Below are 72,089 nucleotides of genomic sequence, written 5' to 3'. Positions count from 1 at the left end.
AAAACAAGTGAAATGAGAAATCACGTTAGTACAATACTTATTTCAGAAATATGTCAAAGGCCAACATGAGAGATTAATCACTATGTGACAAGAAAAACAGTTGAAGTTAGTTATGCCTAGAGAGGTAGGAGCTAAGAAAAAAGGAAAAATAATCCTCTCTGTCATTCCTCTAGATATCTTTGCCAGAGGATAGAAAAATGTAGGAGAATACTAATAGAAAAGGGAACGCCATGTTTTTTCATGGTTGGATTTAAATTCCATAGTGTGGGATCTATTAGACAAGGGTTATGGGAAATAAAGACAGTTCTTGAGAATATTACTGTTGGGAGATAAAGATTGATAGAACCAGGAAAAATTTAGTAGGATGCTCCTAAGATTTAGAACCTAGAGGAAGTTGTTGGACACTGCTGGGGATTTTAGGAGGTGCAATCAGATTAAGTTTTGTGAATTTATTTTTATAGTTAGAGGATATCTCAATGGGAACTAGTGAATGTTGCGTTTAAGGTTTGGTGGAACATGGAGGCCTTTGATGTTTTCCGCAAAGGAATCAGATAAGAGTAGGATAAACTTATCAAGTAAATGTATCTAAAAGAGGAAGTATTTTTCGGGGATAATTTTCTATATGCACTAATTCTGTGTCTATGGGAAAAGACTGTGTACATATATGTGAATGTTAAATGCACTAATTGTGCATTTTTTAAGAGATCATGTAAAAGAAATGTGTATGTAAAGGAGTGCAGGGTAATGTGTAAAAGAAAGTATGTTTTGGAATACTTGTTGGAAAAGATAACCCAATGTATTATAAGAAAATTTAGTTGTGAAAAAGGGAAATGAATGTTTAGTTGACAAAGGAAATTGTACTGTAAATATCATGGAATTTTGTGAATGGATATCATGTGCAATACTAGCCTATAAAAGGTCAATGGTAAGTATAGTTTCAGAGAATGCCAAGGTAGGCAAGGCAATGTATATTACCAAGAATTCATGAATAAATGGTTGTAGGTTAGGGTTTATTTAAAAAAATAAAGTTGAAGTTCTAGTAAACCCAATAGTTCCAACTTTTCTTTTCTAACGAGTATGACAAGAATATTGTTCAAAGAATATGTATGCTTATATATTGTACTGTAATAATTGGAGTTAGGTTAGTTACCTAGGAAATCAATGGCTAGGTTGGATGCCCACCGACTTGAGAGGTAACAGTCCAAAAACTCTAGTAAATGGGTCTCAAAAGGTAATGGAAGGCTAGTACAGGCCCGCCTGGTCTTCCAGACTAGTAAGTTTTAGTAAGATATAAGTTGGAAAAAAAACATACAAGAAGAATAACTATTATCTCATACATATCTTGTAAAATACAAGTATCCATATTGAATGAAAGCAATTAATAATAATATAGGACAAAAAAAGAATAAATATTTTTTGTGAACATTATCGTTACTTTCAAATAAGTTTTTCTGTAGAAAGTATCACACAAGGAAGATATATGCATCTAAATGAGAAGAGAATTTTTTCATATTCCGTTATTACATCATAATCAAAATTACAATAAAAGAAAACATATCCTCTATGACGACATAAATAGCAATCCATGCAAAACGGCAGTGGAAACCTTGAAGGGAATATTTATTTTCTTTAAAAAAAGAAAAGAAGGTTTATATAATATACAAATATAACAGTAAGGTTTTAATAACTAGAGAGTATGCATTAAAGAAGACCAATGTAACTAGATGCAAGCTTGTGTAATACAATGTTGGCCAAAAGGAGAAGTCAATATTTTTCTATACCAAAGAAAAAATAATGTATAGAGTGGTTCCTAGACTAAAATAAAAAAGTTATACAAACGTCACGCAACATCTTGTTACAAGCTTTTGTAGAGAATAATATTTACATAGAACTTATCACTTAAACTTTATGGAACTAATAACCTGGAGAATAATTAGCCGAGAAGTATTTTCCAAGCGATGAACTTAATAAAAAAATTTACAGAGTTTTGCATAAAAAAAGGAATGATCGGCTAAAAAAATTGAAGAAACCACCAGGATAACCGATGATTGCGAGTTACTTTGTGAGAAGGAAAAGGGGAAAAATCTAGCCTGGAAAAAAAGAGAACAAATGTCGAAGACCGCCATTTTCTTGTCACATTGAAAAAATCAGAGTTAATGGGTGGAGTAAGTAGTGGAGAGCTCCATAAGGGATGGGTTGCAGAGCTTGCTCCATAAGGGAGAAGGGAAAACAAGGATGGTGTGATAGCGTTGGGTGACGTGGTCACAACAAAAATGAACCCGAAATTATACAACCATTTATCAAACCCTACCGTGTAAGGATCGTTGATTTCCAACATGTCGTGGGCACATCAATCAAGGTTGTGAACTTCAAAATATAAACCAAATCAAAATTGCACTGCATTACAACTGGCAGGAGGGCTACAGCCTTTGAATAATCTACATTATGGGAGGTCTTAAGTTGTAAAGTGATGATGGAATTGATGTATTATATTAACCTTGTTCAAACAATGGTAAAAATAAGACTACATATATATTTTTACTTGAATCGAAAGTCATCATGTGTGAAATCAATAATGGGAATAGCCTCGTGAAGGTGACCTCACCTTATCATGAAGTCAACCATGAATCAATCATGCCCAAAGGAAAATGAAAATTATACAATATACATGTTAAAGCAAGGCTTCTTATGAAATGTTCATAAGTATTTTGTGCCAACAAATTTAGTGTGAGATTAAATACAAGGTAGGTTGTATATAAGTATTATAGACATGGAAGTTTAAAATAACAAATAGGGAAAGATGTATAAAATGCATAAAATGTATAAATGCATAGTGATCAAGTACAATAATATAAATTGGAAGAGTGGAGGAAGGTTGAATTTAAATTTCCTAAGTTAACGATGTGCAAAAATATATATAATATGTTGATAATCATTATGAGAACAATAAAATGCAATGTATACATTCACATTTATTTACTGGCTCATAGTTTGTTTAATGATGATATCATCTCTGTAAGGCCTTAAAGTTATAGATAAACATTGATAATTTGTATATATATATATATATTCTATGATTATAGAATTTTTTTTTCGAAGAGATGTTGTAGGAGGCATCAGAGTTATAGGTTCAACTCTGAGGCCTAAAGGCCAACCCAAAACTGAGAGTTTAACGAAAATATTGTTACAGTATACAATTGGTAAGCTGAAACCAATCCAAATATTGAGACTCAAATAATTGCATGTACTTCTATTAAAATAAAATTTCAAACCCCTTTCACATCAAACACAAGTTGTTTCAAATAGGAATTTGAGTGTTGGTTATTCAACTCCTACATAGAACCTATTCAAAAATAGGTATCTCTAGCTAAGATTTTTGGATGAGAGCAGGGTGACAAGAAGCATGGTAGGCCAAGATAAAGAAAATCAACATGAGAGAGAAAATGGTGATGAAATATAAATATGTACACTCTTTAATAATTATATGGCTATGCATTTCCACATACATGCATATAGAACAATAATGAAGGTTTTTCATTAGGATGGCTACCACCCTTGTCCTGAACCAATTCATCAATTGTACATGTTGTTAGTAATTTTATATTGATGAAACTATGTTGTGACCTTGAATGTAATTCTGACAACACTAATAGTACAATATATTAATATTTTGTCCTAAAGGAAATGCATAAGTAAAAGAATCCAAAAACGGGGTTGCAGCCAATTTGGAAACTTACATAATTGTAAGATTTAATTAACCAGAGAACCAGACACCAATTATGTGAAATACATACGGTTCCATTACACCTATTGTTAGAGTAGGTTAGCTTATTAGTCGAAAGTCTTCAAAAATTCATGAGTTTTGCTATCATACAAAGGGTCAAACTCATAAACATTTTCATTGTCATAAGTTTGACCTTTTACTGCCTGGAAAATCATTATGAGCCTGGTCATCACCTTGATCATTAAATTTCAATCATGGGAAGGGGTGTCTAAGCATTGAGAGATGTTATGACGACTGTTGAGTAAGAGTATTGAGAGTTTATTAGTATGTCTACTTGATCACGTGCCCACAACCAATGAGATGATGTCAAAGTAGAATAGTCATTAATATCCCAATCTTTCCCTCTTTAAACATCATATTCCCCCTCCTTCCCATCCCCTTATTCCCTTGTCATCTGAAAATTCCCCCATTCCTAAACATTCATGTTATCCCTATTTTCTATTTTAGGCCTAGACCCCCATTTTAACCCAAGTGTGAGTTCCTAGGCCTAAAATTCGCTTGCCTAAACAACATTTCGTATGATGATTAATCCCTATCCATATCCATTATATTCAAGTATTTCATTATACCCACATCATTTCCCTAGATTTTCTTATGCCTCCAAACTCCAAATTGATTTATTTTGAGGTGTTTTTCATGTGGAGCGTTGATTAAACATCAAGTTCAATTGTGTTAGTAGAAGTTTGAATCATTTTGAAAATCATTACAAAAGGAAGCCATTTGCATTATTGCTGATCATAGGCGAAAGAATTGGTTCTTCATGCAGGGAATTTAAGAATTGGCCATGTTTTGAAGGCGGGTTGGGGAGAAATTCAGACATTTTGGTGTGCTCTTGTGGCGCAGAGGACACTAAGGTTGTGCAGTGTTGCACAAGGTTATCAACAATGCCCAGTTTATTCTCAGAGTTGTGAGAGGTAGGAGTTAGTGATCTTGCCTGTGTATTCTCTTTTATATTATGATTGAATCCTGTTAAGCTTTGTCACATTCTCTGTTAAAGGAAAAATCGCTATGCACACTTTGTTTTTCCATCAAGTGTATAATCACATTTTCAATTTTTCAATTGTGTTTTATACATGGGAAATGTAGTAATTTTATGATGTTGAAAGGTCGAAGTAAACTATAAAGTGGATTTGAGTTTTTCCCACTCACCTTCACCTTCAGAAACTTTCCCTCTCACCATTTCCTGATATAGCTATTTAAGTGAAATTACGTTGTCACCATTGCCTAGTCTTGTACCCTCTGACCTATACATGTAGCCTCTTTTAGAATTGAGTTTGACTTGTCACGTATTAGGATTAAATGGCTCCTGTTGTCAGCAAGAAATGTGGGGATGTAGTGCACACTGAGCCCAACACCCTGAACCTAATAAATTCCTCACCAGATGTTAGTGTAGCTTTTGAAAACGTGGGTTGTATCCTTGTTTTCCAAAAGGTCCAAAAGGTAGGTCACAATATGAGGCTTACCGATATGTTTTTTTCTGAATTTTCATGATGGCAAAGTTAAGCTAGGAAACTTGGAGATTTTCCTGGCTGAAAAGTTCATTGCTGATGCCACTAATCTCCCTACAACAGGGGGAAAATGGTTTAAAAGAGATGAGCTGGACATCCTAGCTTCCAAACAGCTTGTTAAGCTATAATTCATGGAGGCGTGTTCTATAGTTTTCCCCACTATATACCTTTAGGAGTAGTATATTGAACTTTTGAAAGTCATCTGGAGGTACTTCACCTATGAAGGCAGATTTAGTAGGGTGTATCAATATCATTTGAGGCTGTTATGGCATTTTACAGAGAGAAAACACATGAATTCACCCTATTTCTTACTCAAAGGTTAAGAGAGAATGGAAGCCAAAGTTTAGATTCAAAAGGAAAACCATGTTTCCAATTTATTTCATTTCTATCATATCAAACTTTTAGTCAAGTTTGTTGTTGAAAAGAAGAAAATGCATTGGTTAGATTTCCTTTCCAGTATTGATTTGTTGCTTCAAGTTGGGTCCTCGTCAGTGAAAATGGATGAGGAAGGACATAAAGCGTAGGAAACACCTAAGAAGGAATTCACTCACCCATCAAGGAGACAAAATGAATGAAAAATGAGGATGAAAAGCCAAGCAAAGAATTCATAAGAAAGCTTGGTAAGAAGGCTAAGAAACAAGGCATAAAGGGTAAGAAGACAACCGAAGAAGGAAAAGTGCAGGTGACATCAACACAATCTACCAAGGTTAAGGTAAAGGTTGAAGATACAATCTAGGAGGAGTTTGTAATGAGACATAGGACAAGGTCAAGGGTAAAAAAGAATGAGGAAGAGGCAACCCCTCAAGTAGTGATATAAATTTTTGAAGATAAATAGGGATACAAGCAATAAGATAGCAGAGAGGAAGAAGTAAAAGGAGATGAAATAATGCAGCCATAGTAGAAGGAAGATATAGCAAAATCTGAGCAAGGCTTTATACAATATGAATAAGAGGACCCCAAGATGGTCAGAATGAAAGAATCCCTTTCAAAATACTAAATGAAGATAACATTTCTTGAAAATAAAAATAGAGATTTGAAGAAAACAGGTCAACCAACAATTGGAAAGATTGAAACACCACCTAAATCTCTTGCCAAAGACAAAGGGAAAGATGTCTTATTTTCTAAACATGCCAAGGAAATTGCAATGGAGTCTAGTGGACCCTTAACAAGAGCATCCAAATCAAAACTCATCTATGTACAACAGTTGAAAAAGGTGGCTCAAGAACTTGGAAAACCACCTTTTGATCCATGGAAAAGGTATCATAGATGCTTAGAAGAGCTGGAGCAGAGTCAAGAACAGGTCAAGAGGTTCATACAAGAAAATCAGAGTTACAAGAGATTTGTGCAGCATATTATTGAGAATTATGACAAAGAAGTTTGTGAGGCATCCAAGGCCCTTGACAGCGGTAATAATTTTGTAAAATGGTCCATTCCAGCGAGGAGATAATGTAAAAATTTGCATGTTAGGAACTTGGTGTTGGATGCAAAGTTAAGAAGCATGAAACAAAGTATAAATAAGGCATGGGGATTAGTAAATAAGTATAAAGAAGAAACTAGAGCATCTTCTCCTGAAAGGGTTCCTAAACTGAGGTCTAAGCACATAACTGAAGCTAAACCTACTCCATCATCAACCATTGAACAAAATGATCCCAAACCTCAAGATTCTAAGACACCAACCTCCAACAGAAAGACTTCTAGCAAAGGGAAGAGGAGGTAATCAGGCCTTACTTCAAGTTTCGAATTTTGTTTTGAATTTGAAATTGTAGATGCTATTTTTTTAGGGAAATAATATGAATTTGATGTTTGGAGCGGAATTTAGTAGCATGGTGGTGTTTTGTTAGGACTGGAGGGATTTCAAGAGGCAGTTTTGAAAAGTGCGCTACGCAGTCGCTGTGCAGCTACTGTGCAAACCATTCCTGTACATTTGCACGTCTGTTGGGAGGAAGCCACTTGTCGGAATTTGAAGATAGGAACATGGAGTAGGTGTAGCATCCAAATCGTCTCTTCAACAACCAACCACTTGTTAGTTTTGAAAGCAAAAAGTCGTTTTGCAGTCACTGCACAGGCACTGCCCAGTCAACACTAACTTTTCCTATTTTTTCTGCTTTATTGGGTTCACGAAGATGGATTTCGAAGATATGCTTGTTTTATTAAGATGTTTAGTTTTTCTTAGATAAATCTATGAAGCTTTTATGGATTTTGTTTGTTTTTCATTGTAAGAGGAAAAAGACTCATAACAATGAAAAAGCTTTCCTCTTTTTATTTTTGATTCGATCCTCTATTGGATCAATGGTGCAGTAAATTTAGACTCTTATTATGTTTTGTCTATGTCTATTTAAACTCAAAAATACATATGAAAGGGTTGTTGATGGTTCAACATTGTTGCATCAATTTTTCAGAATTTATGTGAGTAATTGTGATCAATTCATGGATAGAATGCTTATGACTTGAGAGTTATTGATTATTGTCTGCAAGGATTCTTATGGTATGATATTTGGAGTTATGTTTATCTATTTCTCAGTTATTCTATTGTCTCTTCTTGTTTTATGAGTATAATGATCTCGGTTGATTTGGAATTCAGTTAAGCTGCTCTAGACAACTGTTTTCATATTTCAGTTGCAAATGGAATGTTCTATACTCATGAATGTTATTTCTTTTGTCTAGTTTTCCTTCTTATGTATGAACAACATTGTTATATGCATAGGAAGGATTTGTTTCTTTTGTTTTTCTCCTCTATACTACAACCTATTACTGTTGTCCAAAGTCATTCTTAACAAGCCCTCGTGGAGGATGTCAATTTTACTTGCATAAGTAAAGTGAATAAAAGGTCAATTGATCACATGTTATCACCCTTTCTACCATTTGTACTTCAACCAAACTTTTCAAATTCCCTTTCAGATCTAGTCTTTGTATGCCATATAGTCAAAACCTTTAGTTTCATAAGTTGAGGGAGCCCCCTCTAGTTGGAGAAGACCAGTCTCTCAACCCAAAGAGGTTTGTTGTTACCTCTGAGCTTTCTCCTTTTAGCCTGGAGAATGGAGTGCTAACACTTATGAAGGAAAATAAACACTGGTGTCAATGTTCGTATATACCAAATCATTTCACCCATATAATATGGGTGAGGAAACATAGTTAGTTGTAGGAGTACATAGTAAACCATGCCAAGAGCCAATCACATAAGGGGAATATGGACAATAATTAGTGCGCATGTGGGAGTAAATATAACTGGGATGTTAGTGGTAAACCAAAAAGGAATAGATAAATGTTATTAGACTTGTACCTACATAACACTAGAATCATGGAGCAAAAGCACTAGAAGAAGAAGATTTTTTTTTTTTTTTTTTACCTAAGGGAGGTTGTTCCCTAGAGTTTAAGTCCAAATCCTATGCATAGAATTAATGGTTATCAATGATACAGAAAGAAGAAGAAATGGAAGTACAAGAAAAAATAATTTAAAAATTCTGAAGGAAATATTTTGTGACCTCCTTGACTGAGGAATGTTAGCAATTAATGTACTTGTAATATAAAATTATAGTTCTAGATATCATAATATCCTAAAGAATGATGGCACAAGCATGGCCAGTAACATTTTCAAGGAAAATAATGTATGTGGAAATAGATAATTGTGTGATACAAAAGAAATTCCATCTTAAAATATGTTATCAAGACCTGTAGAGTGTTGCAGAGATGGGACAAAATGTCATGATAATTTATTGAAATGACAAAATCAAGGAAAAAATTATGAGTTTTTTTAATTAAAGGTGAGAGTGGTAATAGTATGTTGGTTGCAATTGGGGATAAAAAAGCACAAAAGCACATAGAAATAAAGTAAAAAGTATTTACATGATGATAGGTTTATGACAATCATGGATAAAGGTGAAATTGATCAAGGCTAAAATTGAGAGAGGAAAAAATAATGTGTCAACCAAGTAGGCTCATTCAATACATGGAAATGATGGATAATAAAATGGTAAAAGGGAGTTTCCTTAACCTCGAGTTAAATTTCACATGTACTTACGTATTGTAAACATGATAATGTTGAATACATACATACATACACACACACACACACATACATACATATATGAAAATGATATTATGTTAACATGGTTGTTAGGGGTCATAGGAATAATAATATGCTTTTTTACAGATGACATGAAAAGAGGAACATGTTGATAAAAAGGAATTCTTACATTGTGACTATTAAAAATAAAAGGAGGTGATATGGCCTATATCACATGAATAGAGACAGTATGGGCTCTAGACTCTATGTGGTAATGTTCATTGTTGTACATGTGTATACGTGTATTATTGTATTGTGTTATGTGTGTGTGACATTATGAACAGTAATTTAAAGAAAAAATACAATGGACCCTGGAAAGAGAAAGAAATCCTTGATTGGCTTATCTATGATAGATGAAATGGTCACATGATATGTATGAGGTTATAGTTGGCATTGTTGGCTCATTGGGAAATTTTACTAACTAATTTTCTTATAGTATTTTCCAAAAAGAGAGTAATTGAGCTCACCTATAATCGAATAACTAGGAGAGATGGTTAATCAAAGTAGAATTCAACTAAATATTGGTTTGAGTTGATGTTGTGGGATAAATAGGTAAAAATGGATTGGATTTCTTAGAGAAACCCAGTGGAATTGAAATATTTTATGACTTGGAATAACCTAGAGGAGAAGTAAAAATATTATGGTAAAGTGGTGAATTTGTAACCATGAAGATAAATCTCTAAGAACATAGTTTTTTTTCTAGCTAATTCATTGTGTATATGAGTGTGAAATGAAGAAACCCTATTGCTGCAAATAAATAAAATTACATATAACCATCAACAATGACCTGCAATGTAGGAAAATAAGCATCAAAACTAAAGGAATGTTGCAATGTGGACTCTTGGTTTTATAATTGTAACCTACCCAATCCCTTCTGTCACCTTGAGGGATGGGGTATAGAATTGTTTTTCTTCTTCTTTCATCTCATTCCTTTCCATTCTCCTAGGCACTTAGCCTATCTAACCCTTTATAGGCTGAATTCTTTTCACTAATGACTTTGCACCATTGATCTCATTTCTACGTGAAAAAACCATGCGCCATACACAATACCAAATCTCATAAACCTGACATTTTATGTGCCCTTCATTATTCCTTTGAGCCCATAGTCCCATTCTTTGCGAAATGACCAAGGGTCGGGCTTAACCCGTAGCCTCTTCCTTCCTAGTGCAATCCTTCATGCCTCCTTGATAACATTTCGTGGTCAATCTCCTGGACTATGTGTCTCGTGAGGTCCTCTCCCTTGTTCTTTGATTGGTGCAGTCTCCCGGTAAGATCATCCTCCTTGTCCTGACGTTACCATCCTAGTGGAATCTCAGGATATGTGTTTGGTTAGCCTTCGACTTCTTTACTCTGAGCTTACCTAGAGAGTGGGTCCCTATTCCAAATACTCATTAGCCTAATCTCTTGTCTGTTGCATGCTTCTGCCACTACCATTCCATGGAATTCCGACAAATTCCTTGCGACACTGCTTTATTCTGCCTCACAGTAGAGTTAGGATGATCTGGTTGCGGACCTGTTGCTACCCAATAGCATCACTATTGGGATTGTGTGAGTGCCTACATGACTAGCCAACATCATCCTAGTAAGTCCCTCCAAACGCACTCTCAAGGGAACCACTTACCAACTTTTGGTAATTTTCTACTGAGCTTGCATCGAATGTGGGGTTGTATGACCTCTCTTCCCATTGGCCAGTACATCTGCTTGTATTTTCCACCGCAACCAATTTTGTGAGTGTATCTCAGTGTGGTGTAACTAACATCATCCTCCTGGCCTTACCAAGCACCTTCAACTCTTCCATAATAACAATCCACTCAGTGAAACTTAGTGCGTCGACGTGGTATATGGCGTTACCACAACAGAACAAACCCTTCCATGTACACCTCTGAAATCATCATGCTAGGCCTTACCTGCCGCCTTCTATATTTCCACACCAATAAATCTTCGGGTGAACTTTAGCGGGTCAACGTGATATGTGGGCTAGTCTCCAGCCAATGGTGCCACCACAACAGAGCGGGCCCGACCACATATACCTCTGATGTCATCTCATGAGGCTTTGCCTAACACTTTCACCTGCGCACTACTAATCCCACCAGGATCTTCCTCCCGGGATGAGCTATCCTATGGGCCCCACTAGATGACGTTTCCATTGGCTGCTACTTTGTTCACTACCATTATGTCCTGATGCTCTGCAATAAACCTCCGTTGTAAACAAAATCACTCTGTTCTAAATTCTAGTTTTGCCACCTATCTTAAGCGGATTATGGTTTTGGAAGGGGTGCCCTTGATGTAGCTATCTGTCATTGATCTGCGAGATCAATTGGGAGGAAATCCACTTCGGGGACCTCAAGTCCCATCTATGTGACTACCTCTAGCGCCACCGAAATGTCGCCATGTGGCTTGGCGCTTTCTATTGCACCTTCATCTCATCCCTCTGGGCTATGTGTCCTAGATTATGTGGGTTGTGGGCCAACCCACCCACCAATAGAAGAATCGTCAAGCACACATCATTTTCCACGTCATCTATATGCTTCAATCTCGACGATCTATTGTTTACACCTTTAGAGATGTTCTAAGAATAAGCCTTCAAGTTCCCACCTCTCGGCCATGTCAGTTACCTCACAACAAATAGCGCACTACCACTTGTCCATCTAGGAGTCCTCAACCTTGGATCTCAACTCTCCAACTAAATTCCAATTCACATTTGCTCATGAGGTTTTGAGATTTTGACCTCCCAAGATTTCTGACATCTGTTTCCATTACGGGAGCCATCTGCCGACGTTATTTCGTCCATCAAGTGAAAAAATTCCCAACAAATGATTAGATTAACTTCTAAGAATCAACTCGTCCGAGACTCATACAACCATGTCATTCTCCTTTCATCCAATCATGGTGTTTTTGGGTTGGTGTGTTATCCAACTCATTCAACTGACATCATTATTCCTATTCATATTATCAAACAACCAACTCTTGCAGGTTTTCTTCTGATCACATCTAGGGTTTAGATCAACGAATTGGTAAGGTTGCATGATCCTCCCTCTTAAGTATGGGACTCAGTCCCTTCACATTGCAACCAGTCTAATTTCGATCTCAGCCATGGCTCGACTAGAGGACCTTAGACTTACTTTATGTAAAAAATCAAAACAAGATATTTGCAATCACTCCATAGACAAAATCTATCATTGCACAATCCTTCTTTCACTAATCTACCTAGTTGCGACTCTATCTTAGTGGTCGGGTAGAACTTTGGATCTTCTTTGTCGAAAATTTGATGCTCTGCTAGCAACAATCTAATGCACTTCATGGCGTTACCCCTCCCGAGCTTGGGTGTTAGATGCACTAAGCAGGTTCTAGCCCATGTGCCTTCCCTACCCTCTTTTGTAGGTGATCCTGCACCCATTTCCTACCACAAGCTTGGCGTCAGATTCTGAGAAGGTTCCACTTCACCTACCACATGTTGAAACTTCCAGAATTCATGTCGGCCCTATATGTGGCTCCTTAGCTCTGCTAAAAGGTTTTCAGGGCATTTGGTTACTAATAGGGATATGTGGCCCCTAATACTATAGTCCTTGTGGTAGGAATGGAGGTTGCTACAACTGCGAGGTTGGAGGCCAAATGTTTAAGGGTGATAAGCTCTATCGGCCCCAGGGAAACTACCCCTAACAATCATACACTACTTTCCTACCACAACAATAGCTTGCCAGAAATTTCATCAAATGTATACAATGACAGAATTTCACTGGTAGAGGGTCTTACATGTAAATTGTACATTAATAAAAAGGGTCTAAGAACCCACCTCTTTTAATGGTTTCATTCAAATTGTTTTTGACCTAAAATATATCATTAAGTTATTTCAATTTCACTACTGTATTACGCCTGGGCACAATTAAGCATTTTAATCATAGTAAGAGTCTTCCTTCACTGTGTAGCTTAGTCATTATTTTTATGGGGTTCTTCTCACATCCTAACATTAGATAATTTTTGGTTTCCAATACTTAGGCTATTAAATATATTTTCATTCTATTTCAACTACTAACACACATGTACATATACATATATCTTCAGTGTACAAGTCAGGGAAATGTACCTTAATGGTTGCACCACAGGTATATGCACAATGGCACAATTTCAGTCCTTATTTTCCATATCCATTACAAACAAAAATGTAACATAATCCATTAAAAAGAATTATTCACAAATACTTATCTTTCAGTCTGCAAGGAAATTGAGTATGGGACTATGACTCTCCACCCAACCATAGACAAGTGCAACCACTGTTACTTGCAGCTGCCACTCCCGAGCCAGATTCTAGAATATGAAGGGAAAATGGTTTCTTCTAAGACCACACACAAGCTTCTAGAGAAGTCATGGACTCCAAAGGACCTCTTGCCTCAATCCCAAAAATTGTTTACTTATTTCTTTCCTAGAGAGGGAGTCTAGAGGTGCACAACCTCACCCAAAATTGCATATATAGTGATTCACCCCCTCGTAGGGAGTCTAGAATCCATTGTACCAATTAGTGTAGTAACCAGGGACTATGATCAAGTCTATCTCTGTTTCAGCTTCAGGATGGTCTCCTCCCAAGATTTTATAGGGCTCCATAGTGAGTGTCTCAAACCACAACCTCTAGGGGTCCCAAACTATTACAGGGCTCCAAAGAGTTCATCCCACCCACAACGTCTAGGGACTGAAGCTATTACAGGCTCTAAATACCTCTTGTCTCAACCCATAGCCTCTAGGGACCCAAGCTGTCATAAGGTTCTAGGAATATTATCTTAACCCATAGCTTCTAGGGATAGAGAATTGATCCCCTTCTCTTCTCTTCTCTTCTCTTCAAGTTGTCTATTGAAAGCTTCTATTAAAGGATTGGTTCCCAGTCATCTTCTCCATCTCATTCTAAGAAGGGGTATTTTTTCTCCTCCTCCCTTAATATGAATGAAACTCCCTTCCTTGTATCATGCTGTTTTGAATTCATTCTCTCTTTCCCAATCAACATTTATGTCCATCTTCTTTACTATTGCATCCTCCTTGTTTGCAATTTTGCAGCTCCTTCGTAAATTCCTACCCTCCTTTCTTGTAGTGTTTTCTCAAGCAAGCACACGTCTGATTGATTTTCCTCAACCCGTTTAATTTTAGGAGTTAGTTCATTAAATCCTTGCACTAGCCAGCCACTTATGGTTGCCTTGCCAATCCAGGTTTCTCCTTGGCACAAGAAACCATAACATCCTAAGAAACAATTATCCACCCCCAACTCTGGAATTTGTGTCCCTTGCTAAGGGCATTTAACATCTGATAATTCAATTACATTATGAGATTACATGGCCAAATCAAGCCATTCATGCATGGGCGGTTACATACCCCTCCCCCTTGGGAGAACACCGTCCTTGGTGTTATTTGTCCCTATACACAGAGAAACCCGCTAATTAAGGAAATGACTACACACTGTCTTTGGAGCTCTATATATCCATCTCTTTACAACATTTACATATATTCACATGTCATGCATTCACAGCTGCATGCCCAACAACTAAGAAATTTTAGAAGCGAATTTAAACTAGATCAACCACTTTCTGTCGCTTTGAGAAATTTCCTAGTGATTTTTCCGCACCAAATTCAGCTTGGATTCTTTCCTTTGTTTTGGAGGGTAGTATGGCTCCAATATCTAGTACTATATTTATTTTCACTCCTATTCCATCAGCGAGGAATTTATTGTATCATGGATTCTTGATACAACCCAAATGCACTTTTGATTCCTATCAACCATGCTCATGACAAACAATCCCAACTCATTTTTCAACCTTCCCTTCTCTTCTTCTTATTCCCTCAGGAAATTCGGTAACCTCTCTTCGTGTAGTCACTCAACTTCCAAGTTTAGAAATTCCTTTCTTTGCTTCTCAGTCCCTCAAGTGATACATCCCTTGGAAAGGCTTCCTTGTATCAAAAGGAGTTCAAATTCAAGGCACGTCCTTCCCTTCAAAATCATTGTATGATCATAGAATGATTTATGGTAATAAATTTACATCATTGGTGTTAGTGTATTGCAATGGCACCATTCTTGAAATATTTAATCATTTTTCCACTACACATTTGATGTCTTTCAACTTCACTAATTATTTTGCAGCCAAGTCCCTCCACCCATCTGGTTGATTTCATGCTTTCTTGCATCATAGTACATATGACTCCATAAGTTTCATCATTAAGGAAATGCAATAATTTTTAATAATACCTCATTACTGGCTCATTTATAAGGTGAAATTGGAATTCTCCTTTAATTCCTATTGCAATAACCTAGGTTATCTCATGGCCTAACCATCATAAAGTAAATTATTGAATTTAAATTCACAAACAAATCTCAAAAATCATGAAGTATTGATACTTATCTTGGTTTACTTCTTGATGTTTGTTTTGCATACATTGAATTAGTAATCGATTGGGTAAGAACCTAGATCATTATCTTCACTTTAATCATGTACACACACCATATCAATTTCCCATCAGCAAGCTTCCAATGCCTTCTCTTCACTTTGATCACGTGCACACACCAGATAGGTTTTCCAGTGGCAAGAATCTAGTGCCCTCTCTTCACTTGATCACGTACACACACCAGATCGGTTACCTATCGGCAAGCATTTGGTGCCTTCTCTTCACTTTGATCATGTACACACACTAGATCGGTTTCTCATCAGCAAGAATTCAGTTCCTTCTCTTCACTTTGATCACGTACACATACCATATCAATTTCCTATCGGAAAGCATCCAATTCCTTCTCTTCACTTTTACTTAAAATTTATTAAGTGAGTCATCAGCCTTGAAATGAGTACATAAGCCCAATCTCAATCTGACAATTATGGGAACTACCACCTAGGTAGTCTTATGTTGACAATAATATATTGTGTAGGCTCAACTAGTCCCATACCTGTCTGAGTGGCACTACACAATATACACCCCAGACAATACCATACCTATCTATTTCAAACAAATTTACACATACATAATACACATGCCTATACAATCCCATACCTACCTATCATGACACACAAACACAACACACAAGCCCATAAAGTCCCATACCTGCCCCTCCTGAACACATTGCACATCACACACTTATACAAATGGTATGACACAACACACATAATACAACTTTACCCCATTCCCACGCACAAGACATGTACATGTACAACAAAAGCACATCTACACATAGCATATCACATTACACAATATCACAATAATCTAGAAACCACCTTGTCTGTCATGGTGTATTACCATGTTTCTATTAATCTAGAGACCACCTTGTCTCTATGCATGTGAAATGGGCCATACTAACTCATTTGTTCTTCCCACATTCTTAAACTTAACATGGGCATGATGTAAGAGATATTTTCACATGATTATAATTAGTAGAATTCCCTTTTCTACATAATAAATTCCTCATCATAGTCAGAACTCATTTGATGTCATCCATGTTTGCATCAAATAAGTGTACATAGTCCTTCCACAAGAAGAGTCCCTGGGAAAACCCTATTAGACAAAATGGAATCCCCATGTTTATAAACATATACATCAATCAACATGAGCATGTACACCACATATCACCATCCATTAGGATAATCATGGATGCACCATAAAAGTATCCATCAACATAATCACATATGTAATATGTATAAGTATCCATAAGAATAATCACATATGCAATATATAAGTATCCATCAACATAGTCATGTATGCAGTATATAAGTACCCATCAACATAATCTCATATGAAATATATGTGTCCATCAACATAATCTGATATGTAGTATATAAGTACTTGTGTAGGTGGAGTCAAGGGTTAAGAGAACTCCCTTCTTGCCATTTTCCTGGCTGCAAATATCTCTGTCCATTATTCTCATGGACATAAGCCACCCATTAGGCTATCATATCACTTAATTTTGGCCACAATAGCCATTAGCTCACGCAAATAGGTCGAGGGTTTAGATGGTTCCCTATTTGAAGCTAAGTATGCACCATACAACCTTTTCATACTGCTATTGTTTTCATTCTTACTTGTTGTTTTATTCATGCTTGTTCCCTCTAACATTCCATTCCACCTGGAACTTCACTCAGCATGTTCTCCTTCTTGCTTATCAAGAACTACCCTCTTTCAATATTCCATGGCCTTCCTACCACTATAATATCCTTATTCCAAGATCCACAAGAATGCGATTCAAAATTTAAAGATTGAAAACCAATGCAAGAGGAAAGCAAAGGCAATTATTGCACAAGGACATGAAATTCACCACAATAGTAGTTCACAAAATACTAAGTAAAACAAATTCATAAACAAGACCAAGACCAACATGATAATCAAGACCAAAACCAACATGATAGCCAAAAACATAAACCAACATTGGCATGCACAAGTCTAAAAAAATGATATCAAGTTGAGAATCAAATTAAGTGATAGCACATAAGTGTAAAATAAATAATCCCCAAATTCACTCCATCTCCATGAGTCCAATATTCATGTCACTTTTAGTTAAATGCACACATATAAATCAGAGTGGCTCAGGGCTTCTTTATCAGGATAATTGCAACCTTGAAGCCTTATGTTCCCCAAAAGTCCATAGGGAATCTCCCAACACATACATGTATATATATATATATATATATATATATATATATATATATATATATATATATATATATATATATGAGTCAAGGTGTTTGAGGGAGTTCCCCCTCCTCCTTTTCAGCATTTTGCATTATTGTTGGGTGTCCCTGTGGCTTGTAGGGGTCCTTTATTCTCTTTCTCTTCCCATGGGGATAGTCCCTTTTCGATGCTCTTCTCCACAACAGATCTTATCCACAACACCAACAAGAGAGTGTTTCCTTCTCCTTTTCAATGTCATGAGGCCTCCTACTACTACCATATTTTCTTTTAGAGGATTCAACTTGGTATTTCATTTTCCACAACTACTTTGCCACTCATCATTCTGCTTAGCCAGTTCTTATTGTTTCTTGGTGATTTTTCTGAGTTTTTCCTTACATATTTTTAGCTCATCTTATAGTTCCTTCATCTTGACCTCCAAATTTTTGAGTGGTTCTTTTCTTTTAGAGGGATTTCCCTATTTCTTGTTATCGATGGGCTTGGTTCATATCCTTTTTCACCATGAAATGATACATGTTTCTTTTGCTGCCACTGAGTCTTTTTATGTGCTGCCACATACACTTATTTGGTAGTTCATACAATCAATTAACAACACATATGATAGTCTTCATCCTTGCCACATTCGGTCAAGTGTGTAATTCTGTAGCTGTGGCACATCCTTAAGATCATCATCAATCACATGTCATAAACCAAGACACCAGTTATCACATTCATAAGCTTGTTTTCAAAGCTTAGCAACACGCGTATTAACATTTTTTATAATCATCATTATGCCAAAGAAAAAGGTAGAGTTCAATCAATATTATATAAAATCATCCTCCTCACTGAGGCTACATTACTATTTTTAATCAACTTATTAGACATAAGAAGAATCCAACATTCTTATTAGGGTCAACAATAGCCATGGCATTTGCAACTTCAAAGGATTGGTTAGAAAAATATCAAGTTGTATTGACATTTATCATACTTGTCATGGATGCATTATAGAAATTGCATGCACTCAAGTTAGCACATTTCATATCACTATCCCAGTCAACATGCACCATTCTTATGAAAATGTTCAATAACTAACCATGATCTTTGTTGCTATAATAAATACCTGCAACCAAGTATTTATCAATCACTTGAATTCCTGAACACTGTGCAACAACATACCTTTGATCTCTTGAGGCACCTATATCATATACCGGCCATTGGATGTTCCCATCCACTCAGTGTATATGTATATATGTGTATACTTAATGGTGGTAACCATGCCATGAAGCTCAAAAAATCAAAAATCATGCAAGATTTAACATGTACACATGTCTCAATTAGCTACCATACATAAATATAGATAATGCCAGCAACACAGGGAGTTTTCCCAAGGTTCCTTGCAACGTATTAAGGGTCACATACATATTCGACCAAGCATAGAAGGCTAACCAAATAAACAAAAACGATGATGCACTAAATAGTCACATACTCAACCATGTCATACAAAAAGAGTACAATGTGAATGCATAAATCATTCATGACATAATCATTTACAACCCGCTTTTAACACCTAAAGATTTTTTTTATTAATATGTTTTTTCTTTCTTAAGAATTGATATAAGGCCCTTCCCCTTGGGGAGTCCCTACTGGTACTTGATCATGATAGACTTTAATGATGACTCCGACTTCCTGCTTTCAATAAGCTCATCGAAGCCCAATGTTGAACTTGGATGCTCTAATACCACTTTGTAACCTACCCAACCCCTTCTGTCACCTCAAGGGATGGGGTATATAAACATTTTTCCTCTTCTTTCCTCTGATTACTTTCCATTTTCCTATGCAGTTAGCCTATCTAACACTTTGTGGGCGGAATTATTTTCACTAATGACTCTGCGTCATCTGTCTCATTTCTATGCGAAACGATCATAGGAGAGACACAATATCGTAGCTCCTAAGCCCGACACTTTTATGTGCCATGCATTATTTCTCTGAGCCTTTAGTCACATTCTTCACAAAATTACCAAGGGTCGAGCTTAACCCATATCCCCTTCCATCCTGACATAATCCTTCATGCCTTCTCTATAACCTGCCAGGGTCAATCTCCCAGGCTACGTGTCTCGTGGGGCCCACCTGCTTGTAATTTAGTCAGTGTTGTCTACCAACATGATCATCCTCTTTGTTTTAGAATTACCATCTTGATGATATCCCAAGCTAAGCGTTTGGTTAATCTTCGACCTCTCTCCTCTAGGCTTACCTACACAGCAGGCCACCGTTCCAACTCCTCATTTCCCCAACCACCTAACTGCTGCATGCTTCCACCATCGTCGGTCCATGAAATCTTGATAACTTCCTTGTGATACTACTTTATTCCACCCAGTGGTGGTGTCGCGTTGATCTAGATGTAGGTATATTGCGGCTGAATAGAATCGTTATCGGGCTTCCGTGGATGCCTACGTAGCTCACCAACATCATCTCGCTAAGTCCTTCCTCGTGCACTCCCAAGGGAAACGCTTACCATCTGTCGAGACTTTTTTATTGGGATTTCATGGAAAGTGGGGCCATATGACCTCTCTTCTCATTGGCTAGTCCTCCCACTCATGTTCTTCATTGCAGCCAATCATGTGAGTCTATCGTCCGATGGCGTAACTGACGTCATCCCACCAGCCTTACCCATTTTCTTCAACGCTTCCGCAATAACAATACTCTAGGTGAGCCTTAGTGGGTCAATGTGGTATATGGTTAGTCCCCGACAAATGGTGTTAGCACAATAGAACATGCCCTGCCACGTACACCTTTGACATCATCCCACTAGGCATTAAGTGACGCCTTCGAATCTTCTGAACCAATAAACCTTTAGGTGAACTTTAGCGTGCCGATGTGGTATGTGGTCCAGTCTCTAGCCGATGGTGCCATAAAAATAGAGTGGGCCCGACCACATATACCTTCGAGGCCATCCCACCCAGGGATGGAATTTGACGGGAATTTTGCCCGTCATAAGGCTTTTTGCACGTATTTGATGGCTGGAATTTGTCATTTCCCATTTTGAGTGACGTGCCTAGAAGAGTAAAAGACGGATTTTTGACGTTTGGAACTTTTTCCAAAACGTTCTTACGCAGCAATTTTTTTCATATAACAGGGTATTTTTTGGGAAGCTTTTTTAATTGAAAATATGTTAAATTCTAATTAGCGTTGGTATAGTTACAACTTACAACTTACGCCCTTTATTTTTCATATAACAGGATATTTTTTGGGCAAGTTTTTTTAATTGAAAATATGCTAAATTCTAATCAGCGTCAGTGACTCGGTAAGCAATAAACATATTAAATTACGGATCCGCATTATCTGGAATCAGAGTAGAGTAGGAACGACAACTTTCTAGATAGTATATAGAATCACAATCCACCTTGCTTTCTACTACTTTTACAGAATGTACACCGCCTTGCTTTTATAGAAAATTTGCAAATCAAAGCCAATGTGAAAGCCTTGTTAATATTGTTGGTGGTTGGCTTCATCCTTAAATTGAACATGACCATAAGAGCTTTGCACTGTCTACTTCCCTGACACTCTCTCTCAAGGCATATTCCCATTCAGACTTACCTTGCACGCCCAGTTCAAGATTGACTCCAAGAAAAGTTCAAGATTGACTCCAAGGAAACTGCCAGGAAACTGCAAATTTGCGATTCAGGTTAGTGATTGATTTTTTTTTCTTCAAACACTGTGGATCTGATTGCTGCTACATTTTAATTTTTGATTTAATAAGTAATTTAATTTTTCATTTCACAAGAGATTTGTATGTGTAACTCCTCACAGCTCTTTAAAACAAGGGTTTATCATTATGCAGAATATGGTTTCTTGGCCTAGAAATTGACATTCCACTGAAAGTTTCTTTTGGTTTTCAAAAAGCTTCTGGGTTTTTAAAATTATTTTGGTTTTTTTTCCTTACGATAAATATATGAAAATTTTCAACATAATTATTTATTGAATGGTAATTTTTTAATCAAAACTTTATTAGTGAAGGGTTAATTTATTATGAGAACATCACTCTTGAAGGGCAAAATTTTTAATATAACGTTTCTTGAAGGGAAGCATAAAGACCCAAAATGTCAAAAAAAAATTGTATGACGGGTAAAGAGAAATCCAAATTCCAACCCTGATCCCACCATGCTTTTCCCCCATTCTTTTGCTTGTGCACTACTAACAACCCGTTGGGCTCTTCCTCCGGGGATGAGATATCTTGTGGGCCCTTCCCAATGCATTTCCATTGGGTTTTTCTATGTTCACTACCATCATGTCCTGAAACCCTGCAATCAACCTCCGTTATAAACCAAATCACTCGGTTCCATTACCACTCCTAGGTGAAATGTAGTTTTGGAAGAAGTGTCCTGAGAGTAGCTCTATGTCGTTAATATGTGCGATAAATTGGTTGGAAAGCCACTTTCGGTACCTCAATTCCTTTCTCTAAAACTCCCTTTAGCGCCATTAGAATGGCGCCATGTGGCGTAATGCTTTCTATTAAAACTTCTTCTCATCCCTTCGGGTTATGCGTCGAGGCTTATGTGGGTTATGGGCTAACCCACCCACCAAGAATAGAATTGTCGTGCACACATCATTTTCAGCATCATCTCTGCACTTCAATCCCAACTATCTATCTCTTGTGCCTTTAGATATGTTTTGGGAACAAGCCTTCGGGCTCCCACATCTGGGCCACGTCGGTCACCTCGTGACCAATAACGCATTGCCACCTCTCCATCTTAGAGTCTTGAATATTGGATCTCGTCTCTCTAACTAAATTCCAATTCACATTTGGTTATGAGGTTCTCAGATTCTGACCTCCTGATACTTGTCACATCAGTTTTCATCACGGGATCTATCTGTTGATGATCCTTGGTCAATCAAGTGATATAATTCTCAGCGATTGATTAAATTACCTTTCGAGAATCTACTCATCTGAGACTCCTCCAGCAATGTCGTTCTCCATTTGTCTAATCACAAGGCTTTCAGACTGGCATGTCAACAAACTCATGCACTTGTCGTCTTCCCAACTGTTCATATTATTAAATAGCTAACCCTTTCGAGTTTTTTTCCTACCATATATAGGGTTCAAATCAACGAAGGTGTAAGGTTTCCTGATCCTCTCTCTTAAGTACATGACTTAGTCCCTTCACATTATGACCAATCTGATTTCAATCTCAACCATGGCTCGGCTAAAGGACCTCGATCCTAGTTTACGTAACAAATATGAAGAGGATCTTTGTGATATCTACTTAGTTTCGACTCTATCTCAGAGGTAAGATAGACCTTTGTATCTTATTTTTCCAAACTTTGACACTCTGCTAGTGGTGATCTAATGTACTTCATGGAATTACCCCTCCTAAGATTAGGTGTTATATGAATTAAGCGAGTTCTAGCCCATGGGCCTTCCCTGCGCTCAGGTAGGGTATTTCTCGCATGGCAGCATAGGTAATGATGCATCCATTTCCTACCACAGTCTTTGTGTAGGCTTCTGATAAGGTTCCACTTCATGTACCACACATAGAAATTTCCAGAATCCATGTCGGCCCTCTAAGTGCCTCCTTAGCATTGCTTAAAGGTTTTTGGGGAATTTGGTTACTCACAGGGACCTATGGCCCCTAATGCCAAAGTACGTGTGGTGAGAATGGATGTTGCTACAATTGCAAGACTGGAGGTGAAATGGTTAAGGGTGTCGAGCTTGACCAACCCTGGGGAAAATACCCCTAACAACCATTCACTGTCGTCCTACCAACAGTACAGCTCGCACGCAATTTCATCAAATGTATACAATGACCTACTATGGCCAACATAGGGTCTTATATGTAAATTGTAAATTAATAAAATGGGTCTCAAAACCCACCTCTTTTAATGGTTTCGTTTGAACTTATTTTGACCTGAAATATATCATTAAGTTCATTCAATTTCTCTATTGTATTACTCCTAGGCACAGTTAAGCATTTTATTCAGATTAAGAGTCTGCCTTTGCTTTATAACTTAGAAATGATTATTATGGGTTATTATCACTTCCTAACATAATATACTTAAGCTATTAATTAAACATATTTTCTTTCTAGTTCAAGCACTAGCACACATCTACATATACACATATATTTAACATACAAGTCAAGGAAATTTCCCTTCACGATTGCACCAAAGCTATATGCAGAATGACACAATTGCATTCCTTGTTTTCCATATCCATTACAAACAACAATGCAACATAATCCATTAAATGAAAGAAATATTCACAAATAATTATCTTTAATTTTGTAGGACAACTGAGTCTGGGACTATGACTCTCCACCCATCCATAGAGAGATGCAACCACTATTACATGAAAATTCCACTCCCGACCCATATTCTAGATTCTAAGTGTGAAATTATTGCTTATGGGACCACATAGAAAATGCCAAAAAAGTCATGGACTCCAAAGGATCTCTGTCCTCAATCGCAACAGTTGTTTACTTCTTTATTTCCTACAGAGGGAATCTAGAGGTTCCCAACCTCACCCCCAAATACACATAAAGTGATTCACCCCCTCCTAGTGAGTCCAAAAGCCACTCTACCAATTAGGGAAATAACCAAAGACTGTGATCAAGCCTATCTCTATTTCGACTTTAGGATGTTATCCTCCCAAGCCGTTATAGGGCTCGATAGTGACTGTCTCAACCCACAACCTCTAGGGGACCCAAGCTATTACAAGGCTCTAGATATTTCATCCCACCCATATAATCAAGGGACCCAAGCTATTACAAGCTCTAGAGACCTCTTGTATCAACCCATAGCCTCTAGGGACCCAGGCTGTCACAAGGTTCCAAGGATGTTATCTCAACCCACAGCCTCCAGGAATAGAGAACCAATACCCTTCTCTTCTCTTCTCTTCTCTTCTATTCTATTCTATTCTCTTCAAGTCATCTGTTGGAAGCTTCTATTGAAGGCATTGTCCCCAATGTTTAGAGTAAGAGTAAGCATTTTTTTAGAGTAAGATTCTACCTCCATTTTGTAGCTTAGACATTATTGTTATGGGGTTCTTCTCATGTCTTAACATCATATAGTTTGTGGTTGCCAATACTTAAAGCTATTAAACATATTTTCTTTCTATTTCAAGCAATAACACACATGTACATATACACATATCTTTAGCATACAAGTAAGGGAAATGTCCCTTCATGGTTTCACCACAGTTATATGCACAATGTTACAATTGAAACCCCTATTTTCCTTATCCATTAGAAACAATAATGGAACATAATACATTAAATGATAGCAATATTAACAAATACTTATCTTTAATTCTCCAAGGAAACTAAGTCTAGGACTATGACTATCCACCGAACCATAGACAACTAGAACCATTGTTACTTGCAACTGCCACCCCTAAGCCAGATTCCAGAGTTTGAGTGGGAAATGCTTACTTTTGGGACAACACGCAAGTTTTCAGTTAAGTCGGGGACTCCAAAGGATCTCTTGTGTCAATCCCAATAGTTTTTTGCTTCTTTATTTTGTTCACAGGGAGTCTAGAGGTGGCCAACCTCATCCCGTGCACATACAGTGATTCACCCCCTCCTAGTGAGTCTAAAATCCATTGTACCAATCAACACAATAACCAAAGACTATGATCAAGCTTGTCTCTATTTCAACTTTAGGATGGTCTCCTCCCAAGCTGTTATAGGGCTCTAGAGTGACTATTTTAACCCATAAACTTTAGGGAATCTAATCTATTACAAATCTCTAGAGGTTTCATCTCAGCCACAACCTCCAGCGACTCGAGTTCTCATAGGCTCCAGAGACCTCCTTTCTCAACCCATAAAATTTAGGGACCCAAGCTATCATAGAGTTCTAGATATCTTATCTCAAACCATAGCCCTGAGGGATAGAGAATCGATCCCCTTCTCTTCTCTTCTCTTCAAGATGTCTATTTGAAGCTTCTGTTGAAGGCCTGGTTCCTAGTCATATTCTCCATCTCCTTCTAAGAGAAGTTATATGTTCTCCTACTCCCAAAATTTCAATGGACCTCCCCTCCTTCTATCCTCATTTTTTGAATGCCTTCTTTCATTCCCGATCAACATTCCTATCCATCTTATTTACTGATGCGTCCTTCCTGTTTACAGTTTTTCGACTCCTTGATAAATTCCTACCCTCCTTGCTTATAGTTTTTTCTTAAGAAAGCATGAGTCTGAGTAATTTCTCTCAACCTATTTAATTTCAGGAGTTAGTTCATTAACTCCTTGTATTAGCCAACCATTAATGGTTGCCTTGTCAATCTAGGTTTCTCCTTGGCATAAGAAACCACAACATCCCAAGCAGCAATTCACCACCTCCATCTCTAGAATCTGTGTCCCTTTCTCAACCCGTTTAATCTTTGGTAATTGAATTACATGATGAGATTATATGGCCAAATCGAGCCATTCATGGTTGGGCTATTCCAATGCTAGAAGAGAATAACAAAGAAGTTAGTTCCACTTGGATAAAATAAGCAACAAAATAAAAACCTTGAAAATGACAGGAAAAGCAGGTTGTCCTGAACCTTACTCATGCATGACTAAAGCATATGAAATAATTTAAATTAAGATAAGAGCATAGAGATTCTACCGAGTGTGATATGATATTAGTCACAAATTCTCACAAAAGGCAAGAGCATTAAATGTTTCTTAAAATATTATTGTCACTATGTAAATAGTGTAAATGGAATTTGTATATCCATGGTCTAAAATTTATAGTATAACCACATGGTGGGGAGTCTATGTCATTTGACACAACCATTGGGTAAGTAGTAAAAAATAAAATAGAAATTTCTGTTGTTAATAAGCTTAAAATAATGTTGCTAACTCATATTGTCTATAGATTGCTAACCCTTTTTGGGCTAACATACATGTTGATGACCCTTGCTGAGTACATAGAATACAATTGATGGTTTCTGTTTAGCGTGGATGAGTACATGTTGTAAATGGAATGAAGAATTTGAAGATGAGTGAATTTACTCTAGAAATTGAGCCATACCTTAAAATAAAGCATAATGAAAGCACTTTTGGGCCTTGTGGAGGCCACTCAGAAGATGAAAGATAAAATGAAGGATGATTTTCCTATGATATTTCAAAGAATAATGGAATATGAAACAACGAGGACAGTCTCTCTTTTAAGAGGATGGGAGATGTAATACCCTTAGTAACTTTAATTATAATTTTTATCTTTTGGTTGAAAAAGTTAACTAGAGCAAATAAATAAAGATAAATGACATGTCATGAAATATTATTTCATTTCTATTTCAAAAAAAGAAAATAAGTGAAATGAGAAATTAGATTAGTATTATAGTTCTCTCATGAATATGTCAAAGGCCAAGATGAGAAATTAACTTCTAACTGTCAGGAAAAAAAATTGAAGTTAGTAATGCCTAGCAAGGAAGGGACTAAGAAAAACGGGCAAATCCCCCTCTTTGTCGTTCCTCTAGATATCCTTTCAAAAGGAAATAGAAATGGATGAGAATACTTATAGAGAAGATACCATTGTGTTTTGTCATGGTTGGAGTTAAATGCCATAGTGTCGACTTTGTTAGAAAAGGGTTGTGGGAGAATGTTGCTAAGGGTTTAAAACCAAGAAAAATTAGTAGGATGCTGCTAGGGATCTAGGATGTTGAATCAAATTAAGTTTTGTGATTTTTTTTTGATAGTTAGAGGATAGCTCATGGGGAACCAGTGGATGTTGGGTTAAAAATTAGGTGGAACATAAAAGCCTCTGACATTTTCCAGAAAAGACCTAGATAAGAGTATTCTAAACTTGTGAAGTAAATGTATCTAAAAAAGAAAGTATTTGTCTAAGATAATTTTCTATGTAGGGTAATTGTATTTCTATAGGAAAAGAATTTGTACATGGTATGTGAATGTTAAATGCACTAACTATGCATTTCGCAGGAAAATATCATGCAAAAGAAATGTGTATGTAAAGGGGTGCATGGTCTTGTGTAAAAGAAAGCACAATTTGGAATAGTTGTTGTAAAAACTCACTCTATGCATTACTAGAAATTTCAGTTGTGAAAAAGGGAAACTGAATGTTTACTACACAAAGGAATATTGTGAATATCATGGAATTATGTGAATGGATATGATGTGTAATACTAACCTTTAACATGCGAGTTGTAAGTATATTTCTGGATACTGCCAATTTAGCATGGGAATTATATATTACTGAAACTTCGGGAACAAATGGTTACAGGTAAGGGTTTATTAAACAAAATAAAAATAAAAAATAAACACAATAGTTCATACTTTCCTTTTCTAATCCATTTGACAAGAATATTGTTAAAAGAATATGTATGCTTATATATTGTATTGTAATAATTGGAGCTAGATTATTACCTAGGAAATCAGTGGACAAGTTGGATGCCCATCGACTTGAGAGGGTAATAGTCCCGGAATTCTAGCAAATAGGTCTGGGAAGGTGTAGGCTATAAGCTAAAAGAAAACATAAAAGAAGATTAACTATTATCTAAAAGAAAACATAAAGAAGATTAACTACTATATAATACATATCTTATATAGTACAAGTAAATCAAAAAAATTAATATTAATATAGTACAAAGAAAGAATAAAGAATTGTTGTGAAAATTAGCATTAATTTCAAGTAAGATTTTGTGTAAAAAGTATTAAAAGGAAGATTTGTGCATTTACATGAGAATATAATTTTTTTCATATTATATTTTTCATTGTAATCAAAATTATTGTAGAAAAGAAAGCATATCTTCTATGAAAACATAAATAGCATCACAGGAAAATGGCAGTGGAAACCCCGAAGGGAATATTTATTTTGTTCAAATTTTTTTCATATATAATATACATATATAAGAATAAGGTTTTAATAACCAGAGAGTATGCTTTAAAGAAGATCGGTGTAATCAGACGCAAGCCTGTGTAATATAATGTTGGGCCAAAAGGAGAGGTCAATGCTTTTCTGTACCAAAGAAAAACTAATATATAGAGCGGTTGCCAGAATAAAGTTAAAAATTATACAAATGTGACACAAAACCCTGTGACAAGAATTTTTAGAGAATAAGCTTTGTATGGTTGTATGCATGTAGTTACACATATCTTATCACACACAATTTTAGGAGGTTAAGCTAAAAGGCTTCATAAAAAAAATATGCATGCATACCATATGCCTGTATGGGTATAAGCACTAAGTTGTAAAGCTCCAAGAGTTGGTCTTGCCTCTCAGTCGAGAACCCTGGAGTAAATTAAGGAGAATCTAAGAACTTTGGGAATAATTAGGTTAGAAGTATTTTCTGAGCAATGACCTCAACCCCTATCATTCAGGTTACATTCTAGAGAGGAGGCATAACCTGCAAATCCCCAAAAGCTTGTTAGAAATTTCAAGATTGATACAAAAGTAAAAAGTGATGCAATGCTATAGAATTACGTTGGTATCATTGAAAGGAAAAAGTAACCTATTTGTAAAGAATTCCAGGGTCGTCCATCCATCCCTACAGCCACAATAAAGACACATGGTTGTTAATAAGATTCAAATTTGCTAAAAAATTCAGCGACAAGATGGGATGGTATAGAGGAAAAAAAAGAGTGAGATTACATACCTAATAGATGAATGCAATGAAGACCATCACTTCTTCAGCTAATTCTAAATACATTTATGCTTATAATTACGCCGTAAGGCGTTTTTACGCCGTAAGGCGTTTCCCTCTGAGATTAACTCCCCAAATTGATTTCGTGTCAAAATATGTGCCATTGGATTTTAGTGTTAGACGATTAGGTAATCCTTATCCGTTGATTTGAATTGACTGTTCGTTCGATCCTGCACTAACTGCGACTGTTCGTTGTTCGTTGCAACCTGCAATAACTGTCCGCTATCTTCCTTACGAACCGTCAACCGATTTAATTTATTATATCGATAATATTTTGCTCCATGAACAAGGGTTTTTGACACGAACTATTTTTAATTTACACTCAACGCAAATGTTTTTGCTTCGCCCGCGGCCCGAGCATGCTACTCTGGCGGTGCTTTACAGGTATGCACTGAACACCTGAACTTTTTTGTATTGATATGTGTGTTTTGGGAATTTTCAGTTCGACTCTGCATTCAGAACACTGCCGCGCCATAACCACTAGAGAGCAGATTCATAAAGAGCAGAGGTGGGTTTGCAACTATGGTGTTTGTTAACTTAACTATTATTTAGCTAATCAGGCATTTGTATCCGGTTGAAAAGTTGAACAATAGACCTGGACTTTTGTGCTTTCTGGCGATGCTTGTTCACAGTATGCAAGAATTGAAATGGCGGGCTTTGGAGCAGAGAGACAATGGCGGCAAAAAAAATGGTATTTTTGTTATACAATGGTCTTGTTCAGCGTTCTAAATAGGAAGTGATAATTCAACCATGGCAGTGGCCTGATTATTGTATTCTAGTCATTCGTGCAGGTGCTCCTGGCTGAAGTCTACTACTTATTTTACTGGAAGTGCCGGAGTCCTTGAAATAGGAGGAGGATCACTAATGTTGTCCCTAAATCCATGGAGGGAGGCTTCAACAGTTGGGAATTGGATAATCCAACGCTCCCCCGTTAATGGCTTCAACTTTACTCGTGAAGGACTGGTGGGTTCATTGGGTTCTCACTTGATACGGGAGGCATCAGATCCAGAGATTTCAGCAACTCTATTCCGGACTACTCCCAGCGTTATTAGTAGCAACGATAGTCTCTATATGCAGGGGTGCGGGAGGACCGAGGTTGCTGTTCACTATCAAAGAAGAGAATAAAGAGGATATGCAGGACGAAGAATCTGTGGGTGAAGATAAGATTGCATCCTCTGTTTCAGAGCAAGGGATGGCAAAATCTCAATGCCCTGTTCGCTCTAAAGATGCCTCCTAAGAACAATCTAAGTTGCCTCCTAAGAACAATACGCGGGAACGTTGTTATCAACTACAGAAGCAATGGCGGGACCTGTATTCGATTGGATTGCTGCGGCAGCAACAGAGGATGCAAGAATCCGGTTGCTATTGGAAGCCCCCTTCCCCGTCTCCTCAACCCATGAACTTGTCAGACTTGCTTTCCCAACCGTTTTCATGCGGCACTTCCCCTCGTTCGGCACCTGGTCGATTCGCTTCCCTCTCATCTCCCAGGTCTTCCCCATGGCGAAGTAATCATACACTCTCGGCCTCTTCAAAAAATGAATCTTTGAGGCAATATGGTAAGCGGCAGAGCGTCTATGCTGTTACTTCGAATCCCATCTATGATACTGATAAAATGTCTTCATTACCTACCGCATTAGGCACTGCTGTTTCATCCCCCTGTGAGCACGATACTCCTCCCTGAACTCCCATGAGGGCCCCTTTATCTGCTTATTCAATTCCACTCTCCATCTCTGCAATGAGCAACGTTTCTTCCCTAACAAGACCTGCTGTGAATAGTGACTCCTGGTCTTCCAAACACAGTTCTGCTTCCCTGTAATTATCTTTTCCTTGGTCTCGAAAGGTGCGAAGTTTCAGCTCTCTGAATCTTATCATGTCGCTGGGTATTACCTACAATGAAGAGAGGGCTTTTCATTAGCTTCGTGTTGAGCATGACATCCCTGGCATTGGCAGCTTCATGTGCAAGATAGGGAAATGTAGCGTTTGGTGGCAATCGAATCCTTGAGAAATGTGGCGTTAGATATTCCATGAGTTGAAATCGATGTGCAAGAGATTAGGATGATGACAGAAAGATATAAATGACTATTTCCTCTGTAATTAAATTAGGTCTGGTTGAAGTTCAATTTAAAATAATTGAGAGTATTGTTTTGTATTTTTCCTCTTGGACATGAAGTTCAATTGGGTTCTGGTATCTTAACTTCAACATTGGTGTTAAGCCCAAGTGGTTCAAGGAAACTAGATAACTGTATGAGTTTTACTTTAATAATCATTGGATAATGGGTTTCAGAGATGAGCTGAAACTGCTTTCAGAGATGAACTGAGTATCTTGAAGTAAGATGCTGAAACTGCTTACAGAGATAAAGTGAAAGTATATTGAAGTAAGATTTTAAACTGCTTTTATTTAATTAAAAGCTTGCTTTTCTTGGAAATAGAATAGTCCAAACTCCAAAAGGAATGGAAATCTGTACCTCCACACATATATATGTTATATATGTGGTGAGGTTTTGTTTTTACAATGTAATGCATAAGTTGAAACTGTTTTCAGAGATCAATTGAAAGTGTCTTGAAATAAGATGCTGAAACTGCTTTCAGGATTCATTGAAAATGTCTTGAAGTAGGATTTCAAACTGCTTTTATTTAATTAAAAGATTGGTTTTCTTGTAAATAAATAGTCCAAACTCCAAAAACATATAGTAGGAGTTGAAGTCTGTAACTCCATCCATATATATGTTAGACATGTGGTGATGCTTTGTTTTTACAATGTAATGCAGCTTTATGTTAAGGTAAATAGAAATGCTACTTAAACACTAGCATCCAGTAGCATCCAGTAATAGGGGACATGCAGTGAGGCTTTGTTTTTACAATGTAATGCAGCTTTATGTAAGGTAAATAGAAATGCTATTACAACACTAGCATCCAGTAATAGGGGACTTTTCCTCGTTAAAAAAATGTTAAATGCTATTTTGTTTTACAGAAGAAAGTGCTTCCTTCAACACTTACAATTCATGCCCAGACATGAATGGGGAAGTAGAGGAAAATATTTGCCATCGAAGCTGGATTCTTTCCGTTAATCACCAACTTGAAGCATTATCTCTGGTTACAGGTTTTACTGGGATGACACAATTTTTATAGTAACTTTCTCCCTATGATTAAGTATCCTTGGTTTCACTGATGATTTGTGTCCAATACCAGGTGGAAGGTTAAAGATACTGTAATGGAAATATGTCCTTGTTCTATGAGATCTAATCATCCCGTTACTTCTAATGCTTGTAAGGCTACCCTTGCTTTTATTACAAGCAACTTTCACAAAACATATTTCTTCTTTAACCTTGCATTACAAATGTTTTCTTCTTTAACCTTGCATTACAAATGGTAACAGTTTTCTAATGCTTGTAAGGTTAACCCAGCTTTTATTACAATCAACTTTCACAAAACAGTTTTCTTCTTTACCCTTCCATTCCAAATGGTAACAGTTTTTAAATTCTTCTCAAGAAGTATCCTGTCAAAGGGTTTTGCAAACGCTTTATTATGTTTTTTTTTCAGAAAATTACCTCTTTAATATGCAATACAGTAAAGAGGGAGGGTTCTTATGCTTTTGAGGGAGGATATCTCTGTAATCTGCAGTACAGTAAAGAGGGAGGGCTCTTATACTTTTGAGATTAGTGTATCACTGCAATCTGCAGTGCAATAAAGAGGATTTTCAGCGTATTTTCTGGGGCTTCTTTATCTATCAAGGTCAAGTATTCAAGATTAAGTTTGGTCTGCTTTCTTTATTGTATACCCCAGATTAGTAAACTCTTCTATAAATAATCTCTCAAGGCAAACAAAGGAAATAAAGTTTGAAAAATAACCAAACTGCCAACAGAATCTCAGGCATTCCTCGTGCTGAGAGGAATAGACAGCGTATTTCATGAAGCTCGGTCATTTCAGTGTAGGGATAATAACTCCCGGGTGCTTAGCCCAAATCAACAATATCAGTAACAAACATATTTTTATGTGATGCACCAGTGTATTTCACTTCACATATAATGTAGTTTGCAGGTTTTAATTGCATATGGATGCTGTCCCTACGGGGCCAAATATTTGCTTCAACACACACTTCGCAAACTGTTAACGGGTTTTAAAGGATTTTAGCTATTTTGTGACTGCACTGAATGTAGATTACGATGAGAATGATAGTTTAGTGTATTTGAATATGCTATGTTTTGTTCCTTTTTTCAATATTTACGCCGTAAGGCGTTTCCCTCTGAGATTAACTCCCCAAATTGCTTTCTTGTCAAAATATGTGCCATTGGATTTTAGTGTTAGACGATTAGGTAATCCTTATCCGTTGATTTGAATTGACTGTTCGTTCGATCCTGCACTAACTGCGACTGTTCGTTCGATCCTGCAATAACTGTCCGCTATCTTCCTTACGAACTGTCAACCGATTTAATTTATTATATCGATAATATTTTGCTCCATGAACAAGGGTTTTCTTCATATTTTCAGGTTATGCAGCTGGTATTTCGAAGGCAGAGGCGCATCTATTGCAGATCAGATCATTAATCCCCTGCAGCGGATCAATGGTTTTCCTGGCTCAAATTTGTAAGGTAGATATCGTATTATTGTACTCTTACCCCCTTGCATGTGCATGACTTGCAAATGCCTGAGAGAGGATTTCGATGGAATTCATTCAATTTAAAGCGATTTAAACGTTCAGAAGGCTAACTATATATTTATGGCACTATTTTCAGCCGGTTCGTTGCAGCAGAAGTGCCGGAGAAACTATCCAGGCTTTGTGGAATAGGCAAAGCCAAGTTATGGCTAGAGCAGTTAGGGTAGAATCACCATACCGGAGCTCGCATATTAAAAGAAGGAAATCGCGAATGGGAATATTAAACGAAGTTGCAATACCTCGCACAAGTAAGCTACCTCTCCTAAAACCCTAGCGAAGAGTAACAACATGTGAGTTACTCGTCCTGAACATTTAATTCTAAGAGAATTAGCAATGAACGACTAGCCCAACCTATAATCCCTAAAGCGCAGAACATAAAGTTTCACTTAAAAACATTTCTGGACATTTCAAACAGAAATTAAAGAAAAAATAAGTGTCTCGTACTCATAAGGTTGCTAAGATGAAGGCCTATTGGTAGAGTTGCTCGAAGAAGAAGGCACTCTCTAGCGCCCGGATCGATCACTGTATTGTTCATCAACCCTAACCCTATCCTATTCACATTTGTTTCCTCTGGATTATACAAACGATGAACCATAAATTCCAATAAGCAATGAGGGATAAGAAAAAGCAATAACCTGCAGAAGGATAAGAAAAAGCAATCAGCAATGAGGGATTGTGAATCTTAACAATGTTCGTCAACCGTGTTCCTACAGAAAGATTGATCAAAATTTTGAATTTAGCTTGTTTTGAAAGTTTGAAGTTTTGAACTCTTATCAACCTACAATATAGCTGCTTATTGATGGATGCATCCTAGCGAGGTTTGTCTTCCCTGTAACATCAAAAAAAAAAATTGCTAGTGTACCATTTTTAAATTTAGTTTACTTTACCCTAATGTGATGCATAAATTCAAATTCCATTTATATCTATTCAGTTGGACATTATATTTGTTTTGTCAGCCTACTTGCTTTAAAATGTCTGTCTCTTACCTTTGGGAAAGCTCCATTCATAGAGTACTCGACACAAGATCAGAAAATACGATGCTGCGTTCTGTGACTTTCTCCTGGTATGTGCCAAAACTCAAATCAGAAAAACTTAAAAGTTCAAGTTCATCACTTTCAAAAATGTTTAGCCACAAGCTTTCTTCTGTTAATAGAAATTAGTAGATAGGCTTAAGATGCATGAGCAGAAAAACAATGGTGTTTAACAGAGATCCAAAAATCTATGAGAGAAGAACCCAATAATACAAGAGCTTCTGTCAGAAGTAGCAGACATACCTAGGCATCAAAGATATTCAGCTGTTTCATTGTTTCTTGTTAATGTGATAGAAATCAAGCTCTTCTAATATGTTTATACTAAGAATGGCATGAAAAGTTGTCCTAAAGGTGACATGCTATTTGAGAAGTGTTTTCACATAAATCCTGTACCTTGATTTAAAAATAAACAGGTCTGTGTTGTTGATGGCACCGTTTATATATCAGATAATATTTTGCAGTTTTGAACTTGTTGTCATTTCTCCAATATTACATCATAAATGAAGAATTAATGAATGAGGGGAGTTTAAATTATTATCATAGATAAATCATAATCCCCCGAAAATCAAATTCCACAATTGAGATAATGGAATCAGTATGCATCGAGAGCAACAATTTCACCCCCGATGAATTTGTTGTGGCAATCACAACAAATTCAAAGGTTTGTGACTATACAAGTAAGCAACCATAGAACTGTTTTGTCAAGCCCTAAGGCAACGTCCAGCTTCTCACTGTGGTGACAACGAAACTCTGTTACTTGCGCTGCTCCTCCACATCAAGCAGTACAGATTTTGTGTCAGGCATATATCCTGCCTCCTTCATCCGCTTAGACAAGTGATCCAGCATTGCATAAATTCTTTCTGACTGTGGGTGTGATCTATCTCCTACAATAAATTTGTGCGCCACATTCTTGATTTCAATCCAACTACATCCAGGATTCTTCTTTATCTCCCTATCTTTCATCATTCTTCTCACCTTTGCAACATCATCCCACTTGCCTGCAGCAGCATAAATATTTGACAGCAAGACATAGGCAGCTGCATTTTGAGGTTCCAAATCAAAAAGGTGTTCTGCTGCACGTCTGCCTATATCAAGGTTTCCATGGACTCTGCAAGCACCAAGCAAGGCCTTCCACAGAATAGCATCAGGCTCATAAGGGATGGAGTTGATAAGGTCCTCTGCTTCATCCAAGTGCCCTGAACGACCAAGAATATCTACCATGCAGACATAGTGCTCCACTCTTGGTCTAATACCATGATGCTGACTCATGGATAAGAAATAGTGCCAACCTTTGTCCACTAGGCCTGTATGACTACATGCAGCCAGAACACCAAGAAATGTAACGTGATTTGGAGTCTAGCCTGCTTGTTGCATTTCTTCAAAGAGTAGTAATGCCTCCCTGCCATGTCCATGCTGAGCATATGCTGATATAATTGTGGTCCATAAGACCGTGTCAGGTTTGTAAATTTTATCAAATGATAGCCGTGCATCATCTAGGTTCCCACATTTAGCATACATATCAACTATGGCACTTCTCACAAAAACATCTGACTCGAATCCCACTTTGATTATTTGAGCATGAACCTGTTTGCCCTGTTCCAGGGTTGCTAGGCCAGCACATGAACTTAAAACAACTGCCCAGGTGGAGTTATTAGGTTTCACACAAGATTGTCCCATTCGAGAAAAAAGCTGCAGGGCTTCCTCATCTTGTCCATTCTGAACATATCCTGTAAGGACAACAGTCCATGATATGACATTTGCCTCGGGCATTTTCTCAAATAGTACCCGGGCATCAAATGTTTTTTTATTCCGAGCATATCCCACAATCATCACATTCCAAGATTCCAAATATCTTTCAGGCATTTCATTAAAGAGCTGTCGTGCCTCATCTGTTCTTCCATTCTCTGCATATCCCACAATCATAGAATTCCATGACAGCACATTACTTTCACACATCCTCTCAAAGAACAGGTGCGCATCATCAATTTCCCCACATTTCGCATACATACTAACAAGGACATTGCCCACGTTTACATTTGACACAACCAGTTTTGACAGTGTGAGCATGGATTTGCTTGCCATCTTCAAGGGCTGCTAGGCTCATGCATATGCCCAGTACACAAGTTAGGTTGGACTGGTTAGGCATTGTACCAGTACTAAGCATTCGGGCAAAGAATTCCAATGCATCTTTGCCATGCTCATTCCGGGCATATCCTGCGATCACTGAAGTCCACGAAACTACATCTCGTTCAGGCATTGTATCAAACAGTTGCCGTGCATTATCTATGCTTCCACATTTGGCATACATGTTAATTGCTGCATTACCCACAGAAATATCAAATTGAAAACCCATTTTAATACTGTCAGCATGGACCTACTTGCCTGGTAGCAAGACTTCAAGGCTGGCACATGCACTCAAAACACCGGTGAATGTAAATTAGTTCCGGTAAACACACCCCTCATGCATACAGGAAAATAGATCCAATGACTCTTGAAAGCATCCATTCTTGGCATATCCGGTAATAACCAAAGTCCATGACACAACATCTCGTTTGGGCATTTTCTCAAATAATTGGCGTGCATCCTCCATGCGTCCAATCTGAGCATATCCTGCTATCATTGTATTCCATGAAACTACATTTCGTTCAGGCATTTTGTCGAACAACTTTTGGCCGTCCTCTAATTTACTATTCCTGACATATGCAGCTAGAATCGCATTCCTGAACTTTTTACTAACGCAGGGCTTTATGCCTTCCAGTATTTGAACGAGGGTGATTAATGTGGTTAAGCACTGTATCAACCACTAAGTTAGGCATGTCTGACTTCTTCTTTTCTTTTATAGATTCTCATGAGTCTCATTCAAGGTTTTTGATAATATGCCCTCATTTAAAAGTTCATGACTCGGTAATCTTTCCTCTATTCATTTGAAGACTAGCCATGAGAGACAAGATGGGTAGGTGAAAGTGGCTTGTTGCTACAGTTTCCACCAAGTTTTCATTTTCTTACATAGTGGTTTGCCCAAAGGTGGGCTGGTGTGGCCCCACAAGGGGCCATTGATCAACTGATGCTGTCATGGCTATTAAGTTGGGCTGGTGTGTCCCCGCAAGGGGCCACTGATCTGCTGATGCTGTCATGGCTGTTAAGTTGGGCTGGTTGGTCACATGGTCAGATAGAGTCTATGGAAGCACCTACCTTATGAATGTTGGTTAATGCTTGACAATTGAAGTATAAAGGAAGCATCTGTGGTCTTCCTTGTACTTACTGTTATCCTTCCTTAGATTGGAAGGTGGTTTATGCTTGGCACTTAAAAAGTATAAAGGAAGCATCTGTCGTTTTCAAGCCACAATATCAATTCCTTTTCTTTTACAACACTAACCATCTCTATCTCCAGTTCATGTTTCTTTTGAATATGTTTACAAAAACCTAGTTGTTCCGCTTTTTTCTTTACATTTTGAAGCTTCTTAGAAAGGATTCACATTTTTGTTCATGTAATGTGAGTGTCTTCATTTCACTAATACTGGATTTTATTTTCTATGTCTGGGTTGCCAAACTACAGTTGTTCAAATGAAAATGGTATGTTTTTAGGCCTCTTCGTTTGAGAGGTCTAGATTTCAGATAGATAGGCAAGTGATCTGAAAGAATTACTTTGAAACTTCACATTTTTGTTCATGTAATGTGAGTGTCTTCATTTCACTAATACTGGATTTTATTTTCTATGTCTGGGTTGCCAAACCGCAGCTGTTCAAATGAAAATGGTATGTTTTTAGGCCTCTTCGTTTGAGAGGTCTAGACTCCAGATAGATAGGCAAGTGATCTGAAAGAATTACTTTGAAGCTAAAGGATTCACAAGGCTTTCCTAATCTTGCAGAAAATGGTTCGTCAATATTAAGCCATAAGGATGAAAACCAAGCGAGATAATAATCAGCTAATGCAAGTGACTATTGTTGAAAAATATTTCTAACTCTCGTTTTACTTTGACATTATTATATAATCAAGAAAATGTGGGAAAGAAGGCTATATTACAAGCCCATTAGATGAAGTTGGGGTAGATTTTATGGTTTGAAACTAACTCAACTGAAATTTTCTACATTGTTTTTATCAATATGAAAGCCTGAGAAGATAGGTGCAGGTGAAGCAATGGAGTTTTGGAATGGGTATATTTTATAGTCTAACACTAACAACCAAAATTTTATACATTGCTTTTATCAATATGAGATTCTGAGAAGATAGGTGCAGGTGAAGCAATGGAGTTTTGAAATGGGTAGATTTTATAATCTAAAACTAACTCAAGCAAAATTTTGTACATTGTTTTTATGAATATGAGAGCCTGAGACTATAGGTGCAGGTGAAGTAATGGAGTTTTGAAATGGAAATCACAGCAATAAAATTCTAAAATGAAACAACAAATGGATTTGGTACAATTTTTTTTTGTTTGTTCCATTATTGTTGTATCTATGAATGGGTTTTTCTGCTTCTTGGCTTCGATCATGACCATTTGGGGTGGCCTTCTGCACTGATTTCCATCTGCTTTCATCATCATGAGCTAGAGAGTCTATGATGTGTTTTGTCTTATAAGTCAGTTCTATACAATGTTCAAATTTCAAAAGATTTCATTCATGGCGTTTCTGCTCCTATAATTTCAATCAGGGTGGTCTCTGAATATTGCGTTTCCTTGTGCAGTAAATTCACTCTACATCATGGGGCAAGCTTACACACAGCTGGAGCTTAACATCATCTCAGCTCAAGATCTGAACGAGATGCATCTTTTTGGCATGATGCAGACCTACTGTGTTGTATGGATCAATTTCGAGAAAAAAGACGTAAATTGATAGAACAGGGGGCGCAAACCCTACTTGGAACGACAAGGCCATATTCAGAGTGGAAGAGAGTTTGCTCCGCTGTGAAACCTCTGCTGTGATTATGGAGATATACTGCGTGGGTTGCCTCAGGGATACCCTGCTAGGCACTGTGAGGGTCTTGCTTTCCACTCTCCTCAAGGGCTACGGGAGCACAGATTTCAGTGGGATGAGTTTCTTGACACTGCAGGTCCGTCGTCCTTCTGGTCACCCACAGGGCATTCTCAACCTTGGCACCATGATTCTTGATGGAGTAGATCTTCACAGAATGAACAGATTCATCCCTGCAACTGGGGGGCTGTGGGTTTCAGAGATTTGATGGGGAATCCTATCGAACCCAGGCCTTCATTTGTGAGAAAATTATTGTCCATTGAACCTAATAATGTTGTTGATGCCCAAGAACAGCAATCCCGCTGTCAAGACTTCAACAGTAGTGCATGCAAGGAACAGGGCAAAGGTGAAGAAAAGCAAAAAGATGGTGGTGAGATGGTTGAGAAGGAGAAGGAGAAACTTGTTGGCTGCTATCAGATTCTCATGGCCCCAAAATTGAAAAGGAATAAAGTTGGATTGAAGAATGGGGCTGCAAAAATTCATCTCAGTCCATCTGACAGTAACATCTATGCCAAGGAAGATCAAGATCCTGCTGTGGCTTACAACAAAGCAATAGCAATTTATGCATAGTGTTATCATCAATAATATTATTGTGCAAGAATACGTTGGTTTTCTGTTATTATATTCTTTGTGAAAGTGCCTTCAATTCCTAGTTGATTCGTGAAGTGCTTATTATGGCATACATAACAATTTTGAAAATCACGAGCCACTGTGGATGAAAGACTGGTTTATGTAAAAGTTTGAATAGATATATGAATCTGAAAAGGGCAAGTTCAGTGCCTTCAATCTGCTACTTCGATATATATTCTTAGCCTATGTGGATGAACATTGGTTTGTGTAAAAGTTTGAATAGATATGAGTCTGAATTTTGCAATGGGCATGTACAGTGCCTTCAGTCTGCTACTTTGATAGATAGTCTTAGCCACTGTGGATCACACATTGGTTTGTTTCAAAATTTGAATAGATATATAAGTCTCAAATGGGCAAGTTCAGTGCCTTCAGTCTGCTACTTTGATATATACTCTTAGCCACTGTGAATGAAATATTGGTTTGTGTAGAAATTTGAGTAGATATATGAGTGAATTGGGCAATTTCAGTGCCTTCAGTCTTTGATATATACTACTCTTAGCCACTGTGGATGAAATATTGGTTTATGTAAACATTTGAATAGATATATCATATATGAGTCTGAAATGGGCAAATTCAGTGCCTTCAGTCTGCTGCTTTGATATATATAGAGTATATATATTTGTTTACAGGATGATCACCGCGTTTTTAACTTATGTCCATTAATCAAATCGATCTTTCAAAGACACAGTAGGCTTTCCTAATCTTGCAGAAAATGGTCCGTCCATATTAAGCCATAAGGATGAAAACCAAGCGAGATAATAATCATTTGATGCAAGTGACTATTGTTGAAAAATATTTCTAACTCTTGTTTTACTTTGACATTATTTTATAATCAAGAAAATGTGGGAAAGAAGGCTATATTACAAGCCCATTAGATGAAGTTGGGGTAGATTTTATGGTTTGAAACTAACTCAACCAAAATTTTCTACATTGCTTTTATCAATATGAAAGCCTGAGAAGATAGGTGCAAGTGAAGCAATGGAGTTTTGAAATCAATGAAGGAGATATTGCATTTTCTAGCAAAAATGCCATCATCCACAACCAATTAACCAATTCTTTCTTCCTATGTAGCATCCTTGCTTTGACATAAGTTGGACAGAGATGAGGACTTACGCCGACATTCCATATTCAACAGCTCTACTTAGACATTGACATAACTCATATAGACATCTCTATGATTGGGACTCAACAACAGACAAACTTTGCTGTCAACTCAGCTGCTTAAAGTGGTCAGAGTCTTCTTAAAAATTTCAATATTTCTACAGTTGAGGATTGTAGCAAAGCTCAGGGATCAAACTTAACTCCATGCTTATGAGGCATCCGCGTTCTCACAGTTACTTGCAGCTCATTCTCAGTTTTAATGGGAAGGTGATATATGGTGTATTATTGTTGTAGTGGCAGGGGATGGATTTTAATTGTTGGTTGGACCAAAAGAAATTGATGCAAATCAATATTAATTAGTTATTGATAATTTTGCCCACTGAGTTCCCTGAGGTCGAGTATAATGCTTTCCTTGCTTATCGAAGAATATTGCTTATCAAAGAGTATTGATTCCTTTTCAATAGGAGTAGCATGTGAGTGTCAGTTTTATAAAGAAGATTCTTTTTATTATTAATAAAAATATAGATAGTTAGTTTCATTTTAAAGGGTTATAAATATGAGTTATAAATACAAGACTTAAAAGGTTGTAAATATTTCAAGGGTTGTAAATATGAGTTATTAATTGTTTTTACTCAAAACATGATAAATAGCAATTTAGCAATTTCTTTTTAGTTGAGTGACTCAAATTCATGTTTCTTTAGGTTGACGGTAAATCCACTAAAGTGGAAAAAATTGTGATTCCAATAATTAGAGGGATTGTCATCATGGGGTGATAAGAAATTTAATATTCCAAGAAGAGGAGGTAGTAGTAGATTCTAAATAAATTAGCAATGCAATAACATAAATGTTTGCAACAAATTTAAAGAGATCCACCTTGTTGAGTAATGCACACACTACATGGATAATGGATTTCCGCACTTTATGCCTTACGGCGTTTTCTTTGCAACATCTGGTGCAAATGCTAGTTTAAGCCTCTTGGCATCGGGAAATCGTGGTTACAAATATAATCCCAATAAAAAAAAAAGAAGTATCGACTCAAAAACAAATAGAAGACAATATTGGCACAACCAGCGTCTGCAAGTCACTTCGTGAGAAGGAAAAGGGAAAAACCTAGCCTTAAAAAAAAGAGAACAAATTCCAAAGACCGCCCTTTCCTTTTCATGTTAAATAAATAATGCAGGACCGATGGCTATAAAAAATAAATGCATATATAGGTGTTACAAAAGGGGATGGGTTGCAAAGCTCGCCTCAAAGGGAGACGGAGAAAATGAAGATGGCGTGGTCAGGTTGAGTGAGGAGGTTACACCAAAAACAAACCCAAATTTCCACAACCGTTGATCAAACCCCGCTGTGTAAGGACAATAAATTTCTGACACATCATGAGCATAATAATCAAGGTTGCAAACACAAGCATATAAACCAAATCAATATTGTACTGCATTACAATTGGGAGGAGGGCTAGAGCCTTCAAATAATCCACATTGTCATGTCTCAATTTGTAAAGTGATGGTGGAATTCATGTATTAGGTTAACCGAGTTCAAATAATGGTAAAAACCACAAAAATTTACAATTACCCCATAGAAGATTTTGCAAATAAGAGTACATATATATTTTTACTTGAAGCAAAAGTCATCCTGTATGAGATCAATAATAGAAATAGCCTCATCTAGATGGCCCAACCTTGTTGGAAATATTAATCCCAACCACTGCGTTAAACACCTTGACAGTGGCCATACTTGTTAGAAGTATTTTTGCAGGTTGTTTGAATATGGAGGACTGAAGCTAGAACAAGAACAGAGTACTGCGCCAACCATTCCACAACACATCAAGGAATTTAAGGCATTTAATGTATTTTGTTAAATAGATATGGGCAAGCATTCATTCCGCGATTATTGCCCATACTCCACAGACACTTGCACGATTTCCACACTCAACAACAACAACCTATTAATTATTTTGCTCTGTCATGTATTAATGTCAAATTGTGTGTTGAGATAAATATGTATGTAAAAGTCATTTTGCAAGTTAAAGAACAAAAGAGAAAGAGAGCGAGAGTCTCTCAGGAGAAAATGGTGGAGCAAATTTTGGTGGGAGAGTGAAAAACAACAATGCGTTATTCCACGTGAAGTGTAAATCACTGTAAAACTTTTGTTTTACTTGGTGAATGAGCCGCAGTCTCATGTGAATGTATTTTTATAATTTAGAATTCAATCCTTAGTTATTATATGGTGGAGCAAATTTTGGTGGGAGAGTGAAAAACAACAATGCGTTATTCCACGTGAGGTGTAAATCACTGTAAAACTTTTGTTTTACTTGGTGAATGAGCCGCAGTCTCATGTGAATGTATTTTTATAATCTATAATTCAATCCTTAGTTATTATATGGTGGAGCAAATTTTGGTGGGAGAGTGAAAAACAACAATGCGTTATTCCACGTGAAGTGTAAATCACTGTAAAACTTTTGTTTTACTTGGTGAATGAGCCGCAGTCTCATGTGAATGTATTTTTATAATTTAGAATTCAATCCTTAGTTATTATTGTGCTGCTCCAAACTTACTCTGTTATACTTTGTTTTTTTGTTGTGAGTGAACACTGTGTTTTTAAGTCTCTATATAGTTGCGCCTAAATCTAGCTGCTCGAAATCAGCTTCGTGAAACTCACCACTCTCCCTCTATGCTTAATTTTTTTTCAACATGGTAGTGGGTTAAACTCTATTAGTGTAAAAACAAGTGTTTTTACTAGCAGTTAAAATTGTTTTGAGGGAAAGATTGTTTTTAGCATATTTACCAACACGTAGAAAGTTTTCTTTTTTCACTTAGAAATGGAAACATCAAGCACAAGCTTGACTAATCCTCAAATACCTCAGTTTAATGGAAAAAATTATGATTATTGGGATATTACAATGAAGGCCCTGTTTTCTTCTCAAGACATTTGGGATTTGGTGGAAAATGGTTTTTCTCAAGACATTTGGGATCTGGTGGAGAATGGTTTTCAAAAACTAGCAGATGCAACATCATACAATGCCTTATCTCAAGCAGAAAGAGATTTGTTAAGAGACAACAGGAAAAAGGATTCAAAAGCCCTGTTCTATATTTTCCAAGTAGTTCCTAAAAGTATTTTCCCAAGGGTTGCAGCAACAACAAAGTCCAAGCAAGCATGGGACACCCTCCAGACAACCTACCAAGGCATGGAAAAAGTCAAGAGAACTTAGACTTGTTTCTTACACATGTAAGTGGGTTGGTTACTCAAATCAAGTCTCATGGTGAGACACTTGAGGAAAGAAGAATAGTTGAGAAAGTTTTGAGAAGTTTTCCAGCAAGATTTGATGCTATTGTTGTGGCCATAGAAGAGACAAAGGATCTCTCACAGTTCTCAGTGGATGAGCTTAATGCATCACTAATTTCTCATGAACATAGACTGAGTAGAGCAATGAGCTCCTCATTAGAGCATGCTTTCAAGACACAAGTATCATTTGGTCAACATCAAGGCAAAGGAAGATCATATGCTAGAGGAAGAGGAAAAGCCCACACAGAGATGGAAGAAGAAGCCCTTCAAGCTCAAGTGGAAGAGACATAAATCCAAGTCAAGGCCCAAGCCAAAATCAAGCACAATGCCAGAGGTATGATAAATCTCAAGTTCAATGTCATTACTATAAGAAGTATGGTCATTATGCAAATGAGTGTAGAAAGAAGCAATATGACATTAGTAACAAACCAAGTGTAAATTTCACAAAAGAAGTCAGAACCATGATAACATGTTTTTAGCTTGTAATGTAGCACAAGAAGAAAAAAGTGATATATGGTATCTAGATTCAGGGTGTAGCAACCACATGTTAGGGAACATAGAAATTTTTTCCAATCTAGATGAAAGTGTGAAATCTGAAGTGACATTAGAGACTGATAGCAAAGTCTCTGTCATGGGCAAAGGAAGAGTTAATATCCTAACAAAGAAGGGGGAGAAGAAGTACATCTCAGATGTTTACTTTGTCCCTGGTCTGAAGCATAACCTCATGAGCATTGGACAACTCATACAAAAGGGCTACAATGTCTTTTTCAAAAATGATGTGTGCACAATTTTGGATAGACCTCCAAGCAGACAGTTGATTGCAAAGGTTCAGATGACAAACAATAGAATGTTTCCCCTAAAAATAAGATCAGATTTGCAAAAAGAAGGTGCACAAGCACAACTCTCAATGAACTCACAAGAGGATGCAAGAAAAGATGTAGCTGTCATACAAGTAAACTTTCAAGTAGAGGTCAAAGATGAAAATTGGTTATGGCATTTGAGATTTGGACATCTCAACTTTGGAGGTTTGAATTTGCTGCATAAGAAAGGTATGGTAAAGGGATTACCACTCATAGAAAAACTAGACAGCCTATGTGAAGGATGTATCTTGGGCAAACAACATAGAGAGACATTTCCAATAAGAAAGTCAGTAAGGGAAAAGGCGCCTTTGGAGATTTTCCACTCAGATTTATGTGAACCAATACAGACACCATCAATTGGTGGAAACCACTATTTATTGACCTTCATAGATGACCACACAAGGAAGACATGGGTCTATTTCTTAAAACAGAAAAGTGAAGTGTTTGAGCGCTTTTGCCAATACAAAGCTCTTGTTGAGAAGCAAAGTGGAAACTACATCAAAGTCCTCATGACTGATAGAGGTGGAGAATACATCTCAAATGACTTCCTTCTATTTTATAGGAGCATGGAGTTCATAAGCAATTTACAACATGGTATACACCTCAGCAAAATGGTGTGGTAGAAAGGAAGATTATGACCATTATGGAAATGGCAAGGAGTATGATGAAGGCAAAGAATTTGCCAAATGATTATTGGGCTAAATCTTTGGTTTTGGAGCATATATCTTGAATAGATGTCCAACCAAAAGTGTCCAGAACATAGTTCTTGAAGAGGCATGGAGTGGAAGAAAGCATAGTGTCACTCACATGAGAGTCTTTGGATGTGTGGCGTATGCACATGTCTCAGAAGAGTTGAGGAAGAAGTTGGAAAACAAGGGGGAGAAATGTATATTTGTTGGATACAGTGATGAATCCAAGGCATACAAACTCTACAATCCATTAACCAATAAGGTCATAATCAACAAAGATGTGCAGTTTATAGAAGAGGAAGCATGGGATGGATGTTTAGAAAATGAAATCAATGTAAGCATGTATACGACATGAGGACAAAGAGGAATTAATAGCAACAAGTAATTCCTCAATAGTGACTCCCTTTACTCATATTCAAGCGCAACAAAGCATGCAACAAGCAACACCATCAACAAATAATAGGATAGTTTCGCGTAGTGAAGCAAGTGCTTCTCCAAGCAAGCCGCAAAGTGCAACACCAAGTGACATGTCAAGCCCATCTTCAACAAGCACAACAAGACCAAAATTTAGAAATTTAAATGAAGTTTATGAGTAAGAAGAAGTTGATAGCAGCGCTAGTCTGAATTCCTTATTTTCATTATTTTGTCATGTAGATGACCCAATCCATTTTGAAGATGCAGTTGAAGAAGAAAAATGGATTGCGGCAATGGAGGAAGAAATAGAAGCAATAGAAATGAATGACACATGGGAGTTAGTGAACCTTTCGAAAGGAAAACATGTCATTGGAGTGAAGTGGGTCTATAAGACGAAAAGTAACATTGAGGGAAATATTGAAAGGCACAAAGCAAGGCTAGTTCTCAAAAGATACAAGCAACAACATGGAAGAGATTACACAGAGACATTCGCACCACTCACGAAGATGGAGACAGTGCGCATAGTTTTGGTGATTGTCACGCAGCATAAATGGAGAATGTATCAAATGGATGTAAAATCAACATTCTTGAATGGAGTGCTGAAAGAGGAAGTGTATGTTGTGCAACCACCTGGTTATGAGGTAAAAGGCCAAGAAGACAAAGTGTATCGGTTGAGGAAAGCTCTTTATGGGTTGGAACAAGCACTGCGTGCATGGTACAATAGGATAGATGCCTACTTATTGGACAATGGTTTCGAAAAATGTGACGGTGAACCCACTATGTACATCAAAGAGAGTGAAGGTAAGATTCTCATTGTTGTCTTATATGTAGATGATTTGATTTTTACAGGCAGTGATGGTTTCCTCATCACCGATTTCAAACAAGTCATGAAGAGTGAATTTGAAATGACAGACTTGGGATTGTTAACATATTTTTTGAGCATAGAAGTGAAGAAAAAAAAAATGGCATTTTTATCTCTCAAGCAAAGTGTGCGGCAAACATTTTAGAGAGGTTTAAAATGAAAAACAATAAGCCCGCACCAATTCCAAATATCATGGGGTTGAAGTTGAGCAAAGAAGATTGTAGCAACAATGTCAATCCAACATTATACAAAAACATGATAGGCAGCTTGATGTATTTGACTGCCACTAGGCTGGATATAATGTATGCAATAAGTTTGGTGTCAAGGTTCATGGAGACACCCAAGGAGACACATTGGAAAGAAGCAAAAAGGATTCTAAGGTATGTGAATGGGACAAAACAGTATGGCATTTTGTACATAGCAACAAGTGATTTCAGGCTAGTTGGTTACACTGACAGTGATTGGGCAGGAAGTGTCGATGACAGAAAGAGCACGTCAGGATATGTTTTTCATTTGGGTTTTGGAGCCATTTCATGGGCCTCCAAGAAGCAGTCAATAGTGTCACTGTCAATAGCAGAAGCTGAATATGTCGCAACAACAACAACAACATGTCAGGCAGTTTGGATGAGAAGGATGTTGAGGGATCTTCGTCATGACCAAGAGGGAACGACAACTATTTTCTACGACAACACCTCAACAATTGCATTGTCAAAGAATTCTGTCTTTCACAAGAGGACCAAGCATATTGATGCTAAATATCATTTTATTAGAGAGTTGATTAACAATGATGAAATTGTGTTGTAGCATTGCAGGTCACAAGAACAATTTTTTGATATCTTCACAAAGCCATTGGCACGTGAAAGTTTTGTTTATCTCAGAAACTGTTTGGGAATTGTCAATGGCAGCAATTGTGATTAAGGGGGAGTGTTGGAAATATTAATCCCAACCACTGCGTTAAACACCCTGACAATAGCCATACTTGTTAGAAGTATTTTTGCAGGTTGCATCTCTGTTTGAAGATGGAAGGACTGAAGCCAGAACAGAGTACCGCGCGAACCATTCCGCAACACAACAAAGAATTTAAGGCATTTAATGTATTTTGGTAAATAGATATGGGCAAGCATTCATTTCGTGATTATTGCCCATACTCCACAGACACCTACGCGATTACCACACTCAACAACAACAGTGTATTAATTATTTTGCTCTGTCATGTATTAATGAAAAATTGTGTGTTGAGATAAATATGTATGTAAAAGTCATTTTGCAAGTTAGAGAGAAAAAGAGAAAGAGAGAGAGAGTCTTTGAGGAGAAAATGATGGAGAAAATTTTGGTGGCCGTGTGAAAAGCAACAGTTACTATGTTTTACTGTGTGTTATTCCGCGTGAAGTGTAAATCACTATAAAACCTTTGTTTTACTTAGTGAATGAGTAGTAGTCTCATGTGAATGTATTTTGATGATTTAGAATTCAATCCTAAGTTATTATTGTGTTGCTCCAAACTTACTATGTTCTACTTTGTTTTTTTTTGCCGTGAGTGAATACTATGTTTTTAAGTCTCTGTATAGCTGCACATAAAGCTAGCTGCGTGAAATTAGCTTCACGAAACTCACCCCTCTGCCTCTCCGCATAATTTCTTTTTCAACAGGCCTTATAGTGTAGTCAACCATGAATAAATCATGCTAAAATAAAAAATAAATATATACAATATACATGTTAAAGCAATGTTTCTTATGAAACGTTCGTACTATATTGCGCCAACAAGTTTAGTGTGAGATTAAATACAAGGGTAAATTTGTATATAAGTATACATATACATTCAAGTTTAAAATAAAAAAAAATGAGGAGAAGAGGAAAATAATGTATAAATGGACAATGATCAATTATGGTAATATAATGGAAAGAGGTGATGAAGGTTGAACTTAAATTTCATATGTTAACGATGTGCAAAATATAATACATTGATGATAATTGTGAGAAAAATATAATGGAATGTGAAATACATAAGGTTCCATTGTACTTATGAAGGAAAAGAAACACTGTTTTCAATGCTTATATATACCAAATAACTACACCCATATAATCTAGGTGAGGAAACACATTTAGCTATAGGAGTATAGAGTAACCCCTACTAAAATCTGATTGCATAAGGGGGATATGGATAATAGTTAGTGCCCGTATGGAAGTAAATATAAGTGGAACATTATTATTAAACCAGAAAGGAATCGAATCACTCTAATTTATTAGACTTGTACCAACATATTACTTGAATCATGGAGCCAAAGCACTATAAGAAGAAAACCTAAATAATGATGGAACATGCATGGCCAATGAAATTTTCGAGGAAAATGAAGTGTGTGAAAGTAGGTAATTATGTCATAAAAAAGAAATTCCATCTTAAATAACATATGAAGACAGGTAGAGTGTTGGTGAGCTAGGATAGAATGTCATGATAGTTTATTGAGATAACAAAATAAAATAAAACATTTTGAGATTCTCTGATAAAAAATGAGAGTGATAATAATATGTTGGTTGGGTTTGGAGACTAGAAAATCATGAAAGGATGTAGAAATAGAGTAAAAAATATTTATATGAAGATAGATTTCTACAATAATAGATAAAAGTGAAATTGACTAAAAATAGATTTGAGAGTAGAAACAATAATGTGATAGCTAAGTAGGCTAGTTCATCAGTACATGGAAATGATGGATAATGAAAAGGTAAAATGGATTTCCTTAACCTTCACTTAAATTGCACCTGTAATTATGCATTTCAAACATGATAATGTTGAATATATATATGAAAATGCTATTATGTTGACATGATTGTTAGGGTTCATTGGAATAGGAAGATGAATGTTCATAGATGACATGAAAACAAGAGTTGGTTTATAGAAATGAATTATTCCTCTTCGACAAGACTCCTACATTGTGACTATAGAAAAGAAAAGGAGGTGATATGGCTCGGATCAGATGAATAGAGATGGTGTGGCCTCTGGACTCTATGTGGTAAGGTGCATGTGTTGTACATGTCTATAAGTGTATTATTGTATTTTTATATGTGTAGAATTGTGAACAGGTAATTTAAAAAAAAAATGGACCCTTAAAAGTGTAATCAACCCTTGATTAGCATCGATTTGATAGATGAAATGGTAACTAGATATTTATGAGGTTACAATGCGGTTTTATTGGCTCATTGGAAAAATTTATTAACTAATTTACTTATAGTATTATCCATAAAGGGAAGAATTAAGCTTATATGGAATCAAATAACCAGGAGAGTTGGTTAATTAAAATAAGAGTCAACTAAATATTAATTTGAGTTTATATCGCAGGATAAATAGGTAAACATGGATTACATTCCCTGGAGCACATAGTGGAATTGCAATATTTTATGATCTGGAATAGCCTTGTGCAAAAGTAAAAGTATTTTTTCCAAGTGCTGCATCTGGAACCATGAAGAAAAATATCCAACAACCTAGCTTTTTGTGTATATGAGTGAAAAGGGAAGAAACCCCATGGCTATACACAAGAGAAAATTACATATAACCTTCAATAATGACCTATAATGCTGGAAGATAAGGGTCAAAACTGAAGGAATGTCACAATGTGGACTCTTTGTTTTATGCTAAAAGAGAATAGCAAAGAAACTAAGTACACTTGGATAAAGTATGAAGTAATATAGCAGCCTTGAAAATGAGGTTGTTCTAAACCTTACTCATGCATGACTAAAGACTATGCAATAATTTAAATTAAGATAAAAATAGAGAAATGCTACCTAGTGTGACATGACATTAGTCATGAGTTATCATGAAAGACAAGAACTTTAAATTGTTACTGAAATATTATTGTCACTATGTAAATAGTGAAAATGGAATTGGTATTTCCATGATATGAAATTTACAATAGAACCACTTGGTAGGGTGTATGTCATTTGGCATAACCATTGGGTAATTACTCACAAAAAAAATGTTATTTTTGATGTGCTTAGAATAATGTTGCTAACTTATATTGTGTTTATACTACTAATCAATGTTGGGCTAAGATGCATGTTAATGACCCTTGTTGGGTACATAGAATACAACTGAAGGTGTTAGTTTATCTTGGATGAGAACATGACATAAATGGAATATGGAATTTGAAGAGGAGCGAGTTTACTGTGGAAATTTGTAGGAATTTACAGGGTAAGTTTCTCAGACAGAATACCAAAGGACACTGCTCACAACCAGATCGCAGATCAATACACCAGTATTTTTGACGTGGTTAAAACCCTCAAAGAGGGAAACAGTCCACGGCCTGAGCCAACGCGGCCACTTCAGGCAATTTATTAATAAAAGAATGAAAATTTACATATGTTTCTCTCATGCACGGATTACCCTACAAATGACCCTCCATGCGCTTTAAATAGAAATCATGGACCAATCGGGTGTCAAGCCACGGATCAAGTGTCGGTAATACCGAGGAGAGAATGAACCGTCGGATCACTACATATCGTGACCGTCAGATTGTAAGTTACAAAATGTACAACGGTAAAGAAACACACTTTACCTAACTCTATACCTAACTCTATACTAGACCAAGTTGTACTTAACTATTTCCTATGTGTCGGAATATCCTAACATCCCCCCTTAAGAACAACTTGGGATAGGATTGAAGGATTTACAAATATGACACAATAGGAGAAGGAAGGAGGCACTAGAGCCTATCCCCCCTTAGTGACAACTTCCTGAACTCCAACCATAAATCGAAGTTTAGTGAACTTCGCCTCTGTGAGAGCCTTTGTGAAGATGTCTGCAACTTGATCATCTGTTGAACAATATTGCACTTCAAGAACATGGTCGTGAATGAGCTTTCTGATGAAGTGCATGTGCAGTTCAATGTGTTTGCTGCGCTGATGTTGGACTGGATCTTTGCATAGCTGAATGGCACTTTGATTATCACACCAAAGTGTAGTCGGATGCTGCTGCTCAAAGCCAAACTCTGACAGGATCTGACGAAGCCACAAGGCTTCCTTACTAGCTTCTACGGCACCACGATACTCTGCTTCTGCTGATGAAAGAGAAATGGCACCTTGTTTCTTGCAAGCCCATGTAATAGGTCCTGAACCAAGAGTGAACACATAACCGACAGTAGACTTCCGATCATCAGGGTCACCAGCCCAATCGGAATCAGTGAAACCAACCAATAGAGGAGATGCTTCGGCACTGTAATGAATCCCAAACTGAACTGTACCTCGAACATAACGAAGTATTCTTTTAGCTGCTTTCCAATGACTTTCACGGGGGTTTTGCATGAACCGAGCAACAAGGCCAACAACAAAGGAAAGGTCAGGACGAGTATGGGTTAGATACAAAAGTTTTCCTACAAGTTGACGGTATAAGGTAGCATCAACTTCAGGAGAAGTACAAGTGACTGAAAGTTTGACTCCAGACTGAAAGGGAGAAGGGGCTGGCTTACAGTCTTCCATGTGAAAATGGCGTAGAATATCACAGGCATACTTGGACTGAGAAAGGGAAATACCTTCCTTGGATTGCAAGACTTGAAGACCGAGAAAATAATGTAAGTGTCCTAAGTCTGTCATTTCAAACTTCCTTTTAAGGCTAGACTTCACATGGTTTATAAGGTTGGGATCACTACCAGTAAGGATAAGATCATCAACATAAAGAACAAGAATGATAAGAGACTTGCCCACTTTCTTGGTGTAGACAGTATTGTCAGAATGACACCTAGAAAAGCCAGATTCTAAAAGAAAGCTATCCATTTTGGCATACCAAGCTCGAGGAGCTTGCTTGAGACCATAAAGGGATTTCTTAAGCTGACATACAAGGCTGGAGTCTGTTTTTATGAAGCCAATGGGTTGTTCCATATAGATTTCTTCATGCAAGTCCCCATGCAAGAAGGCAGATTTAACATCCATCTGATGGACTTCCCATTTGAAAGAGGCAGCAAGGGAAAGAACAAGGCGGATAGAGTTCATTTTGGCAACAGGGGAGAAGGTTTCAGTGTAGTCAATGCCTTCAACCTGTGAAAAACCTTTAGCAACAAGACGAGCTTTATGTTTATCAACTTTCCCATCTGGTCCATACTTGGTTCTGTAAACCCATTTGCATCTAACAAGTTTTCGTCCCTTTGGTAGAGGAACAAGATCCCATGTATCATTTGCCAATAATGAATGATATTCTTCATTCATAGCTGCTTCCCAATCTGGATGGCCTGAAGCTTCTGCAAAGGTGTCAGGATCATAATTTACTGGAGCTTGAGCCAGTAAAGAAGAGGCTCTCTCGAACTGAGAACGTGTGCGTCGCTGATCTGTAGGATCACCGGCAAGATCACCTGCTGCATCTCGAGTAGCACGAACCCATTTTGGAAGCTCAGGAGCTGAAGGAGGATCCTGAGATGGTGGGGGAGGATTGTCATCCTCACTTTCATCATCTGAAGAAGAAATGTTTTCAAAAGTAGAAGAGATAGGGAGAGGTGGCACATCCGCCGGACTAGGCTCGCAGGCCGATATATTTTCATCAAATTTTACATCTCTTCTAATGATAACATTTTTGGACTTAAATGGAATAAGTCTATAGCCTTTGACATCTTCAGAATATCCAACAAAAGTACATTTTTCACTCTTAGGTTCTAAAGCTTTATGCTTTTCATCTGGAATATGGGCCCACGCTTCACTTCCAAAAACACGAAAGTGACTTACATCTGGTTTGATTGAGCTCCATGCTTCTTCTGGAGTGATATTCTTTAAAGCCTTAGTAGGAGTGCGATTTATTATGTAATTTGCACAGTTAATTGCTTCTGCCCAAAAACTAAGACCAAGTCCTTTAGATTGTAGCATACAATTAGCCATTTCCTTTAAGGTGCGATTCTTCCTTTCAGCTACACCATTTTGTTGTGGAGTATATGGAACAGTATGTTGCATTTGAATTCCATTCTCAGTGCAAAAGTTGATGAATGTGTTTTTAACATATTCTCCGCCATTATCAGATCTTAGCTTAAGAATTTGATGTCCAGATTGTTTTTCAACAAAGGCTTTGAAGGCCAAAAATGTGTTAAATACTTCACTCTTGAGTTTTAAGAAGTATACCCAAGTGCGTCTGGAGAAATCATCAATGAAAGTTAAGAAATACTTGCAGCCAGAGAATGAAACAACTGGAAGTGGACCACATAAATCACTATGCACAAGCTGTAAAGGGGCTGAGGCGTGCCAAGAGGCACGTTTTTCAAAACTGTCCCGATGATGTTTTCCGAGTACACATCCGGAACAAACACCATCTCTGCAAGATACCATAGGAAGACCTGTCACCATATTTTCTTTACATAGATGCTGAAGGGAGCGATAGTTTAAGTGACCAAATCGCTCATGCCAAAGTTTGCTCACTTCATCGTTATGAGCAACAAATACTGAGGGAAGATTTGATGACCCAAAGTTGTGAAACTTATACAACCTTGTAGAATCATCAGCAATGCCAGTAGCCAAAATCTGTTTAGGATCTCTTAAGTCCTTGATTACAACATCATGAGGTGAAAATTCAACGATTTTACCTTCACCTGAATGAGTTATCTGATATACAGATAGAAGGTTGCAGGATAAGGTTGGAACACATAATACATCATTAAACTGACCATTGTCTAGATGAACAGTTCCAGTCCCTACAACACTAAGAGATCTATCATCACCAACATATATATTTTTGGTGTTACAATCATTTAAAGAAGAAAACATGGCTTTGTTTTTGGCCATGTGATAAGAAGCTCCAGAATCAATGAGCCACTCATGAGAATGAGAAGAAGAAGATACATTTAATGCATAGCCAGACCGAGATGCTTGACAACCACATGCAGAAAGTGCCATTCCTGAAGATGAAGTTGAAGTTGAAGATTGCCCCAAATGGATGTTATGCTTCTTCATTGCTGCTTCCAAGGCTTCCATCTTCTTAAAGCATTTTGATTCTAAGTGGCCATCTCGATTACAAAAATTGCAATGTCTATCAGTCTTCTTCCCTTTGTTTTTATTTGTCTTATCATTTTGTTGAAATGATTTTTCATTTTGGGCTGAAATTGCTTAGGACCCTTGTTTGGTTTAGGACCATTCTTTTTAGGATATGACTTCTTAGGATTCTTTGAATTTGGTTGCTGCTGGGCGGCTAACGCTTTCTTGGAAGAGTTTCCAAGATTAAGAAGACCAAGGTGTAAGAGTTTTTCTTGTTCTCTTATTAAAGAATCACAAAAAGAGTCAAAGGAAGGGGACTTGTAGTCTGTTCCTTGAGAAATGAAGGCTTCTCTTGTAGAATGGAAGGTGGAAACAAACACAGAGTAGGCTGGTCCCAACTTAGTAAGAATGGAATAGATAAGGTTACTATCTTCTTTCTTAACTTTAACACCTTCCAAGAGATATCTAAGGGTCTTGAACTTGGACAAGAAATCTTCAATGCAAGAAAAATTATTAGGGTCCAATGTAAGCAACTCATTTTCAAGTTGATGGGCTCTAAGTTCATTTTTAATTCCAAAAACTTTATTGATTTGTTTCATTGCTTCATCAGGAGTATCAAGTTCTGCAATATGGAATCTAAGATCTGGAGAAATAGACATCCCTATCAATCCACGTGCTTGATCTTGCCTATTTTCCCATTTAGCAGCCTTATCTTCATCCTTCGGTTTCTTTTCTTGGCCTGAGGCTATTCTGTAGAGACCTTTACTTCTAAGTAAATCCTCAATGTAGGACAACCATTGGAAGTAGTTGGTGCTGTCAAGGGTAACTTGGTATTGACTTTCCATTTCAACGGAAACTGAAGCTATAGATGCTGAAACTAAGTGTTCCAATGGATAGATCTCGAAAAATTAGGCTGGTTTAAAAAAAACGGCTCTGAAAACGGCTTCCGGATGAAGAAGTTATGGCTTTTTGAAAAAAAGTTGATGAAGTTGCCGACGAAGTGCGGGAATGTGCGGAAATGAAAAAGTCCGCCCCCAAAAAATGGAGACTTGAACCCAAGACCTCTACTCTCTTAAAATAGCTTTGAACCAATTGAGCTATACAAAAAATTTGAGAGAGAGAGAGAGAGGGGGGGGGGGGGTGCTTTGGGTTGCGTGCTTGCTTTGAGAAAGCTCTTTTTCCCTACAAAACAAAAAACACAAAACCCAACACGGACATGCAAAGAAAACGAACCTTACGGCTCGAAGTTAGCTTTAGCCGAAAAAATAAATATTTTCAAAAATGAACCTTGCGGCTCAAAGTTAGCTTTAGCCGGAAACTAAATATTTTTCTCAATGTTTTTGATTTTCCGAGATCACACTAAGGCGCAGGGAAAAGAGCATACGCATGAGAAAAATCCTTCCTTTCTGTTTCTGATTTGCCCAGATCGCACAGAGTCGCAGGGCAAAGAGCATACGCAGAAATGAAAGGTATAGATCCGGTAATAAAAAAACTAAATAAACCGAAACCGAAATAAACAAAGAGAAAATAACTGTAAACTGCAAATAAACATTGTATACCTCTAGATCTTAAAAATGACGCAGCTAGGGCTACCTGAAACCTTTTCGCGTGAAACGAAAGGGGTTCCTCACTGGAACAGATGCTCCCAACACAACAGAGCAGTCCTCTCGGCCTGAAAGCAGTCAGAAACAGCAGATCTAGGAAACGACAGTCGGATGCAGTTCTATCGGCTTCAGATTTGGATCACCAACGGACGCGGCCCTCAAATAGCTCTGATACCATGTAGGAATTTACAGGGTAAGTTCCTCAGACATAACACCAAAGGACACCACTCACAACCAGATCGCAGATCAATACACCAGTATTTTTGACGTGGTTAAAACCCTCAAAGAGGAAAACAGTCCACGGCCTGAGCCAACGCGACCACTTCAGGCAATTTATTAATAAAAGAATGAAAATTTACATATGTTTCTCTCATGCATGGATTACCCTACAAATGACCCTCCATGCGCTTTAAATAGAAATCATGTACCAATCGGGTGTCAAGTCACGGATCAAGTGTCGGTAATACCGAGGAGAGAATGAACTGTCAGATCACTACATATCGTGACCGTCGGATTGTAAGTTACAAAATGTACAACGGTAAAGAAACACACTTTACCTAACTCTATACCTAGCTCTATACTAGACCAAGTTGTACTTAGCTATTTCCTATGGAATTGGTATTTCCATGATATGAAATTTACAATAGAACCACTTGGTAGGGTGTATGTCATTTGGCATAACCATTGGGTAATTACTCACAAAAAAAATGTTATTTTTGATGTGCTTAGAATAATGTTGCTAACATATATTGTGTTTAGACTACTAATTAATGTTGGGCTAAGATGCATGTTAATGACCCTTGTTGGGTACATAGAATACAACTGATGGTGCTAGTTTATCTTGGATGAGAACATGACGTAAACTGAATATGGAATTTGAAGACGAGCGAGTTTACTATGGAAATTGAGCCATCCCTTAAAATAAAGTGCAATGAAAACACTTTTAGGCATGTAGAGACCACTAAGAAGATGAAAGAAAAAATGAAGGTTTATTTCACTAAGAGATTCTAAAGAAGAATGGAATTTGAAATAATGATGATGTTGTCCCTTTTAAGGGAAAGGGGAGATGTAATACCTCTGGTAATTTTAATTATAAATTGTAACTTTTGCTTGAGAAAGTTAATGAGATTAAATAAATAAATAAAGATAAATGAAATGATGAAATGTTATTTTATTTCTATTTTGAAAAAATAAAATAAGTGAAATGAGAAATTATGTCAGTGTAATAGTTTTCTCAGGAATATGTCAAAGGTAAACATGAAAGATTAACCTGTAACTATTAGTAAAAATAGTTCAAGTTAGTTATGCTTAGAGAACCAGGAACTAAGAAAAAGGGAAGAATACTCCTCTTTATCATTCCTCTAGATATCCTTGCAAGAAGCAAGAGAAAGGGAGGAGAATACTAACAAAAAAGAGACCACCCTGTTTTGTCATAGCTGAAGTTAAATGCTATAATGTGGGTTTTGTTAGACAAGGGTTGTGGGAGATAAAGAGAGTTCCGGAAAAGATTACTAGTGGGAGATAAAGATGGGGAGAAGCCAAATTTTTTTTAGCTGAAGCTGTTAAGGGTTTAGAACTTGTCGTAAAATGCAACCCCCCCCCCATATTTATCTTATTTTTATGTACTCAAATAATGGGGACCCTCTCTACAAATTTTTGGCTAAGAATATTTTTTATTTTCATTTAAGATTGTTTTACAATTTCACATTTTTTTTTGTCGGATTTCCATTTTGGATTGTTTCATTGAATCTGATTTTTCACAAGCTTTCCAACGATACTTGTTTCGCTCCATTTGGTCAACCGGTTTGTAAATGACACTCTTTTGGAGTTTGATCATTTGTGTCACCTGGGTTAGAAAATGTATAAGATGTACCAATATTTTAATTCTCGTAGTTAAAATAGTCGTTTATTTTAAATATTAATCTTTAGTTGAATTTTAATCAAATTTTAATTTTTCTCTAACGATCTTGCGAAATAACCCAACGAAGTCATAGAACACTTAAAAACACGTTTCTCGGTATCTTGGTAATTTATTATAATTTCCTATTTTAAAACAAATTATCAATCCTGAAATTTCAAAATATCAAAGTGGTTGAAGTTCATTCCTTTTTATTACCAAAGTGGCCGTAGTTTATAATAGGAGAATCCCACTTTAAGTAGACCCCACTTTGTTTCATCTCCATAATTCCACCAATTCAGAACAATCTTAGACTCCAATTAAAAAATATATAAAATTTTATAAAATCTATCGACTCCATACAATTTACAAAGCAAATATTTTACAAACCCCCGATCCAATGTTTCATACGAATACGATAAAAGTCAAATCGTGACTTTCATTTTAAACTCATTCTCCTATTCGTTGTTTTGAATCCATTTGAATTCATTGCTATAAATGGCTTATGTAATTACATTAACTTCTGTTATAATATGTAAATTAATTTTAAAATAAATAGATTAGTTAATATATAATTAAATTAAAATTAATTGTATGTTAATTAGACTAGTATTAATTAATAAATAATATATTTATAATTAATGGTTATTAATTAATTAATAATAATACTAATTAGATTAATAACTAAAATTTAATTTAGGATTAGAATTTAATTAAATAAATTCTGATATTTAGCTCAACAATTAAAATTCTAAAATTCTCGTAGTTTTGACTCATCAACTTTGGAGGTTCATAGAATAAGTTTCACTTGGCCAAATGAGGCCCAAGATGGCTCATTGGAAAGATAAAATCGAGGAGAACATTTATGAGGAGGTTTCAATGATAGACTTGATCATTTATTGGGTCTAAAATCCAACAGAAGATCAAGCTCTGAATTTTGAATAAAACTAATTTTTCTGAGTTTTATTTTCTACATTTTCATTTGCCCAAGCTTTTTCTGAATGAAAATACATTCGTCAATGATATCCTTGGCCAATTAAATCATCACAGGAATTAATAGAAACTAGGATTTCCTTTTCAATTATTTATTTAATTAAATTTGATTAGATTTTGTTTTAATTCCAGATTTGGCATTTTGATTTTATTTTTACATTTTAATTTTGTTTTGATTTGTTTTTACAGAAGAACAGTTGAAAAGAAGAGGAGAACAAGATCTCAATCAATGAGAATGCTCCAAGAATTGAAGAATGAAATTTTGAGCAAATGAAAATTGATTGAGTGGATCTCTTCTTCAACAATCTTTCTTGTTAAGAATTCCTTTGCAAATATTATTAATAGAAGATTGCAAAATGTAATAAGGGCTTCTCTCCTATGCAATTTTGGAATTCTAAAAGCACTTTCGTAATATGGATTTAGGGTTGTAGGTGAGAGGAGAGGAATCTCAGATCTAGAGATTATTGAGGTTTTTATTTGACATTTTGAGTTATGTATAATGAACAGAGTTTGCACTATTATAGCTTTGGTTTTGAAAGCAGAAGCCCAGGCATTGTAAAAGATTGTTGGAGACCAGAGCTAGAGAATGGATTCAATAAAATTGGTATTTAAAATACTATTATTTTAAATGCTTGTTTCATTTTATGATGACAAGAATGTGTCAATTTACTTTCATATTTGTGCACTTTTGTTGGTATGGGTAATTTCTCTCAATTTTATGTTATTATGTATCTCTACTCTTATGAATTAAATTCTGATTTATGAGTAACTATTTACTCAGAAATCTGTCTTATAAAACTGATTTGTTGAATAGTGATATGTTGTGAACTTCTTCTGCATATTATTATTTAATTATTCAAGCTACTGATTAAATTATCAATATCATTTTGTGAACTTCTTCCTGAGTGTCGTTGATTGATTATTTCAGTTAAGAGGTATCAATATGATGTGTTTGGTATTCATAATGTCAGTTAATTGAACTACTTCATTAGTTTGATATTCATTATAAGCCAAACATATTTAAATCCCGATACTTTAATTATCTTGCTCTTTATTGGGTTAGATCTATATCTGCCTAATTGATATAGGATTAAGATAGTTCATTTTTCTTGCATCTTAGAATAAGTTTGCATTTAGACTAATTTCTATCTTCTTTTAAGTCCTCTTCACATAGAGGCAAAACTTTAGTTATGGCTTGGTTGAGCCCCAAATCATCTTAAGGATCACTTTCTTCCTTGATCAGCAAGAGGGTTGATCTGATGTCTCTTCTCCAATGGTGAATGAAAGCCATATTTTAAAGCCATTGGAGATTGAGAGAAGGTAACTGTCCAGACCTAGTTGAACCAGTCGGAACCACCATTCCAAATGGAAATGGAGATGCTTTAAGGTCTGGATTGGGTGGTCATCCCCCATGTTGTTGCAACGATTTTCGAGGCTTCAATAGAACCCAAAAAAATTAGCATGACCCAACTATGGGTTCAAGAGGTGCAATCAAATTAAATTATGTGAAATTTTTGCACACAATTAGAGGATAACTTAGGGAACCAGTGAATGTTGGGTTCAAGGTTGGGTGGAACATGGAGGCTTATCAAATTTTCCAAAAATAACTCAAATAAGAGTAGGGAAAACTTATGAAATAAATGTATCTAAAAAATAAAGTATTTTTCTAAGATAGTTTTTCTATGTGCACTAATTGTATGTCTATAAAAAAAACACTGTGTACACTATATGTAAACGTTAAATGCACTAATTATGCATTATTTCAGAAAAAGATCATGCAAAAGAGATGTGTGTGAAAAAGTGTGAAAAATATTGTGTAAAAGAAAAGAAATTTTTGGAATACTTTTTGGAAAAACTAACTTTATGCATTATAGTAAGTTTTATTTATGAAAAAGGGAAACTGAATGCTTACTTGACAAAGTAAACTATAATGATAATATCATGGAATTTTATGAATCAATATCGTATAATACTAACTTGTGACATGTTAGTGGTAAGTATTGTTCTGGAGGCTGCCAAGGAAATATCTATTAACTATATTAACGAGTCTTAGGGAACAAATGGTTGCAAGTAAGGGTTTATTTTAAAAACAAAAGAAAGTTGAATTTCTAATAAACCCAATAGTTCCACCTTTTCTTTTCTACCTAGTATGACAAGGTTATTGTTCAAAGAATATGTATGCTTATATATTATACATTGATAATTGGAATTAGGTTAGTTACCTAGGAAATCAATGGAAAAGTTGGATGTTAATCGACATGAGAGGTTATCAGTCCTTAAACTTTAGTAAATAAGTCTGGAAAGGTGATGGTAGTTTGGGACAGGCCCACCCGGTCTTCCATACTAGTAAGTTTTATTAAGGTATAAGTTGAAAAAAAGCACACAAGAAGAATAACTAATATCTCGTACATATCTTGTATAGTAAAATTATCCATATTCAATGAAACAAGTTAATAATAATATATGAGAAAGAAAAAATAAAGAATTGTTGTGAAAATTATCATTACTTTCAAACAAGCATTTCTATAGAAATGATCAAAATGAAGATATGCACATTTAAATGAGGAGAAAAGTGAACATATAATCTATGATGGCATAAATATCATCTTAGGAAAAATTGGGAGTTGAAACCCCAAAGCGAATATTTGTTTCCTTTAAAAAGAAATATTTATATAGTATACCTGTATAACATTAGAGTTTTAATAACCAAAGAGTATGCATTAAAGGAGATTAGTGTAACTAGATCGAAGGTTATGTAATACAAGAATGGGCCGAAAGGAGAGCCCAACATTTTTCTACACCAAAGAAAAACTAATATATATAGTGGTTGCTAGAATAAAATAAAAAATTGTACAAATGTCATGTGAAACCCTGTTACAAGATTTTATGGAGAATAAGATTTATATGGTTGTATGGCCATAGTTACACATAACTTGTCACATAAATTTTTTGGAAGTTAAGTCAAAAAGTAGAAAGGCTTCGTAAAACAAATATGGATGCATGGGTATAAAACCAAAGTTGTCTGTGTTATCTTTCCTTGTGTGTTGTGACTGCCGCATCCGTGTGGACTGCTCTTTCGGAAGCTGTGCACATCCTGTTGTGTTGTGTGTTCCTAACAGAGTTGGGGCTTCCTCCCATACAGCTTGGGACTCACTCCCACCCTCTCTCTTTATAGTGAAAGAACCATTGACACAAGTAACCCTAGCAATCACCAGGCACACGAACCTCATTACTCGAAGATAAAGAAGACCACTCTCCTATGCTGACAAGTAAGAGCTGAGGCAAATCTTTAAGATAATGGCAACTGGGCCATCATATTAGATGGGACTCCCATACCAAACGATGTGAGGTCTAGTTGGGACTTCATACCAGCGTGATCCCCTGAATGTTATCGGGTCCAACACTGTCAACATTTTTGGTGCTAGAAGGAGGGTCGCCAGTTGTTTATGGCTGAAAGTCCTCTCACAATCACTCATCAACCATTTGGTCAAGGCAGTAACTCACACTCCCTCTCACCTATGTGCGACTCTATATTTGGTTACTTCTCACCTCCCAATATTGAACACGAAATTCCATATCATCACCTTCGATCCATCTGTCCCATCACCCGCTAGTTTGTGAATGCAGTGGGATTGATCCCAGGCATAAAAAGTATTCCATACACATCAATGAAGCCAAAAACCACTCCCACATGAGTTGTTGTATCATCAGTGGAAGAATCAGTTCTTGACACACTCTTGTAGTGGCTACAACCACCCTCCAAAATTTTGCATTAGCTTTGTTTTGGAGCCTCCCTGCCGACCATCTTCAGCAGCATGTCTTCAGTTGTATCATAGAGTATTGTTAGCCTGTGCATGTCAGTTTGTTCCATCCCATTCACAAGCTGCTTTCTGGACTTAGTGTCAAATGCTGGTTGAGCAGCTCCCTCTGGGAATTGTGCAATTATGGAGGGGAACTAGCTTTCCCTCCAGAAATTGTGCAAACCCAGCTAGACACCCCACTAGGCTCTAGAATTGCACAATTCCTCTTGAAAATCTCCCTCTAAAAAATTGTGCAATTCATCCCAAGACAATTGCTTAGCCAAGAAATTGCGCAATCTTGTGAGACTGTCACCTGTTCCTCCTAGAAATTACACAATCCCTCTAGGACATCCAGCCCAGCAGCTAGTAGAAATTGCAAAATCCAACCAGGCAGCCTCTTAGACTCACAAATTACGTAATGCAATTAGACAGGCTTCCCTGAGAAAATTGTGAGGTCTGACCCAGGATAACTGCTCAGCCCAAAAATTGCACAATCCAGGGAGACAGTCACTTATTCCTCCCATACATTACGCAATCCCTCTGGGACAACCATCTCTGCTTAGCCCATAAATTGTGCAAATTTTCATCCCAGGCTTGTAGATCGATGCATGTGCCTTCAGGTTGATCGGTTCCCTCCTGGATCGAGCAAAACTAATTTGCATGCATGGACTGTTCATCCCAAGGAAGCATGCAAAGGCATCCCTTAATCAAAGGATTTATTTTTAGTAGCTGGAGGTTACATGTAAGGATCATTTCAAAAACCTCCTGCCAAGTGTCGCTTTTCCTAGATTTGTGGCATGCACGTCAAAAACCTCAATTTTATTGAAACTGCTCAAGTGGACACTGCAGATCTCATTCCTCACATCAACCTTGCAACTCTGACATCCCACATTGCATCTAGGAGTTGTTGGCACATTCAGCTCAGTTGTTTTGGGCTAAGCCCGCTTTTCATGTCTTGTGTTGCGTTTCTATCGCTTTTGGTGTTTCGCTTCGTGTGAGTGTTTTTTGCTTGATTTCAATGAGCGCTTGTTGTGGTTTTGATGTATTTTAGCTTGTAGAAGCACTGTTTCAGCTTTTGTTCGCATCTCACTATTGTCGCATGCATGACACTGTTTTGCACGGATGGTCGCTGTTGCGGTGACTCGCTTCACACAAATGCATTCTTTCATATTTTCTGAATATTGCAGTTTTTGTTTTCATGAATGATCATTCACTCTTGTTTGCACTCATCTCACCATGCATCCATACTTTTCATGTTTTCAGTTGCCTGTTAGCCGGTCTAGGCTGCCTTGGCCCAGACCGTGCCTTTCCTGGCTAGCACTGTGCATTTCCAGAAGCGGAGGCTTTGCCTTCCCTCCAAAAATTGCATAAGTCTAGCCCAACACTCACCTCCAGGCTTGCATTGCACAATTCTTGGAGGTAGTGCCCTGCTAGCCCAAGAAACTGCGCAATGTAGTTTGCTAGTTACCTGTCACTGCCGACTAAAATTGGGCATTGCACAGTTTTAGTCCTCAGCAGACTAACCTGGATTGTGCATTACATAGTTCCAGCAGTCAGTCAACCTCCCCATAGACCAGAATGTGCCTTGCACAGTTTTGGTAGTCAGTCTCTCAACTTCCCTGTGGAAATTGCACAACCTTCACTACCAATCACACAAGTATGTTGCAATTCAGTCCTCAAGTTTGTTTTGGTTTTTGACTGACAGATTTATTTCCATAAGTGTTGCTATGTCTCCAGGCATCAAAGGTGTTCATTAGCCTCCCAGCAACACAGGTACAATGGTTTCCAGGAGAGAAGATTCAAAGACACCATTAAGAGTGCAAATGGGGATGCCATCAATTAAGTGTCTATGAACTTGTCTATCCACGAAGACATAAATTTGTTCATGGACAAGGATATCAAGATGAATGGCAATGACATCACAACAAGAAGCACCATTAGCAACAACAAAAGGCAGCACATCTGCATGCGATAAATGCAAGAGGAAGGTTGTTGATAGCATAGAGGCAGAGCCAAGCTGCAAGTTCAAAGTAGACCCACTCATGACGAAAGAAACTTTGGAGATTGAGGCTATGACGTGACAACGCGACATGAAGATCCTGCGAAGGCAGTGAAAGGAATAGAGGAGGAGTTGCATGTGCTGAAGCAGCAACTCAAGGAAGTCCAGGAGGTGCACAGAAGAGAGAATGAGTTGTAGCAGGAATAGGTATAGCAGGGATTGCAACATGCACAGGCGAATGAAACTGCAGTCGTACAAGTTATAGATCCATCCATGTAGCTGGCACGGAGTAGACAAGGTGACTAGTGTTTTTTATCGCATGCAAGGGAATGTAGCAACATGCATGTCATTGTGCGCATGCATGCAATCCCACCCATTCGGCACACTCACCGAGGTGAAGACAAGAAGCAAGTCTGACTGGAGTTGTATGTGTAGTTTTACAAGTTGATACGCATGTCCAGTAACACATGCTTGGAGATCAGCGCAGACACTATGCATCAACATGTTGTTTGTCTAGTCACACCCAAGATGACCATGCACATGCTATCAGACGAGTTGGACGAAGGAGCCATATCAGTGCACCAGGATGCAACGAAGGCTAGAGTTTTCTTTAACAAGATGTCACCATTGAGCACACAAACACCATCACAGATGACGAAGCTTCGCATCAGCTCATCACATTCGACCATCACAAGGATGTCAAAGTGTTTGTCTCACCACAACGATCTGAGTGTTAATGATGTCTTGCATGGCTTGCTCAAGCCATTTTGTCTCACATGGGCACATGTGCAATGTAATGTAATGTCTTGTCAAGTGTAAGTTCAAGTGTCGATAGTTGGATGTAACAGTCATAGAGTAGATGAAGAGTTAAGAGGGTAGATGAATTGTCACAAAGGGGAATGTCAAGGGCCACCCCATCCTTTGCCACCATAAATCATTATAAAGGCTTTTGGTTAGCCAAGCTTCTAATAGGAGTATCTTAGAGAAAGCCTGGACAATATTGTAACGAGCCTTGGCTTCCCCACTATGTAGAGCTAGTATATCTCTTTGGAGGAGTAGGCAGTTGTGATTGTAGCATTCTGCTGTCGGAACTAGTGGTTGGACATGGATGTATTGTATGATTGGAATTTAAAATTCTTAATATAACAGAGCCAACACGTTTCATGCATATGTTTTATTGTATTTCAGTTGTCTTGAGTACTCTAAATGATATATGTATATGTTCGCTTATGCATGCATGTGTAGCTATTTCTATATATGTATGTATGAATCTTTCTGAAATGTGTTGTTGGTTTAACCATCACTTTGGATTGCTAGCTTACTTGCCTTCCATGTTGTGATGCATCTTTTCTCGTGTGTTCCCTTATTAACTCCGTGCTATCATAGTTTTCTAAGGGGCGCACTCACCTCACCCTACGTGTGTTAGAACCGCTCATGCACCTTCCTTGACTTACTGCATATGTCTCACCCTTGCTACCAACAGGGACATCTTACTTGCCTCTGTGAAAAACCGCAGTCAAGGCATTACCGTACGACCCACTATTGGGATTCCTACACCAAACTGTTTGAGGTCTAATCAGGACTTCTCACCGGGGAGATCGCCTGACATGTTGGCAGCTCCAACACCACCAACATTTCTGGTGCTAAAAGGACGACAAAATGACAAGTTGAGTCCTCACATGTGTTTTGAATCTCTACATATCTGTCATGAATAAATACAGAGTTTCTCTTCTGGAATGTATGTCTTATGGAAACGATTTCATTATCTCAGAAAATCTCTCGGATAACTTGTCACATAAAAATATGATGGTGAAGGCCACGTAGCCTTGGTTAGGCACACGGTCGGCATTTTAGGCTCATGCAAAAGACATGGAACCTTTGAAAAATACATGACCTGAGTGTTGTTCGTCTACACACTTCTAGGGCACCCAATGCACTGGTGTGCCACTCTGCCTGAAAAATCTATACATTCTCTTGCTCATCTAGTTGCAGAGATAGACTATGCTTTCAATTAATTTAACCATAAAGCACTTGATCAAGAATTATGAAATTACGAAAAGCACTCGATGAATTTGTTGAACAATTTTACACACACTTTTGTAATATTGCATATGATTCCCTGAATATGAAATTGATTGGGAATTTCCCAATGGGAGATTTGAGTATCTTCTTTACATATCTAAAAATTCGTAGTTCTTGAAACCATTCGAATCTTGCTCAACACACTTCAGTGATGGAGCTGCGCAATCATAGGCAACACAGTTTCTATCACAAGTGACTGCCCGCCTTCACCTCATCAAACAGATCCACCATCACAGAGTGATGTGGGAGGTTATGCACACACATTTGTTGAACTGTCACATCTTCTCACCCCACCTGCTCTTGATATCTACGTAGATTTGGCTTGCAAGCCTGTTTGTTGTCATGTGGATTCATTCCCTCAACCTTCGTCCTTGTGTTCTGTTGATCATCTAGATTATACTGTCTTGTGTTCTTCCATTCCGGACTCCTCACCTACTGTGGACGAGGATCAAGTTGTTGAAGAAGTTGGTGTTATGCAGCCAACCTGAGGCATCATTCATGATGAGTGTGTGTGGGAATCTAAAGAAGAACATGCGGTGAAGGATGACTCCCTTCCATCTGTGCCTCACCCACTCTATCTTAACATCCCTTGTAATTCTGCCACTGCTAATTTCCCTTATGAAAACTCATTTCCGGATGTTTCTACTTTCGATTGTTCACAAGACACATTGGATGTTAGTTCGTAATTACATTGGGGAGAGGACACATCTTCCTCTGAAAATCTGTCCAATTTGTCATCTGTCATTTCTAAAAACATAGAGGGTGAACATCCTTGCTCCTCATCTACCCCTCTGCATGATTCGTCAAATCATGAGGATGTTGAAAAACATCTCAAATTTTCTGATCTTGGTTGTCGTGATCTCTCAACTTATTCATCTGGTCAGGATGTTGATTCAATCGTAGGTAATTTGTATAAGGCACTGGTCTACGATGATCTATCCATCGATGAAGTCAAAATCCCCTAGATTGTCGAGGCACTTCAGCCTGAGCTAATGGTCATGTAAGGCCCTTGCCGTCTTGAGATTGGTTTAACTTCTGATCTGGAAATTGTTGAAACACGTGAGACTCCTCATCACTCTCTGCTTTGCATTCAAGATCAATCTAACACCTAGATTTTTCTTCCTCCACTCGAACTACATGATCCCATCGCTCATGCATTAGAGGAACCTTACATAGTAAGCACATGTGCACAACCTAGGTGGTCTACCTTTCTCACGTTTTCTTGCATGTCACAGTCAAGAGAATGCATACACTCAACATTTGCACGTAATGTAGCAGAGTACCATGGCAAGTCCACTGAGTGCATGTCATGTGCTTTCGCTTACTTCTTTTATGTGGACGCACTTAAGCTCAAAGTGTGTTCGTCTTCATCGTTATATCTTTCATGCTTGCTGGTTTGTGCAATTGCGAGGTTCATGAACCATGCCTTCACCAACATGGGTTGACCAATGCGCCGATGGCTGCATTGGAAATATAACTTCACATGATAAGGCCCATGCACTGTTAGATTAGGAGTAGGAGTAGTGTTTGATTTTGAGTTGTTTTCTTGCATGCATGTTTTCTTCTTTCTTTGTGTGTTTGCTTTCTTGCTTGTTCGTTTTCTTACTCACTTTGCATATGAATTTGCTTTCGCTTCTTGCTTTTCTTTTTAGTTTGTTTGCTTGTTTATGTCCGTAGGTTAGTTTCACATGAACCGTTGTGACTCATGAAACAAGCTGGGTAAAGTACAAGAGGCATTGTGCAACTATCACTACTTGGTTATTTGTCATCTTGCCTCTGTATGAAGAACTTGTTACCTTTCATCCATGATACGCCAGTGGAAAATAAGTACTCTTCAAAGTGAAGCTTGGTGAAAACACAACACTTGCGCATGAACTAGTATCACCTACTCTAGTCGATTTTTTTTGGGTTAATCCTTGTCAACTCAGTCAAGTAGAGTAAGGTGAGGGCGAAAACCTTAAGAAGCACATCAGAGGTATATACAAACTACTGCTATGAAGTAACAACATTTTCTGCTCTCAATAAGTTGGGATCCTTCTTCCGCCTCTCAAATGAATAAGTGTTATGCACAGTTATGAAAGTGAAAAATGAAAAGATGAAAAAGTGAAAATTTAAAAAAAATTGAAAAATGGATAAGGCAAAAGAAGAGAAAGTATTCCTGCGTAGAGAGGTGATGCAAGTAACTCCACTAGGGTACTAACCAAGCTCATTGGCAGCGAAGCGATAATTGTGTTCTTGCGTGACTCCGTTGGGGTACTGTCGAAGCGTGTTGGTAGTGGAGCAACACCATAGATGAAACTAAGACTCTAATGACTATACGGCTTGTGAACCAATATACCCCTCATCCCCAATCGAAACAACTATGTTGGCTTTGCTTGGAATGTGTGTCAACCGACCAAGGGCTTGGTAGATGCTACGTCTTACAATCAAGCAAGTGTGAAAACCAAGATGAATAGAGAACTCAATACTTTCGGAGGCATTATACTTGCTTTTCATGCACAAGGTCCATTTAGAGAGCTAGAGTTCTACTAGTGTGTCGCCAAGTGTTGTAGCGGCTACAATCACCCTCCAAAATTTTGCCTTAGCTTCATTTTGGATCCTCCCTACCAGCCATATTCAGCAACATTTCTTGCACTGTCAAGCACATTAGCTTCAGCTATTTCATAGAGTCTTGTTAGCCTATGCATGCTAGTTTGTTCCATCCCCTTCACAGACTGCTTTCCGGACTCAGTGTCAGTTGCTAGTTGAGAAACTCCCTCTGGGAGTTGCACAATTCTGGAGGGGAACTAACCTTCCCTCCAGAAATTGTGGAAACCCAGTTGGACACCTAGCTGGGCTCTAGAATTGCACAATTCCTCCTGACATTATTCCTCTAAAAAATTACGTAATTTATCCCAGGACAGCTACTCAGCCTAGAAATTACACAATTTTGGGAGACAATCACCTGTTCCTCCCATAAATTGCATAATGCCTCTGGCACAGCCAGCCCAATAGGTAGCATAAATTGCAAAAATCCATCCAAGCAGCCTACCAAGCTCACAAATTGCGCAATGCAGTTAGACAGGCTTCCCTGAGAAAATTACAAGGTCTGACCCGGGACAGCTGCTCAACCCAAAAATTGTGCAATCCTGGGAGAAAGTCACTTGTTCCTCCGAGAAATTGCGCAATCCCTTTGGGACGACCATCTCTTCTCAACCCAGAAACTACGCAAATTTTCATCCCAGGCTTGTAGACTGACGCATGTGCCTTCAAGTTGACCGGTTCCCTCCATGACTGAGAAAAGTTGATTTGCATGCATGGACTTCTTCTCCCAAAGCATCATGCAAAGGAATACCTTGATTCAGGGATCTATTTTTAGCAGCTGGAGGTTACATGCAAGGATTATTTTAGAAACCTCCTGCCAAGTGTCACCTTTCCTAGATTTGTGACATGCGTGTCACAACCTCGATTTTATCGAAACTCATTAACCAGACACTGTAGAGCTCATTCCTCACATCGAACTTGCAGCTTTGATATCCCACATTGCATCTAGGAGTCGTTAGCACATTCAGCTCAACTGTTTTGGGGGCAAGCCCGCTTTTCATGTTTCACCTAGTGTGAGTGTTGTCTTCTTGATTTCATTGAGTGCTTCTTGTCATTTTGATGTATGTTAGCTTGTAGAAGCACCGTTTCAGT

At 37.3% G+C, this 72,089-nt stretch overlaps 2 pseudogenes; one reads left to right on the top strand and one right to left on the bottom strand.

The window, feature by feature from the left end:
• Positions 1-29,845: 29,845 nt before the first annotated feature.
• LOC149249043 (uncharacterized) lies at positions 29,846-32,164 on the top strand (annotated as a pseudogene).
• Positions 32,165-36,022: 3,858 nt separating this feature from the next.
• Positions 36,023-38,434, bottom strand: LOC149249042 (pentatricopeptide repeat-containing protein At2g13600-like; annotated as a pseudogene).
• Positions 38,435-72,089: the final 33,655 nt, after the last annotated feature.

The sequence above is a fragment of the Pinus tabuliformis genome, chromosome 7 (assembly GCF_031772625.1).
Source record: "Pinus tabuliformis cultivar Carrire ecotype Pingquan chromosome 7, CPIR1, whole genome shotgun sequence".
Taxonomy (NCBI): Eukaryota; Viridiplantae; Streptophyta; class Pinopsida; order Pinales; family Pinaceae; genus Pinus; species Pinus tabuliformis.
The sequence above is the reverse complement of the archived record's forward strand: the minus strand, read 5'-3'. Positions and strand labels throughout refer to the sequence as shown.